Here is a 72089-nt window from a genome sequence, read left to right as displayed (position 1 = left end):
AGTGCGACCGGGTCCTGTGCTCATAGCATGAGTTGGCTGTTTGAAACCTGGGGTCTATGCAGGGTTGCTTGGCTCAGCCTGGGAGGAGGGGACTGGACCTGCCTGGACTGAGTCTACCAGGTTGATCTCAGTCCTCCAAGGAGGCTTTTCCCTGGAGGAGGTGGGAAGGGGGGTAGGCTGGGGGAAAGGGGAGGCAGCGGGAGGGGGGAGAACAAAGGAATCCATGGCTGATATGTAGAACTGAATTGTATTGTAAAATGAAATAAAATTAAATTTAAAAAAAGACAGCAAAAAACAACAACAACAAAAAAAACCCAAAAAACCTCTTGGATTTGAAAGTGAGTAAGCCAAACAGTGCTATGTGTGTAACAGCAGATTGCAGTGAATGATGGGAACGAAGAGCAGTGGCAACAGCTAAAGTTTTACAGTGAAAGAGGATAAATGTTTCTCATATTGTATTCTTATTAAGTATAATCAAACCCGTGGTAAAAACAGAAGAACTGGGATCCTTCTGGAAGTAAAAAGAAACTGAACGAAAAACTTTAGTCATGATTTTAAAAGCTAAAGTTTATGTTGTGATTAAATAAAAAGCAGAGGTTTAAGAACAGAAAAATGGGGAAGGGTAAATAAGAAAGGCTGGATTTGATCAAAGCATATGGTATTCACAAGTGCAAAGTATCTCATTGCATCTCATCCATGTATATCATTGCTATATGCCAATCAAAAACAGAATTAAAGGAATAATAAAATAGAATATAGGCCCTAATTCATAGAATAAATAAGTTAAACTGAAAGAGTGTTTTAAAAGGGAAAGAGTGTTTTAAAAGCGTACATAGCCAACACAGAATTCCCAAGCTACAAATAATTTTCAAATAGATAAGTTTATACTTAAACAAAGGAAGTAAAACTAACACACAACTAATCAACAGCAGGAGAGTTTCTACCTGGCCACACCTAGAGGACAGTCCAAACTCCAGAGGTGAAAAATCCTAACCTTTGCCTATTTACCAGATTACCTGAGGGTGAGATTTCCCTCCCCACCTCTCCCAGTGCAAACACGCAGGTAGAGCCACTAAAATTCAGTGCTGCACGTTTCTCTGGCTCCACGTGACTGACAATGGCAGAGCTGTTACTTTAACTCTGATCTTCTGGAGCCAAGAACAGAATTTCTATCATTTCTTTAAATGAGCATCAAAACAGTTGAAAAGCCATTTGTTTTTCAGCCTTGTAATCTCAGAAATTCTGTGTCTTGTTGGAAAAAAAGAATGAGATAAGACAGATGTAAACCCTTTTGCTGGAAGTGAAGGGAACAGAGCTGGATGACAGTTCTCACAGGAAAGGCCCCCGTGCTCTACCTGGGGTATGAACCCTCTGGGTGTTGGGGTGCGGGCAAGCACATGTCAGTGAAGATTCAGAACACTTGGATTAGCCTAGTTTGGAAACCACTAGCTGGGCTGATATTATAGCCTCTTTTTGGTGGCGGGAAGGACAGAGGAAGGGCTCAATTTGTCCTTTATTTTATAAAGCAGTGGCAAAAGTAGATGATCTCTAAAATCTTTATGTGAGAAGAGTAAGATTTGACAAACTTAAATCAGTCAGTTGACTACTGTTGCTAAGTCTAATGAAACCCTCTCAGCTTACACATTGAAAAAGTCTGAAGAGTCTGCAGTTGTGATGCAATTAAAGCAAACCCTAATAGGAGAGTGTTGGTCCCTTTGTGTGTGTTTATGCATGAGCATGTGTGTGTGTGTTGTGTGTGCATATGTGTACATGTTAATGTGTGTGTAAAATTGTGCATGAGAGAAAAACACAGAAACATACAAGAAAAAGAAACAAGAAGGCCAATGCAGAACATGGGAGTCTTAAACATTATAGGAATAAGGCAGGAAGTGAGTGAGATGGAGGTAGATAGAATGGAACAGATGAGATTGGAAAACATCAAGGCAAGGTGTTACTTCAGTTTTGCATATATATGGCATGTGCTTAGTTTAGGTTGCTCTGAAAAATAAAAGCCTTGGATGGGATGTCCATGAAGATGGTTTATTTTAGGAAGTGCTTCAAGGGAACAGTAGTGGAGACAGTGAAGAGGAAACCACATAGGGTGGGATCAATATCACTGGAGTCTTCTAGGGAACTGTGTAGCACACATCTCACAATTATCTGCCAATGGCACAGAAGAGAGAATCGGTCATTCACTGACTCAGCTCCAGCTGCCCCATGGATGCCCACTGTCCAACACTTTCAGCTGACACATCTATGATTATCAAGAAAACTCTCTTTGGGTCCCAAGCAGTGGTGTCAGGGAACTCTGGGGCAGAGAGTGGGAAGTCCAGATGCAAAGAATCATCAGGTTATTGGTTGCCACTTCAGTGGTGAAAAGTGGGCCCGGAGAATGGGAAGCAGGGCGTCTGGAGTGTCTGTAGCAATGTTTCTGTCAGGTAGAAAGATCCAGTGGCTGCTACCTAGAAAGAAAGAAGAGCTGACAGAACAAACTTCAGCTGGATGTGAGATGTGGTTCTCTTTCTCACAGCACTGCAGGCATATGCAATGTGCAGCCATGCATGCTCCCCGAAGGAATAAAAACAACCCATAGACATAAAACAGTGAGGTTTTTTGTTTTATTCTTAACAGAGTTCTTGACTATGAATTTTATAGAGAATATCATGTTAAAATATCAAAAGGTTGGATGCACCTGCTACAAATTCTGGCCTTATGCAAGTGACAGCTTGGATAGGTAGGCAATCTTCTGTGTTATGAGCCTAAATGACACTGACACTATAGCTGAACTCAGGCTTTCTCACTTCTTAAAGTGACTAATGTCCTCTCACATTTGCTTAGTGGCTGCAGTGACTTGCGCTGCACAATCACTTAATAATTTGGTCTCAAACATTACTGTAATGTTACTCCTTCAACTCCTCATGATCTGAACTGACTCAGCTCTAGCCTGGGGCAAGTCTGAAGGGCTACATTTGTCTAACCTTATTAAAATCTCAGAACACTTTCATGTGACATTTCTCACTTAACTCTCACAGTAACTTTAGAGGAATAGGCAGAGGTCACTAAGTGACCAAGCCATAAACATCACTTAGATCTCTGGGCATGCTCTCCCCTCCGTGAGCATTTTGCTTCTTGTTTCTAACAACCTGAAAACAGGTCTGAGGCCAAAGTGACTCTGCTACAAATGAAGGTAGGCTCTCCATTGTGAGCAGCTTCTGCCACCCGTGGAGCATGTGATACTCAGGGCATGAAGGACTAATGTCCCTTCTGTCTGTTGCAAGATCACATGGCAAAGATGTAAGTTGTCAAACAGAGTCAGGAAAAGAATTTAGTCTTCTAGGCTAGTAAGCAAACAAGGACCAAAGTTATAGCCCTAACTAGGTTATTTGCAAGCCATTTAAGTCAATAAAGACATGTCTTGCTCAAGCTGCATTTCTGCCTTGAAGTAGGAGAGGACTCTGCTCTATGGAGTCATGCTGGGCTCCAGGCTAATAAAGAAGCTACTGTCTCAAACATTACCAGAGGGAAAAGAAAGCTCTAGAAGATCTCTTCCAGCCAATTTGATTTTATGTATGAAGTAGATGCCTTACTTCCAACCTGACTCATTAACCATAACTGCTCATGTGACCCTACATAGCCACAGTGCTGCTAGTACATAAATAAAATTATACAGCACTAAAGACTACCGTAGTTAAACCAGGCATGATGGATGGTTCATACCTGTAGTCCCAGCACTTGAGAGGCTGAGGCAGTAGAACTGCCACAAGTTTGAGGCTAGCCTGAGTTACAAGATAAAATCCTGTCTCAAAACAAGATTACTGCAATCATGCAGAAGGAAAGTTCTCTTAGGTGTCACCTCGGAGCACTGCTAGTCACCATTTGCATTGCCAAAAAGAAGCCTAAACCACCTTTGTCACTCACTCAAATTCATGAATTTGAACTCATTCGTATTCATTAATTGATCTTGGGTCATATGAACGTGCCCAAGCAGTCAGGTCTTACTATGCCATCATGTAAATCCCATGGCAGACCCATCCAATGGAAGATGTGGATTTATATCCTGGGCAGTCAAAACGGGAAAATGTCCACCATATGATTCAACTTACAAAGGCAGATAAGGAAGCATATAAGCAGTCCTGTTCCAAGTACTATTTCTATGTGCAGTATGGAAGCTAGTAGCTTATGGGTAGTCACTCAGCTCTTCATATATGATTACACAGCTAATGCGCACTGAGATCTGATTTGCTTCCAAGCACTCTGAAGATCTTACCACAAGTAAGAAAGACATGACCCTTGTAAGAGAAGATAGACATTAAATAATTGCAGTGCAGTAAGGCATGGAGAGACTAATGCTAAGGGATGTGTTTGCAGAAAAATAGTAACTTTAGTGGAAGTAGAGCACAGCATTCAGGGATGTCCATTGGAGGAAGAAGCTATGGTATGAATTAGCTGCCTAGTAACTGCATTAGGCAAAGCTGAGCAGTGAAGTAACATCATGGTCAGAGAAGCTGAAAGATTTGAGACTGGGTCTGGATGTGGAGATTGGATTAGAGAGGGTTCCTGGTCATAATAATCATGAACTTTTCCCTATAGAATTAGGAGCATTGACACTGGAAATGGATTACATGTGTGTGCAGGTATACCTGTGTACATGTGCATGTGGCAGCCAGGGACCAATGGCAGATGCCATTCTCAGTCACACTCCACTTACGTTTTTCTTTTGAGACAGAGTGTATCATTGAGCTCAGAGCTCACCGATTCAGCTAGCCTGGCTAGCCAGCAAGGCACAGGGGTCCTCTTGCCCCTTAATACTGGTCTTCCTTGCCTGGCTTTTTATATGAATTCTAGGGATCCAAACTCAGTTTTCATGTTTGTGCAACAAGCTAGTTGCTCACTGGACAATATTTCCAGCCCTGGTGGGAATCCTCCCAGATGAGGAGAAACATGAAGAGGCAAAAGTAGATTTTCATATCTATCAAAAGGGGCAAAGATTTCTAAAACAGCCAGGTAAGAGTAACAGAGAACTCAGATGGGTATTGTTCAGGGCCAACAGGCCCAGAAATAGTCACTCTAGCTAGAGCAAGAGTTACATGTTTTAGTTTCAGGGAGGGAGCCTAGGCCTTTGAGTGGGTGGAGTTAGAGCAGTACTCATGGTTGGAGGCCTGTCTCTCTTCCTCTATTCTGCCACTCCTGTTTATTTCTGGAGAGTGAATGCATACTAGGCAAATATTCTATCACAAACGTATCCCTCCCAGCCTGATATTTATGTCTTAAAGGACTAGATACTGCAGAATCTATAAAACAGTAGTGAATTATCTGATGATCCTGGTCAGGTCTTGGAGGAAAGAGCAAAGTTGTTGGGCATGTAGCCAGTCTGAACCAGGGTAACTGGTTCATAAGGTGGGGACTTGAGCTGAACTCCATACACACTCAGCGGAAGGTTAACTGAGTTTTCAACTACATCCCCTACAAAAATATTGCTTCTTAAATAAAGTGTTGTGGGGTTTCTGCAAGAAGATGAAAGAAGGAATCTGGATACAAGGAGCCAAGCATTACTTAGAGGCATTCAGAAGACAAAGGTTCTTGCTACAAATGTTCATGCATTATAGATTTGCAAAGTAAATAATTTTCCTCCCATCTTCTAGTCTTATAAGTTTGCTGGAAAAAAGAATTAAGTATACAGTCCTTAGCAAAGCACATCTATTAACTGTTCTCTCTCTACTGATGTCTAAGCCACTCTTTTACCTCATATCTTGCTCTCTCGTGATGCTACACACTTGGCCTTTCTCATTTATATGCCTTTACTAAATGCAGACCCTTTATCTAGAATTAGAACTATCCATAGGGCCAGAGAAATGCCTCAGTGGGTGAAGTGCTTATTTCATAAGAAGATTGGAGTTAAGATTCCCCAGCACCCACTTAAAAAGCCAGGCATGGGAGCTTGAACCTGTAATTCCAGTGTGCATTTACAGACAGGAGGATCGTTAGGGCTTACTGGCTGGCCAGTCTAGCTGAATCAGTGAGCTGCAGGTTAAATAAGGTACCCCGTCTCAATGAAAATATGATAGGAATGATTGAGGAAAACATTTGACATTGACCTCTGGTGTACCAGCACACACACACACACACACACACACACACACACACACACACACACAGACACACACACACACACACACAGAGAGAGAGAGAGAGAGAGAGAGAGAGAGAGAGAGAGAGAGAGAGAGAGAGTCAGAGAGCCAGAGACAGAGAAAGAGAAAGACAGAGACAGAGACAGAGACAGAGAGAGGGAGAATTAGAGTTATCAGATTTAACAAACAAAAATACAGGATTTCCAATTATATTTTAATTTCAGGTAAACAACAAGTAAATTTGTGTATGTATGTTTCATGTAATACCTGGGGTATGGTTACACAGATATTTTCACTGTTTGCATGAAATTCAAGCTTGTTTATGCCATGTTTATCACCTAGCCACTTGCTACAGTTTGCATGTCTCCTGCACCTGACCACCTGAGACAGTTTGCACATATTCACCAAATATCATATATTGCAAGCATGATCCCAAAGTTCATCTGTTGATTGCAGATAGGGCCTTTGAGAGGCGTTTGGGATTAGGTAAACTCTTCAAGGTGAGACTCCTACAACGGGACGGGTGGCTTTATAAGAAGAGAAAGGAACCCAACTTAACATATTTGCTCTGTCTCATCATTTGATACCTTGATCATGTTAGAATACAGCAGTAAGACCCTCACCAGATGCTGAACAGATACTGGACTTATGCTCTATCCTCATGAATGATGTTTCTGTGAAGTTATCTTTGGAGGTACTATTGAGCATCATTAACCTCTAAGTTTCTCCACAGCCTGATGAACATGGCCTTTGTATTTCCAGCACAAAGGCTGTTCAGTAAATACTGTCAGATCTGAATTAATGTCTATTGGAGTATACAGTCAGCCCCACCTCTGCCTATACCTAAGTTACATATCTGTGGATGCAAACAACTGTGAAACAAAAATATTTGAGAAAATGATGTATCTGAACCTAGTACATACAGACTTTTTGTCTTTATTCCTCAAATAATGACAATATAACATCCATTTACATAGTGTTTGCCTTGAAGTAGGTATTATAAGCAATATAGAGAAGATGTAAAGTATACTGTGGGGGTGTGTCTTAGTATGGTATTTTATATAGGAACTTGAGCATGGGAGTTTTGATATCCAAGGGGAGCATAAAAGTAATTTCCCATGAACACTGAAGGACAACTATATACGTATCCAAATAAGTTCCACAACTATCAGCTGCAAAAACCCGAATTTGTCAGTCCTTTTTTCTCAGGTGTTAAAAGAAAGACTTTCTAAGAACTAAATCTACATGATGTGCTGGCACTATGTGAGTGTACAGGGCTGTTGTAAAGAGCTTTAAGAAATCAGATTGCCCTCCCAACAAAGCACCAAAGTTCAAATGGAGAAGTTTGACCTTTGTGTGCAAAGATAGGCTTGTTATGTGACTTTAGGAGAAAAATACATTACACATTGCTCAATCCTGTGGTGCTGTTGAAACAATGATAAAATGTGAAATAGTGCTTTTGAGAAAATCCACTATTGCTAGCCCTTGAACATTCTAGCAAGGACTGAACCCACTTTCTTGACTTTCATCTTAGTGAGCAAGTATCCAGCCAAGAATCAAGAGTGCCCTTTGTTTGTTCAAAGCTGCTACTTTACAAAAAAGTTCAGACCCAGAGAGCTTAAGTTTCCCAAAGTCATTGAGCTGATGAGTAACTAAAGGTCTAAAGACTAAAGGTCTCCTGCTCCTCAGCCCAGAGCCTTGCAGTTGTTTACAGAAAGCTCTAAGGAAAGACACCAGAGGCCTTGGAAAATCTGTTCAAGTGTTTAGCAGAGAATTCTTATTATCAAAAATAAAGAAATCCTCTTTTTCTTTCATCTTAACTAAGGTTCTCACTCTGTTAAAGTGCTCCTCCAATGAAAAAGACAAAAATAACCCTCATTCTCACCAACTACACCTTACGTAAAGAATCTTACCAAGTTGGAGCCTGGATCTCCTCATTTGCAGATGAAAACTAAAAATAATACTTTCATGCAGTTTATTTTCCTGGATAAGTATAAGCATATCCTTTAAATTATATCTCACCAAATAGTTAAATAAGCAAACAACTCATTTGGTTTTTAGTTCCTCTATTAGGGACATAAGAATAAATTTGACATTTCGATATGTACCTGCCCAGTTTGGGAATAAAGGAAAGTCTGCTTTCCCTGTTCATTTTCACACATTCCCCAGAGGCCTTATAACTACTTTTGTTATAACTTTTTGTTACCTAGCCATGATCATGTCATTCACCTCATATTATGGCAGCTTTATGACTGTCAATAGAATAGTTCAGTAAGATTTCAAGATCTTTGTCCTGGAACCAGGCATAGGTGTTTCTTGAGTTCTGCTCCTCAAAGGATTTCCTTCCCCATAAGTTGGATTTAAATGCATTCTCTTTGCAGCACTTGTACTCTGCCTTGGCCTGTATTTTTATAAGATCTCAAAAACCACAAGCATGCAGACCATAACTCTTACCCAGGTTAAAGTGTATCATATATCAAGGATTTTAGGTCTAGAGTTCTTTCCTGGCCAATTTTCACTTGGTTTCCAATATCCATTTTACTTAATCTCCTTCTCAGCTATTTAGCATGTGTTATCCTTTTTTATAATCTACAAAGTCTTTGATTACCCTATAATAACACCAGCTTATCATCTTTCCTTATAAATTTATTTCACAATTTTAAAGGTATAAATTCCTTTTTTATTTTGTTTTAGAGACAAGGTCTCACTCTGTAATTCAGGCTGGCCTGGAATTCACAATGCAGACCAGGCTGGCCTTGAATTCACAGAGATTCACTTCAATGACTGTATTTTAATTTGAAAAGGGAAGGCAAAAGTATTATTATATTATTTATAATTTGTAAAATTGTGGACTAATATTAAAATTTTGATTATAATCTAATGGGAACCTTTTCTGATGAGCAAAGTGCAACGTGTATACATGAAAATGTAATTATTAAACATATTTTATATGCTAACTAATATTTTCATTAAAAAATAAACTAAACTTCAGACCATAATAAGAAAGAGCAAAGAACATTTTCTATTGATTCAACAGTTTTGTCCACAAAGATATCATGAAAAGCCTTGCGAAACACCTTGCTCATGAGTCATTCACACTATCAAGAAAGGAAAAAAAGCTTACCTTGTTTTTTGGTGAACTCATTCTGTCTCTCAGTGTTTATGACATCTTGAGCCACATTTCAGACCATACTTACTTTATCTACATTTGAGATCAGTTGAACATTTCCATCAAGCACTTTCTTCTCTAGTTTTCACAAATCATCTTTCTTCCATTTTAGAAAGTGAGAACAGTTTTCAAAATCCAAACTAGGTTCATTCAGTTTTATATTTTCTTCACTGAGTGTTTCATAGAAATTCCTTGCTCAATTGACTTTTGTAGTTTGCTTAATTTGATGTGGAATTGTTCCAGTGTCTTTGGACTTGATTGGAACATATCCAGAGCCTTAGTACTCAAATGATCCATTTGCCTAATAATTTAATAACTATCCTGTATTGCATGCCAATGAATATGTTAGGTCTTTTACAAGCATCATTTCCTTTAAGTTATACAAGATTACATTGAGTTGCTTAATGTTCTTATCTCATTTACCCCTGGATAAATAGTGATTTAGAATTGCATGCATTTCATGTTCCATGGTGACTAAAATAAACAGGAAGAATAATTGCACGGAAGAAGTAAGGGAATTAGAGAATTAGAAGCAAGAAGCTATTGGGAGTTATAGAAGCTTTAGCGTGTTTTTTAGTTTCTAATTTGAGTCTCTTTCTATACACTGATGTTTTTAAACTTCCCATTTAATCTAGTTTTAAATGATATCAGCTATTTAAAAATTAAGTCATTGAGCACAGTGACATGCATCTGTCATTTTTATGTCATACCAGCTTCTCAAGAGGCTGAGGCAGGAACCCCAAAGTTCAAGATCAGTCTAGGCAACTGTACTGGCTGGCTTTGTGTCAACTTGACACAAGCTAGGGACATCAGAGGGGAAGGCGCCTCAGTTGAGGAAATGCGTACATGAGAACCAGCTGTAAGGCATTTTCTCAGTTAGTGATCAATGAGGGAGAGCCCAGCCCATGGTGGGTAGTATGATCTCTGGACTAGAGGTTCTGGGTTCTATAAGAAAGCAGGCTGTACAGAATGGGAAAAGATCTTTACCAACCCCACATCTGAGAGAGGGCTGATCTCCAAAATATGTAAAGAACTCAAGAAACTAGACATCAGAATACCAAATAATCCAATTAAAAATGGGATGCAGATCTAAACAGAGAATTCTCAACAGAAGAATCTCAAACAGCTGAAAGACATTTAAGGAAGTGCTCAACATCCTTAGCCATCAGGGAAATGCAAATCAAAACGACTCTGAAATACCATCTTATGTCGGTCAGAATGGCTAAGATCAAAAACACTGATGACATCTTATGCTGGAAAGGATGTGGAGTAAGAGGAACACTTCTCCACTGTTGGTGGGAGTGCAAACTTGTACAGGCACTTTGGAAATCAGTATGGCAGTTTTTCAGAAAATTGGGAATAAATCTACCTCAAGACCTAGCAATACCACTCTTGGTCATATACCCAAAGAATGCACAATCATACCACAAGGACATTTGTTCAGCTATGTTCATAGCAGCATTATTCGTAATAGCCAGAACCTGAAAACAACCTAGATGACCCTCTATGGAAGAATGGATAAAGAAAATATGGTAGGTACATTTACACAATGGAGTATTATGCAGCAGTAAAAACCAGTGATGTCATTTGTAGGCAGATGGATGGAACTAGAAAAATCATCCTGAGTGAGGTAACCCAGACCCAGAAAGACAAACATGGTATGTACTCACTCATAAGTGGATATTAGATGCAACATGAAGGATAACCAGGGTACAATCCGCAAGCCCAGAGACGCTAGGTAAAGAGGAGGACCCTAAGAGGGACATGCAAAGATTGTCCCAGGAAGGGGAAAGGGTTAAAATCTACTGGGTAAACTGGGGGGCGGGGATAGAGGGGAGGAGATGGGGGTGGGAACATGAGGGATCGAGATTACTGAGTTTGGGAAAGGATGGAGTAGGAGAGCAGTGAAAGAGATATCTTGACAGAATGAGCCAGTATGGAGTTAGGAAGAATCCTGGTGCTAGGGAAATCCCCAGGAACCCACAAGGATGTTCCCAGCTAAGACTCCTAGCAATAGTGGAGAGGGTGCCTGAACTAGCCTCTCTACTGTACTCAGATTGGTGACTACCCTAATTGTCATCATAGAACCTACATTCAGTGACTGATGGAAGGAAATGCGGAGCTCCTGGAGTTCAGTTCAAGAGAGGGAGGAGGGTCTATAGGAGCAAAGAGGGTCAAGATCGTGATGGGACAACCCATAGAGACAGCCGACCTGAGCTAGTGGGAGCTCAAGGACTCTGGACGACAGTTGGGGAACCTGCATGGGACAGAACTAGGCACTCTGAATGTGGGTGATAGTTGTGTGGCTAGATCTGTTTGTGGGGCCCCTGGCAATGGGGCCAGGACTTATCCCAGGTACATGAACTGGCTTTTTAGAGCCCATTCCCTATGGTGGGATGCCTTACCCACCTTGATGCAGGGGGGAGGTGCTTAGTCCTGCCCCAACTTGGTATGCTAGCCTGTGTTGACTACCCAAGGTAGGCGTAACCAGCTTTGAGGAGTGAATAGGGGGGTGGGATGGGGGAAAGTGGGGGGATGTGAGAAGGGGAGAGAGGGAGAACAGTGGTTGGTATATAAAATGAAAAACTAATTTTTTAATAAAAATTCTTAAAAATTAATAAAAAGAAAGCAGGCTGATCAGGCCAGGGAAAGCAAGCCAGTAGGCACCTTCCCTCCATGGCCTCTGCAACAGCTTCTGACTCCAGGTTCCTGTTTTGTTTGAGTTCATGTCAGTGATGAACAGCAATATGAAAGTGTAAGCCAAGTAAACCCTTTCCTCCCCAACTTGCTTTATGGTCATGGTAATTTGTCGCAGCAATATAAACCCTAACAAAGACAGCAACTTAGCAGCACTATATGTTTTTTGAAGCATAGAGAGTTGTAGCTTAGGCTTGCCTTGAACTCGCTAGGCAATCTTGTGCTCCTAATCTTCCTGCCTTCAAGTCTCAAGTGCTGAGATTACAAAAACGTACTGCCATGAAAAGCAAGATAGTACCTTGAAAAGAAAATAAAGAGCTGAGATATAACTGAATGATAGAATGCTTGCCTAGCATTCACAAAGCTCTGGGTTCAATCCACAGCACTGCCAATAACCAAATTTATGTCATAATTAGAAAGATGTCATAATTAGAAAGAAGTAGGGGTTTGCCACATGAAGGAAGAGCATTTGCAGAAGAAGCAGCATTCTGTGAGAAGGGTACAGTGGCTCAACACACTTCAACATCAAGGATGTCTCAATGGCTCCAATAGAAAAGAAGCCTGAGGAATATGATGGGTGGCAATGTAGAGGAAAGACAATCATGTTGAACCACGGACATTAGGGGAAAAGTATTTAAAACATATCCTGAACATCAAGGAAATCGTTCTAATATTAGTATAAATACATACTGATCCTGACAGTTAATCACTTCTGGTGGTGGAGGTGTTACTTTCTTCAGTGGCATAGCAACTAGTAAATTGCCCATGCTTCAGTAAATAACTCAACATTCATATTGATGGAAGCAACCCTAGAGATACTCAATAATTCACTAAAAACAACAACAACAAAAACCACATGAAAGTAAGAGGGAACTAGTTGGGAAGAGGAGGTTCAGAAAGAGTGGTGGGTAGAGGAGAGGTGGAGTAAGTGTGATCACAGTATATAGTATACATGCAATAGTCTTAAATAATCAACATAAAATTAGGAATAATTTAAATAGTCAATAATAATTAAATGAAGTAACTTTAAGGTAGAGAAATATTTGTACTTCAGACTGATCATGCTGACAAGGAGCCCAGTGGGATCTGGGGGTTTCTAGACTGAGGAACAGGAGTGAGTAATATGCAGCTATTGAACACTTGAAATGTGGCTGGTTCTTGCTAAGATGTGCCATAAGCACAAAATGCCAACCAAAAGAATATAGAATTTATTACTGACAACTGTTTACATTGATTATTTATATATCAAAACAATGACATTTCAAGCTCAGAAATAAGTCAAATGTACTATGAATTGCACGTATTTCACTTTAGGTTTTTAATGTGAATATTAGGGAACATGATTTTTTTAAATGTGTGCCACATGTTATGATTTCATTAGACAGCCTTGTCAAATTACCTTAAATATCTAAAGAGGATCCTATATTATAGGTTTTTGAAAAAATTTTAACTTGTTTTGTTGGCGCACCCATTTAATCCCAGCACTTGGGAGAAAGAGGCAGGCAGGTCTCTCTAGCCTACTCCATATAGCATGTTCCAGGCCAGCCAGTACTATACATAAGACTCGGCCTTTTTGTTTTTTTAAAGAAAGCAAAATTGACCTTTTGAGGCTGGAGAGATGGCCCATGTTTAGAGTATATACTGCTCTTTCAGAGGACCTGTGTCCAGCCCCAGTTTGGGTGGTTCATTCACAACCCCCTGTAACTCTGGTTCTAGGAGATTTTATGCCTCTACCACTGAAGGAACCTGCACTCATGTGTGCATACCCCTACACATACACATAATTTAAAATAATACATCTTAAAATAATCTTTTTATTTTAAGTTATTTATATCTTTACAAGCAGGCTTTTTTCTTTAATGCACAAGGAAGTCTTGTGTTTTGCCTGGTGGTGATGTTTTGCACAAATAGAGTACAATATCAAATTGGGGATATGTCTAAATGATAGATCATTTCCTCATATGCATAATACCCTGGGTTCTAAATGCAACATCATACAACTAGGTAATCATGTCATCTTCAAAAGCATCTTCAATCCTTTATTTCATATTTTTGTTTCTATTTTCCTTTTATCTTTCCTTGGGGCACAACAACCTCCAGGTAAATAAAAATTGAAGTAGCAATAGTATTCATTCTGTGTGTGTGTGTGTGGGGGGGGGGTACTTCAGTCCCTCTTTCAACTTTTCAGATCGGTAGAAACATTGCCTACATGGACTGTGTTTTAGAAGTAGATAATTTCCTGGTTTCTCAAGTTTACAGATGGAGACAATTTTGTTCCAGAATGGTCCATACCCTAACTCTCACCCATACCTGTTTTGGATAGTTGTACAATTTTGTCTTCCAGAATGATGGTGACTGAACTTGTCTTTAATAACTATGGTTGCATTTATTTGTTATGCCAGAAACAGAACTAAAACAAAGATAAAGAGATGGCAAATGTGAAGTATTTGCAATCAGGGAGAAACAGGCAGTTTTTACAAAAGATTATGAATGCAAGATAAAAGGTTCCTTTTTACGATGTTTGAGATGGAGCTAGAGAGATGAATTAGTGGTTAAGAACACTTTCTGCTCCAGCAGAGGACCAGGGTTCAATCCCCAGCACCCACATAGTGTCTTACAACTATTTGTAATTCCAGTTCCAAAGGATTCAACACACTCTTATGACTTCCACAGGCACCAGGCACTCTTTTGGTACATATACATACATGCAGACAAAATATTCCTACATATAGAATAAGATAATGAATAAATAAATACTGTAAAAACAGGCTTCAGACAGAGAGAAAGAAAAAGAAGTTTGCCCAGAAGAGAATTGGCCTTTCCATGATACCTTACCTTAAAGATGCTGAAACCTTTAGAAATTTTCATTTATCTATTTACTTAATAAAAATAAAAATAAAAAGTAAAATGTCTACCTATAATAATGGAGTATCATGTTTTTATACATGTGTGCATTCCATAATGTTTAAATCCAGTTATATACAGACATCTTCTCAAGCACTAGCTAATTTTATAGTGAAAACTTTAAAGTCCTTTCTTCAAGCTTGATTACTGTCTTTAAATTGAAATGGGATCTTTCTAAATAGCCCAGAGTGGCTTCATAATGCTCCTGCCTCTGCCTTCCTGTGTGCTGAGATTACAGGCATATGCCATCATGCTCCACTCTATCACATCATTTTTGTTTATTGCTATAGATGTGATTATAAAAACTGGACATTAAAGTCTTTGAAAGACAAAAAGAAGAAAATATTAAAGCCTTTTATGAGATCTTAAATTTTAAGTTTTATTTATGTTTCTGGGTGTTTTGTCTACATGGATGTCTGTACCTGCTGCCCAAGGAAGGCAGAGAAGGACATTGGATCCCTTGGGGGCTGGAGTTATAGATGGTTGTGAACCATTATGTACATGCTAGGATTTGAACTCAGATCCTTCGGAAGAACAGTCAGCACTCTTAAATGCTAAGCTATCTCTCAAGCTCCAAATTCTTTTTCTATTTTTAAGGCAGAGTCTTGCTGTGTGGCCCAGACTGGCCTCAAATGTACAACCATCATCCAGCCTCAGCCCCTTGACTGCTGGGATTATAGCTGCACACCATTTGACCTCATGTTTCCAAGCCTCTGCTCTGTTTTCCAGGTAAAATATAATGACTTCTAGATGTTCTGGTCTAGAAACTGTCATGTTTCCAGTATCTTCTGGAGTTGATGATAAAATACTGCAGAAATATTCTCATTTAAGGAGACAAGAGTTCCTTCTTTGTGGCCCTCGTCATGCTCTGAGTGATTTTTATTTCTGTGCGTCATCTACTTGTCTCAGTCTACAAAATTCCTAACACTATGTGCTTTGTCAGCATCTATACTGAAAGGATGCAGCTTTAGGGAGGTGCTACTGTGTAGATCATGACTTGCATGTATTAGCTGCAAACATCTGGAAAATCTAATAAACTCCAAGTCTAGGGATTTTTACCTGCAAAACAGATAATAAAATCAACTTCCTGGGATTGCTAAGTGTTATACAGTGTAGCTATGAAAAGCTATCATTTAGTAAGTATTTATAAATTATAGCTGGTAGAAATTATAGAATCAACTAAATTCTTTAAAAAATAGTTGGGTATTATTATTTGCACACTTGCTCCTTCCACAAGCAACATTTTAAGCAAGATGATTACTCTCATCTTACAATATTTCCCATGCTAGCCTGGAACTCCTGGGTTCAGGGGGTATTCCTGCCTCAGCCTCCCCAGCTGCTGGAGCTAAGAATGAATTTCTAAATCTATAGTTTATTGGTGTAACATGGGATCTAGGGAGTGAATTTGGAGTAGCAAATCACTGGAATAACCTGTGATCTTGCCTATAAGTGCAACATTAAAATCACAGAATTTCAGGATTTAATGAAATTTTGGGGGCCTTTTCTGTCAACACTCAATCAGCCACTTTAGATAAAGGGAAAATGAGACCCAGTGATCTAAAAGGAATTCCCTAAGTTAGGCAATATTAAAAACAAGACTAAAAGCTAGATCAGGCCTCTTAGTTCACAGGTTGATAGCCTTTAATGGTAGACTTCATGATAAAGAGGGGAAGAGGAAGTAGAATGGAAGAGAGGAAGCAGGGAATGAGTGACACAGTACCACTGCTGAAGAACAAATGCTGCATGTATGAAGTCTGTTCTGCACCTCATTCTGACAAGGGCCACCTCAACCTCCTGCACAGGCACTCAAGCTTTGGATGTACCTCAGAATGCCACAATATTTACACGTAGTGGTTTTTTTTTTTTTAATTTTATTTCTTAGCTGACAGAGACGTGTTTCTTCATGACACTTCTCAAACAAAACTTGCTTTTGCTGTTTCTCTGACTTCATTCTTCTCTATCCTCCTCCTTCTCTGTACGCCTTTCACCTCTGTGGCCATCTTTCCTTTTGATTGTCACATGGGATCTTTTTCCCCCTTTCTCTCTACATCTCTTGCTCTCCTCTCATGGCCCCATCTTGTTTAATACTCTATTCCTAGTTTCACCACCCCAAGCCTCATGTATCCCAGGCTGGCCCAGAATTTGCTATACAGACAATAACTGGCTTTACACTCCTAATCCTTCTGCCTTAGCCTCCCAAGTTCTGGAATTACATGTGTGTCCCACCCTGCATGGCTGCTGTTTTTTCATTAAATTTAGTAGCTTCGCCTTAAGCAATTGCTATCTTAATCGGCAGTTGCAACTCCGAAGCTCCCAGTAGTGGCACTGGCCACAGCCAGGTGGAAATTCTATTCCCTCAGGCACTGGCTCTGTCATGGCTGCTAAAGGGAACTTTATCTAGATCTCCATCTCTCTGTAGAACTCAGGATTCAAAGGTTGAGGTGAAATTCTTCTCACTCAGAGAGGCTGAATAGCAAATAGCTAACCTTCCCTCCTAGCTCGTGTCTGCCCCCCAAAACAGGGTGTCCTTCTCCTCAGCCCCCAATTAAGAACTCTAGTTACACACGGTTCCTCCCTACCACTTCCTGTCAGCTAGTTGCTGACTCAGCCTCCTGACCCCAGATTAAGTTTATTTAATCAAACAAATGTAACATGTCTTTGTATCACTAAACAAATATTCCACAGCATAAATGAATGTAATACATTTTATATTAATATTCCACAATATTTCCCCCTTTTTGTCTAAGTAAAAAGAAACGGTTTTAACTTAAACATAGTAAGACTATATATAATAAGAACAATTACCAAGTAAGGATTACATTCACAATGTCCAGTTCATTTGTGTAGCAAATTTAAATTTTATTTTAAAATTTATTATTATAGTACATAATCTATTCTATCTTAGTGAACCCAAAGATTTTTTTAACCTAATTCACTTTCTATCATAACTAAGGAAAACTGCAACTATAGCTATCTTGTCTTCAAAAACCTAGAAGGATATAATATTACCTGAGTAAACAGGAAGTGCATTGCAAGTATCTTCCAAGACTCTAGAAATGACAGAGGCACCTGACTGCCTGGACAGTCACCCAAAGTTCCTTTGCAACACTGGGGCATCCATCTTCAGCCTATAGGCCTAGAGTATCTGGCAGACTTTCCAGTGAAGCAGGAAATGTGAAGAACTGTTCCACCTTGTATTGGCAAAGTTCGTCAGTTACTTTCCTCTGTGTCCTGCAGAATGTCTGGCAAACTCTTCCATGAAGCAGGAACCCTGAAGGACCACCCCACCTTGTTTTGGCAAAGTTCAGTAGTCACTTTCCTGTGGGTCCTGCATGTCCACTTTATATAGCATATGGTCAAGCAGTCAAGACAAAAGCAGTTTCTTGCCCAAATGGCTAACATTGCCACAAGGAAAGCAAACTCCTATGTAGTTTCTTGGATGTCCATCATCCTTATATGAAGTATTTGAAGACCATTTATCTGTCTAAAATATATCTCTGTATAATCTTGAAAACATGCCTAACATATTTACAAATTTGATTGTTAATGATGACTAACTACTAACCTATGTTTTTTGATTATCCTAAATAGTTTATAATAGTTTATAATAGCTTTCAAAAATTAGAACTTTACCTTATATTTTTAAATGAATTGCACAGGTACAATATCTTAAGCAAAAGTAGAAACATATATACAGTATAAAAAAATAACCTTAAATTTGTATCAATATAGAAAAATCCTTTAAACAAGAGTAGAAACATATATCCAGTGTGTTATAACAAAAATGACCTTAAATTTGTATCAATATACAAAAGTCCTTTAAACAAAAGTAGAAACATATGCAATACGTTATAACAGAAATGACTTTAAATTTGTATCAATATACAAAAGTCCACATCAATACAAAATATTTGAGATTAATAGTTGTTTTTTAGTTTAAAGTAGATTCAATAATATACCCTTTTATTTAAAGTAGATTCAATAATTTACTCTTTCATCTTATTATTCCTATATCCCCCCTCTCTGGTTTTGAATTAGATCCCTGAATCTAATCTCCTTTGTATAGTTTACTCCCTTACCAATACCAGTAACAATTAATAAACAACCCCCCCCAAATGATGACAAACATCTGTAACCCACCAAATGACCAAATACCCTTCACTCTACCTCTTGGGAATGTGGGTGTCATGTTCTTAAAATTACTTCCTGCTGTCTGGGGCAATGATATCTATAGGAAATCTTAAGAAAATTGACCGAGGGCTCAGTAAGAACTAACTCTGTTGACACCTTGATCTTAGACTCCTAGCCTAAAGAACTGTGGGAAAATAATTTTCTGTTGTTTAAGCCATCCAGTTTGAGGTATTTTGTTAAGGCAGTTCTTGCAAACTAATGTGCAAAGTATTTAATTTATTTTATGTATGGAACTGGACACTTATCTACACTTATTCTTTTTATTGATTAAAGTTATCCTGCCTCACTTGTGTCCTTCTTTTGTGAACATTATTATTATTCTAGTAGAACATTATTATTATTCTAGTAGTAGTAGTAGTAGTAGCAGCAGCAGCAGCAGCAGCAGCAGTAGTAGTGAAGGAATAGGAGGAAAGGAAGAAGTTGGAAAGAGGAGTCAACAGAGGAATAATCCCTCCCCAGGAGATGAGATGAGCTAATTGTTTAACAAATGGGGAGGAAACATAAAGGCACATTATCACTATTGTGACTGAAATTTTTCTTGGGCTTACAGAAGCTTTGTTTTGCTCACAAAGATTTCAGTGCTGGACTACATGTTTCTCCTGTGTTTAAGTATTTTCATCACTCTATAACTGCTGAATTGAGTTATGTGATGGCTATGCACTTTATGCTGACTTTGCAAATGGAAGGAAAAAACTGAGCATGTATTTGCAAAAAATCCAAATCAAATTTTGTACATAATAAATCCCATCAACTGCAATATGGAAAGATGTTTTTTTCTGTAATCTATAATGATATGCCACATCTAATACTAAAACTTGTCACTTTTGTACACTCAGCTTCACCCTGCCATTGTGAAAGTGGACCATCATCTGACCACTCCCATTTTACTTCAAGCAGTCTTCACTTCAGATTTACCTCAAGAAGACTCATGTTTCAGAATCAAGTCAAGACAGGTCTAGTTTTTCAGATGTTGATGTCTATTTTAACTTATTTATTGCTTTGTTATTTACCTTTTTCCACAAAGACAATGTTGGAAAAAAAAAAAAGGAAAGACTATGTACTCAACTAGGTACTTGTTATTCGGCATGAAAATAATTTACAAATTGGATGCTCTTTTTTTATTGTCTGAGAATTTTCCACATGTATACCATGTGTTTTATCAAAATCCACCTCTACTACTCCCCTATAACTCTTCCCATTACCCTAACCACCATTTCTCCTTCCCAATTTCATGTACTCTTTTTAAAATCCACTGAATGCATTTAGTGCTGCGAGAATGTACTTGGGTGTAGAACTGTCTACTGGGACATGGGAAGCCTACCAGGGGCTGTTTCCATGAAGAAAATGGACTCTCTGCCATCAGCCATCAGCTGCCAGTATATCCTCAACTATGAGTGGATTTTGTGAGCCTCCTCCCACATTCATGCTGCAAATGTGACTGTGTTGATCTTGTTCAGGTCTTTTACATTCAGTTACTGTCCTTATGAGTTCTTAGGTGCAATGACAGCATATCTAGAACACCTTGCTTCATCTCATTCTTCCCAGACTTCTGACTACAACAATCTTCCTACTCCCTCTTTTGTGATAGTCCTTGAGCCTTACAGGAAGGGGTGTGATACAGATTTCCCATTTAGGGATGAGTACTCTACTGTCTCTTACTCTCTGCACTCAGCATTAGAATATTCTTTTTAAACATAAAGTATCTTCATGCAAACACACCTGAGTCTCTGAGGAAAAAAAAACAATCTATAGATATTCATTCCTGTTTAACAGTATTCTAGAAAGTAATACTGGGGACCTGCAGGAGCAAGGTGGATTTACATGATGGTATGGATAATTGTATGTTTTTTAAGGTTTTAAATTAGCATTCACACTTTGTTGCCAAATCATTTCTTCCTAACTGATAACTCTTCAAAGACTGATTATATAATTATGAAGGGTTTTTTTTTTCTCTTCAGATAGGAAAAAATCTTCTGGGATAAGTCTCTTAAGGCCAAAATATTATATTTCTGGCTTTTTATTGGAGACCATTTAAATTAAATCACAGCTGAAAAAACAGTATGTGAAATATCGTCTTGTGATTTCAAATACCCTGAGTTCATTAGAACAGCAAAACACTGGCTGATAATTTATCAGAAATTGAACAAGGTTGTACCTAATAGATGAAGAAAAGCAAATTTAATCTGCAGTTTAATTAAAGAGCAAAAGGTTATGATGATCATATGAATCATATATTTTCATGAGAAAAGGGTGCATAGAAATCTAGGGCTTAATATTTTTGCAATTTTAACTTTTGGAATTTTTATGAGACAGTAAGGACTTGCCATTTCTATGAGGCCTGAAATGCCAGAAAATTCTGTGCTCCACACATTCTATGAGATGGTTTTAGTTTCTTCATACACTGGAAATCATCACAAATCTTTGTTTTTTCACATAAATCTTGATAGGGTTTGGTTTAGCAAGTGTGTGTGGGTCCACAGAAGCTCCCTAGTAAGACCTTACTCAAGGTCAGAGAATCTGAGCTTGCTTTACCCAGCAGGGCTGCACAATGGGATGATTTGGCCAGGGGTGTGGTTACCAGGTGTTTTGAAGGGTCTACACTTGACTGTATGTTGTGCTTTGATCTTGAAAGAGGGAAGTCTTTTGCCTTTCCCCTTGGTAGTGTATAAAAATCCCACTAGAATAAAGCTCTGGACAGCTGGGTATTGATCCAGGGCCCTCCTGAAGCTATCCCGTATCTCTGTCTTTCTCGTCATCTCTGTATATATTTCTATCTAATATTTCCTCATTCCTCTCTCCTCCTCCCAAGAACCCTTTGACAGGTGAGAGCTGGACTCCCACACAAGTGAATTTACCAATAACAAACTTTAGTTATTTTGGGCTTTTTTTTTTGACACACTGAAGACTGAACTGAGGGCCTTGCCCATGCCAAGCAAGTGTCCTACCACTGAGTTACAGCTCGGGCCCAGCTTTCTGATATTAGACAAACATTTTAAAAACAGACACAATGATTGAAAATAAGCAGCTGTGTGCAAACCTAATAAAGTGATCTTATCTCCACAGCTTCATTCTATTCTCTAGAATTTAGGGGCCTGTAATTAGGAGGCTGAAAAAAAAGTTCTGCTTCTTAGAACATTAATTCTATTTGCTCAAACAAAAATAATGCATATTATTTAGGAGTTAAAATTTAAAAAAATCTATACTTTTTCTTATCACAGGCTTAAAAGCCCACCAAATATCCCTAGGGTATATACAGGCCAGCACTGCAAAACAAATTATTTATTTAATTATGGGCTGAGTGCATTCTGATGAGAGACAGACAATTTAATGGTACTGTCAATATTCCTTGTTATCAAGAAAAGCAGAGTTTCGTTGATTTTAATAGAAGTTTTATCAAGATTTAATATCCAAGGATCTCTATTTGTAAATTCTCTACTATCTCTTATGGATATACCATCTGGTTATTTAATGTGGCCACAATCTCCTCCAATGAAGAAGATAGGGGTATATTGATAGATGTTGACAGGTTGATAGCTGTAGAGCTGTATATATGACTCATGACAAATTGCTTTGTTCAGTTCATGAATGTGTGCAGAGATATATGAAAATAAATCAATTCTCTCTGACAAAGAATTGTCAAAGGCTCAAGACAAAAATATTGTGCTTGTTATTTTGCAATCTTCATCTGACTTCTAGAGCTCCATGTAGCTTTCTTCTGTGTAATATACTCAGTTCTTTACGACGCCTTTGTGAGACTGTAGCAATTAATTTTCACTATGTAACAAATGACTCAAAAATTAAGTTGATAAAAACAACTGTGTGTTAGATTAGGATTTTGTGGCGTGGAGATTGGGAGTAGAATCAGCTAAAAATGCTCTTCTGCTAGTCCTGGGTAGAATTATTCATGTATCTAAGGCAAGGATCAGCAAACTTGCTCTGTTCAGGGCCAGCTAGGGAATAGTCTAGGATTTTTGAGCTACACAGTCTCTGTTATAACTACTCAGATTTTCCTAACAGTTATAGATGGTACTAAACAAATGACCTTGTCTGTCTCTCAATAAAATTTTATTTACAAAAACAGGCAGCTGTCCAGAGAGCTACATCAATGCCTGGGTTATGGTCCAAAACAAACTTTCTTACAAAGAACACACACACACACACACACACACACACACACACAAACTAACCACGAAGACCACAGCATTTGGTTATTTAACTTTGTTGGGTCATTTATTCTGCCACACAGCACAAATGGATATTCCTCACATGATATCTTTATCAAAATAATAATTGAAATTTGATTATTGATATATTCTTTCATTTCTGAAAAATCCCAAATTTTAAAACGTTTTGTATTTATTATCAATAAATCCAAGTGAGTCATGGATCAGAGGAAATACATTGATTAAAGAGTGCTATTGAGATAATTGATGAAATTAGATTGCTTTGAGTATGAAGTGTGTAATTTTAGCTTGATTATGTAAGAGTAGGGACTCATCCGAATGAAAGGACATTATAATACCATCTACCTTCAAGTGGTTCAGTAATGAATATATATGTACACATATTTATATCAAGATAAAGTTAATGGAACAAAAATTAAAAATTGGGCAATCTATATGAGCAGCATTTGGACATTCTTTGTATTTTTCCTGAAGTTCTTTTGTACTCAGAAATTATTTAAAAATTTTAAGCTGTAAAAAATATGGTTGGAATTACATTGAAATGTCTTTTTAAAGAGTTATATCGCTTTGCCTCCCATTCTGTCTTTGAAATGATCTTTCTGGAAAATTTTTTCTGCTAAAACAGAATTTAAGAAATGGTACCATGGCCCTTTCTTTTTCCTCGTCATCCCCCTAGAATGAGAACCTGGCCTGACAGATGCAGTTCCCATTCCCAAGTCTCTGTCTTGTAACCAGGCAGTTATACACACACACACACACACACATACACACACACACAAGTATACAGCACCATAAACACCACACATCTGTTCTAAGTATGACATCTGGGGTGAGGAACCCTTGCCAGCTTCCACATGCACAGAGTCATCTGTAGGAATGGACATGGACTTAAGTTTCTTTCCTGCATTAAAACAAAAAACAAAAAGCAAAAAACCGTGATTGTGACACAACCTGTCACTCAAGGTACTGACAGAAAAGGTGGGAAGGTGGGTAGTAAAACATTTTTTACTCTTCTATCAAGACTGTGTGACTGATAGAGCATCAGGATATCACATTATAGAAAAAGAAGAAGTAAGACTTAAAATCCTGGTGCAGAAAGGGTTTTATAATGTGATGTGTTCTTCCCTGGCCCCCTTTTCATAGCCAGATTTAAAAAAAAAAAAAAAAAAGAACGATGTTCCACTTCATTAGTTCTTTCTTAAGTGAGTGAATAGCTTTCTCTGCAGACTGTCTCACATGGTGAATAGTTCCATCACACAATCTGGTGACACAATTGGACATTATAAACCAGGATCCCCACCTGAGCCAGACACAACGCAAATCCAAATGGCAAGGGTGGTTGTGTGTTTTTTGTGTGTTGATTTGTGATGTGGATTGCATGATCCCTCCCTAGAGGGGTCATTCAGCATTATTAAAACCTAGTTAGGGCAACCAAAGTACCAGAACTTTATTTGTGATGAGATGCCTCTAGATTTGTCTATGAATGTGTTCTCCAGGCATGACACAAAGGATTAAAAAATAGCTAGCTCCTTGAGGTCTAATCTACCTCCTTGATTCTGAGCACCAGGCACACTCAGACTCTTCGTTACAGTAGACCATTAGCACCATCTAAAGGCAGCATACCAAATGACTTGCAGGAGTGCATACTGCTCAAAACATTCTTCGCTGTGATTATAGGATTCTTTGGAGGAACAGGACTCTGAAAACTATTCCTTGCCTGAAATACAGCAGAAGGCTGCCGTGCCATGCTCTGTGCCTGAGATGGTTCTACTCCTGGCAAAAGTGAATGTTATCTGTAATGCTTTCCTGTAATGCATGCTTTTTAAAAGAGGTCAAACCATGGACTTTGTATATTAATAGCTGTGTTGGCCTGATTTCTTGTGCAGGTGCCCTATTATTTTTCAGCTTGGGAAATTCACTCTGCCAGTGGGTCTAGCCAGAAACTGACCATTGATAGTGGGCCAGGCACCCAAAAGCTATTACCCCGGGTCTGAGAGTTTCAGGCTCCAGTTTGAACTGCTTTGCTGTGTGCTAGGTTTGTGACCGGAACCTCTCAGAGCTTTTCATATGGAGTACAAGGTCATTTAGTGGAATGTCACTAGGGTCTCCTCCTGTTCTGACATCAGTGTGGTCTGGGAAGGTGATCTACCTCTTACTTCTAGTCCATGTCCTTGCAGAGAATGGCGTGAAACATGCCAGGCCAGTCTCTGTGAAATTCCTAAGCCTGGCCAAGTTTCACCCAAATCCTTTGGAGTCAAAGCCAAGGAAATTTTGACTTAAAATTTCCTTGAGAAGTTTTCAGGGGCCTGAGTGGTTCTGTATGGTCCCTGAAGTTCTAGAATTTGGAGGGCTTCCAAGGACCATTTAGAAATAAGGCTCATCTTATGAAAGACTTCAATGGTAGGAGATTTTTAAACAAATTGATCCTGACCCAAACCCTTCTCCCAGTGTAGACATCTATTGAAATGTACTCTGTTTGAGGGTCAAATCAGGGGAAACAGAAACGGAAGGTGGGTGGAGCAGAGAAGAAAAATGAATATACAGAGAGAGATCTGTGCCCAAAGCTGCCTTCTGCCCCTTACTAGTCCTTAGCCTCTGGACAAATCATGCCATTTCTCTAAAGCCCTGTATTCTGTGTCTGTATATGTGGTTAGCAAGAGAGTTACTGAGAAGATTAAATTCAATATCATTTCTGCTGTATGTAGTACCATACTTGATGCAGAGTGAAAATGCTGTGAGTGAGGTCGTAGGCTTCTTACCTTAAAACTGGAGTCTCCTGCTTGAGATTAAAGGCTCTTATTTATGAGCACAGGGTGTCCAGATTGATTCCAAATCTCAGGCATAGACAACAGGATGGCCAGATTCCTCTGACAGGGAGACCAGGGTCTCACCTCTGTCTTTCCAAATGCCCTCGCTACTCACTGCTTCCTGTCATGGACCCTGCAGGATCCTGACTTCATTTTCAGCACCTGGGGGGTTTTGCTATCAGGGTACTTGCAGTTTTCCTTTGATGCCCTACTGCTAAGTAACTCAATTATGGATGAGCACTCAACCTAAAAGCCTGTATCTCTCTCTTTTTTCTTCCTCAAACACCGTGGCATGTTTCCAGGTCTTCAGTGGACAAAAACAAAGGGATGACTGCTCCACCTACTGCTGGGCTACCCCTAGCCCATGCCCCTCCCTTTCCTTGCTTGGGCCCTTTGAAAAGGAAAAGGGGAGGAAGACTAAGGTGGGAGGAACAAAAAGACAAATGCGACACTTTTTCCATTAAAAAAAAAAAAAACTGAAGGTGCTGAGGATGACGAAGACCCTAGTTCCCATCCTCAGCACTAAAAAATACTCTTTTCTAAGAATGAGTGATACATTCACTGTCAGGAATTCTACCCTATGTAACATAATAAACTTAACTATGTTCTGACATTGGTTTAAGGCAACACTGATACATGTAGGTACACTTTTGTAGTTATGGTGGTTGAACCTCAGGCCTCCTGCATAGCAGGCAAGTAGTTCACCACTAAGTGACATCCCAGGCCACTTTTTGCTTTTTGTTTTCAGACACAGTGTTACTAAGTTGTCCAGGCAGGTCTTGTACTTGATTGTCCTGTCTCAGTCTCCCAAACAGCTAGGATTTCAGGCCTGTGCCACTGGGCCCTGCTTTAAAGTATTATTTTAATTAAATTACTAGATTACAATCATTTTTAAAAATCTTCTTTTGGGGTATAAATTAATTAAGACAGTGCCCAGTTATTGTGCTGGGGATGCAAGCAATGTTCACAGAGCTGGTGAAAAGCTGAAGAGCAGCTGGTGTTGCCTAGCAACTGCCACTTGCAGTCCCCTTGCCTCAGGAAGAAGGAATATCAGGCTGGCATAATGATGTTTCAGGATAGGAACTTGATTACTCCCATTTTTAATCACGCATACAACACATCTTTCATGCAGCTCTTTACCTTATTTATTTAGTTTTGTTCTTTTCTGCAATGCTGGTGTGGGGGTCGGTTAATACAGGCCCTCACGCATCCTGAGTGTGTGCTTTCCCATTGAGCTACAGCCTGGCCCCATGCACAACACTTGGAATAAAAAAGAAATTTGGAGAAATTCAAAAGTAAAAAATAAAATAATAATTTTTTAGTGGTGAAAATAAAACAGGAACAGAGTCTCTTTTTTTAAAGTACTATTAACTTGAGAACAGATATTAATGGAGGCGTGTGTGTGTGTGTGTGTGTGTGTGTGTGTGTGTGCAAGAAGATACCTTTGAAATCTGGTCTAAAGTAATTTTAATAGGAAGTCTAAATGATTCACTTGGGATAACAGTTGTTTAGTGGTAGTGCCAGGTGCAGTAGGTTTCTGACTTTGTGAAGACTCCTAGGCATTGACAATAATCTCTGAAATTTTAAAGAATTATTTTATTGGCAAGGGCTATGGCAAATTATGGCTCACCCATAATTTGCTGGCCTGTGCTTTTTGCTCTTGATCTTTATCTTGTCTACCTTACCTGCTCCTCCTTTTCCCCCAATGATTTCAGTGTATCCATGAAATCTCACAAATGTAGCTAGTGACAGTTCCTATGCTCTAATTGTAAAATACATATCAGACTTCAGAGAGTTGGTATAAAAATATACAATGTTTCATTACTATGTTTCATATTGATTACATATTGAACTGTTAATATTTGAGATGTTGGACTGAATGAACTATGTGTTAACATTAATATTAATTTTGCCTGTTTGTTTTTTGTTGTTTGTTTTTGCACTTGGTTTTTTTGTTTGTTTGTTTGTTTGTTTTTGTTTTTGAGGCAGATCTTTTTTGTGTAGCCCAAGATGGCCAGGAGCTCACTATGTATCCTCAGCTTCAGCCACCTCAGTGCTGAGATTGCAACACTGTATCATCACACCTTCCTTTGTTTTCACTTTATGTATCATATTTTTAAGAATTTCATACAATATACTTTGATAGTGTTTACCTTCCTCCAACTCCTCTCACAACCACCCTCTCTCCCCTCCCCACCCAACTTCAAGTTTCCTTTCTCCTCCTCTTCTTCTTTTTTGTTCCCATTGATTCCAGTTTATGTAGCCCGACTAGTCTTAGAAGTGAGGCCTTCCCTGGCATGTAGTCTACCTATCAGGGATCATGTCATTGAAGAAAACTGACTCTCTCTCTAGGCAGCTATCAAAAGCCAATAGTTCCCCAGCTAGTAATGAAATTTCACGTCCACTTTCTCCCCTCTAGGCTGAGAGTTTGTCTGGCTTAGGTTTGTGCATTTCTCGTGCATGCTGTCATAATCACTGTAAGTTCATTTGTGCAGCTGCCTGGTTGTCTCTGGGAAACACTGTTTCCATGATGCTATCGACCACCCTTGCTCTTACATTTATTCCATCCCTCCTCTTTCAGCACGATCCCTGAGCCCTTTTAATCATGTCAGGTATGACTTCATCTCATGTAGCAGTCCTTAAATCCAATCAGAAAGTAGTTATTTATTCTCATAATATTCCTGCCATTATTGTATCAGATAGATCCCTCAACTCCAAATGAATCAAGGACCTCAACACACAAGACCTGATATCCTGAATCTGACAGAAAAGAAAGTAAGGGAATGCCCTTGAACTTTATAGGCACAAGAAAGAACTTTCTGAACAGAACCCTGGTAGTACAAGTGTTAAGACCTTGTTTTTATTTATAAAAATAAGACAACTAAGAAAATATAAAATTATATATGTAGCTCATTATATATTTCTAATAAGCAGCACTGACTTATATAATATTAAAGTGTATTTTTTCTATTTTAATTTTATACTCTACAGTTTCTATAAATGGAAGACTTGCTGTAAAAGTTACTAGCTTTGGAAAAATGACTAATGTTTGGGAGAAATGGACATTAAGGAAACAGATTCATGGCTAAGAGGTACTAATGCATGGCAATTTGTAATTGGGCTGTTTTTTAGAACATACTTAAGTGATACCAATCAAAAGTTATACTATTTTGAAAAAAAAAAAAACCTGACCAGAAATGAATAGAAAGGTCATATGTATGAATGTGTGGCATTTACTATAATCCTCCCTGCCTTGGAATGGAACACATCCTCTCTGACTTTCTGTAGTCTTAAACTTAAAATTGGTCCTAGGAGTGTGGTTCATGGATAGAACACCTTCCTAGGATGTGCAAGGAATGTGATGTGTATTCCATCCCCAGCACTTTGAAAAAAAAAAAAACAGAATAAAATGAATTTTTCTTTTATGAAGTTCTTCCATTAAATCATTTGCAAAACAAACTTCTGAATAGGCTCACTAACTCCCATCTTTAAGAGAACTCATTAAGGGGTGAGGGCAACTTTGGAGAATAGTTGGATAATGGGAAGAAATTAAGGTCATGAACTTATTTAATAATAAGAACATTTCCCAGAAGAAGAATTGAGAAATTTGCATATTTCATTGTTTGAGTTGTGGTTCGGCATGCAGGTGGGCACATAAAATGATCTCTTTTGGACATTTTCTGTCATTGCATAACTGTAACTTGAAGATAGAGTACACAAGATAAAAATAGTCTATGAAAGAACAATGAGCTCTAATTTTTCCTTTCAGCTCAATAGAGTAAGAGAATAAGAAGTTTAAGAAATAACACAATAAAAAACTTAATATATAATAAATTTTGGCTGGAAAAATTCACTAATAATAACATTCAGCTTGACCAAAGCTGTAATTGAGAAACAATAGCTTATTAAAAATGTGAGTACATGAATAGTAATCATTGCTAATGTTTATTCAGGAGTGTTCACTGGGTGTCAAGTATGGTTTTAGGTCCTACAATGATGTATTGGCATCTTTAATCCTCAAAATAATGTCAGAAAAATTATTCATATTTTCTTAATCTCTGTCTTAAAGATGTGGAAGGCAACACACACCAAGGACTAGGAACTTGCTCTAGGCCATGTGATTAACAGCAGATCAGAGGCAAGCTGGGCCTAGAGTTTACACTCTTCATACTCAATGACGACCACTTTGAGCTGAGAGGTGAATGGACAAAGAAGCAGAGAAATTCATACTATATTGGTTCCCAAGACAGTAACATTCATTTAAATGTTCATTTAATTGTCCATCTTGATTCTTGCAAAAGAATCGACAGCATAGTGATGTGAGCACATGTTAGAAGGTCAAAAGACAGAGGATCTAAAACCTTATAGAAATGAGCATTAGACTATATGCTTTCTGTTTTTGCTCAAACTGGAGTCTATACTGGGGTCATGATTTTTCATAGTTTCTCCCAACAATGGCTGTCTAAAGAGTCATGAAGTGTAGTTGTAGATTCTAATAAGGGAAAGAGAAGGAAATGCCCCCAACAAAAAGGAGGGGAAATCGAATATAACAGGACTAAGGGGGAGGGGAGAACACATACTTAAAGTACATAAAATACTGAAGACAATACCTCTCTAAAAAATTGGTTATTTGAAACCACAAATAGGATTTGTGAGCTCTCATATGAGGATAGAACTTCTCACTTTATTTTGAGAACACATATGCATGCATAGACACCTTATCTACACTTTGGGGTAATGATGAGCATATTATTTCTGGTGATCATTTTGAACAGAATGAACACTTCTGAGATTCAGTTCAGTTCCCAGCAGTCATATCTTGTGGCTCACAACCCCCTGTAACTACAGCTCCAGGGCATCTGATATCTTCTTCTGGTCCCTGTGGGCAATTGTACCCACATTCGCAGACACATATGCATACATATAATTTTAAACTTTTTAAAGAATAGAAAGACTGTGACTTTCTTACCTCAATATCTCAAGCATTTAGAATTCTTGCTGACATAGGTATTGGCACACACTTTTAAATCTTGCATTTAAAGGATACCAGAAGACTGTGTTTTTTTAGACAAGGTCTTGCTATGTAGCCCTGGCTAGCTTTGAACTTGTTATGTGATTCATATTAGCCTCCAACTCAAAATCCTCCCACCTCAACCTTCCAAGTCCTGGGATTATGTGTGGGGCACAACACTCAGCTCAAAATACTGATTTGAATACTATGAGTCACCAAATGAGACTAGATGGGTTAGATTCAATTATAGGTAAAAATAGCTACTGGAGGAGTTTGTGGTGCTGCTACTTATTAGGATAAGCACTCCTGTACAGAGAATGACACATAGTTACAAAGGGATCCCCGTGGACAGGTCTGGAGCCAGGACTATTCACAAAAGTTGTCCTTCACTGGACCAAGAGATCCAGGCCATTGTTAGGTATTGCTTGTAAACTTATTCCTTTTCAAGAGCATACCCTTAGGTAAAGTGTCTCTCAAGATGAGGACGCCCCTGAGAAGTTGACAAATGAGGTGACAAACCCTTCCTTGAAGGTTAACCTAGCTAGTGCATTTCCATGTTTACTATAGTTATTCAATTTAAAATGTTCTGTTTCCCACCTAGAAAGATGAAATTGATATTTGAGGATACAGAATGATCTTAGAAAGAAATTTCAAATCATATGTAGGCAGTTGCTCTCAAATAAACACACTGAGGCTTATATTAATGATAAGTGCTCGACCAATAGCTCAGGGCTGTTACTAACTAGCTCTTACATTTTAAGTTTATCCATATTCCTTATTTACACTCTGCCATGTGGCAGTACCTTTATTAACATGGCATGTTCATCTCCTGCTCACTCTGCATCTGGCTGGCAGCTCCAGCTCTGCCCTTCTTCCTCCCAGCATTCTCCTAGTCTGGCTCTCTTCCCTAACCTTATTCTGTTCAGTTATTGGCCAGTCAGCTTCTTTATTAAACCAACCACAGTGACTATATTCACACTGTATAAAAGAATATTCCATGGCAATCATTTGCCGTGGGATAAAAGAAAATACCTGAGCTCTTGTATACTTACAATAGAGTAGACTAAACATTTTATTCATGTAATGTGACTTAGAGAAAGACAGGGGACTCTAACATAGACATTTTGTCATGTGATGTTATCTTTTTATGAAATGCCTTCTTTCACTAAGTGTGGCTGGGTATCTGCTTGTAGTATGGACACAGACACTATTAAACAAAAAGCTCTTCTTCAGGTGTTTCCATACAGTTGCATGCAAAATTCTTCCAAAGCCCAAGGTGCTCCACTGTTCTAATCCTAAAAGGAGCATGTGTGTCTGTCCACCAAGATGCATTTTACTCTGGAACCAGGAAGGGGACACCGGTAGCAGGATATGCTTCCTTCTCTGACCTAATTCTTCAGCATCTTCATGTCTTCTGGAGCCAACACACTTGGCCTTCTGTAGTAGGAAGCTCACATGCTCAAAGGTCATGTCTCAATGGGGAAGTAACCTGAGGAAGTAACCAAAAGCAAATTCACATTTTAATCCCTCCTAGATCATAGTGAAGAAATATACTTACTCTAACAGTCCCCTGACCCAAATGCACACACAACCTGCTCTATCTAACGATAAATAATGTACTGAGTGGATTAGTAAGCACTTGAGTTTAAGAGAACTTAAATGATCATTCATCAGAACAAAGAAAGGTTGGCTTGTCCTTCATTCTAAACTTTTGGAGAATGTTAAAGAGCTTACTCTACATATAAGACATAAGAAATAGGTCTGGGAAGCCAGGATGTGAGGAAAATCATGTAAGTTCATAAGGCCATTTCTTTTCCATTGTAGCAGCAGCTTATTATTAAGTGCTCATAAATGGTGAGAATTGAATCAATTTACAGGAATCCTTTCCTCCACTATTATTACTTAACATATAGATTTCAAAGATGTAAGCTGCAAAAATTGTAACACATTTTAATTTCCTTTTTCATGCATAGTAAATGGATAAGGGAAGCAAGCATTCCTTGGGCATTCCAGGAATAATGTTTCTAAGTGATCAAATGTTTTCATTTGGTTCTTTGTTCATCCTTAGGGGTAAACACTAAAACAGAGCTAAATATGTTTAATTTTTTTAAAGATTTGGTACAAATTCCTTAGTAACTTAATATCCAATAACATCTTAATTCTCTGGGTTCCCAGGGCTATTTTAAAGTCTTTAGGGGAAAATATAATTCTTTTTTTTCCTGTCTTTCTCAGCTTTGGTATGTTGCCATTAAACTTCACCCAGTCTCCCCATACTCTTCCAGATTCTCCATTCTCCTCAGCATACAAGATCTTAACAAGAGCAGGGTGCTGTTGCCTCTGAAGGGAAGGGAAGCACCTGTGGCTGTGGTGAGCATGAAGTGTGGTCTCCAGGTCCAAATCCAAGTTCCTGGACTTTGACAACATCTTTTTGTCCACGTAATTAAAGAGGATGCTGGCTTCTTATTAAAGGCCCTCAAATGCTCTAAGTTTCTGGTTATTATGTAGAAAGATTTAATGGTAGATCATGAAATGGGACATTAATTGGCCCTTTTCCATAGCGTGTGGATGTTTTAGAAGATATGAATTATTTAACACCTTCCTACTACTGTCATACATACTTAAGAAGCAAATAAAGACTGGACTTTGAGGGTTTGTATTATAGACTCTCCAATGCAAATGACATTTCAAAGCCAAGAAAAGACATTTTAAGGTTGGAAGTATCATTTCTACTTAAAAATTATTTATTTTATTTTTGTTTGTCTGCCTGTGTGTTTGTGTATGCATGGATGCACATAGAAACCAGAAGGGGAATTGAATCCCTCGGACTTTGAGTTACAGACACTTGTAAGCCACCTGATGTGTGTACTGAGATCCAAAGGCTAGTCCTCTGAAAGAGCAGTCATCGCTGAGCCTTCTTTCCAGGCCTCTTTATACTTTTGATTAGCAACATGAAAGAAATCCATAAATCTGGCCAACAAGGAATTCTTTCATTATCTGGTAGAAATTATAACCATTTAGCTGGGTGTGGTGGTGAACCCTGGAGGCTGAGACAGGAGGGTTCAGAATTCCAGGCCAGCCTGGGAAACATAGCAAGACCCTATCTCAAACAAAGGGGGGCGTTGTATAGCCACATAAATATCAGTGTTAAGTTTAGTCCTTAATGTGACAGTTTTTCTCTTCATGTAATGGTCCAAATTACCAATTTAAATTTGCTTTCAGGATGAGGACATCTTCCAATTCAGTGAACTGGCTGGCTCCATCACCACGAAGGTTAAAATCAAGTTCAAGGATTTTTTAAAAATTCTGTTTCAAAGCCATGAATACAAATTTAACACTGCTGGCTCTCGTAAAATTGTGTGGAAGTAGTACCAGAGAGAGTAGAAAACCATCATCTCTGCAGGAAAAATAATTCACGGGTTAGCTGTGTTAACAGTGGGGAGTGCTGTCATTTCTGGTTAGTCAGGACAGTGTGGTATCAAGGTTGCCCTGGAAACTGAATTTTCATGTTGGAGTTCACATTGAGGTTCCTGTAGTGTACATAATGCTACGCCAATGTCACACTTCCTGCAGAGCTGAGGAAGATCACAGTAGTATCATTAGGGTTGGGGCGCAGACCGTCAATGGCACAGAAACTGTTGTTTGTGAACTCTGTCCTGCTGGCTCTGTTGACCTCACTTATGGATACTTATTCTTTTCTGAGAAAAATGAAGAGATTAAAAGGGATGTGTCATCTCTATTTCACACCATAGCACCCAAGGAAGCCATAACACATCAGATTTTGCACTAAAATTTGAGACCAACAGCCAAGTCCACCCCCACAGTATATTAATTAATTTTTTTCTTAAGTTTCTATCACACATTCTGGAAATCAATTTCCTTCTGGTTGTCTTTACTTCTTCATATCCTTGAAAATGTCCAAACAGTAGCTATCTGGATCATATATACACATCACAGAAGGATATTAAAGAAGAGAGGAATAAGAGGAGGAGGAAGAAAAAAATAACAATACTTATACAGCCAAAATTTTGAAGGTACTCTATTTTTATTTCAAATGGGGAGAATTCAAAAATTTGAGCCTCAATGACCAAAAATATATTGGAACAAAATTTTCAGAGGATAAGCCAGGCCACCACTATGGCAACAAGCCTCACATAGACAGGTGGGTATTAGAGAATGATGCTCAAGACGTGGCTGAAGCTGTTGCACACCCACAAATAGATTCCTACTTGCTTGACTAATTCTCAGTTATAAGTATGGCGCAGTCTCCATGCCACTAGTAATTTATGCCTTCTCCAGAGTCAGCAGAGTATCCATCTGTGTGTGTGTGTGTGTGTGTGTGTGTGTGTGTGTGTGTGTGTTTGAAAGCCTACTACTTCCTCATAAAAGTTTTGCTTCATTACCTGCAAAAGCCTTCAGTTTATAAATTCCTTATGCAATATTTATAACTTCAAGGTCATTTAATGAATGATTATAGCTGTCAGGAGTTCCACAGTCTCATCAAAGAACCTGTGTGTTAGTTATTTTAGTATCAGCTAGCTGTAAGTAAACCTCACTAAACATATCCATGGACTTGGTGTCTGGAACTTGAAACCAGTAACCAGAACTTGAAACCGGTAACCTTTCGAGGCAAATCTTAGACCAAAACAACAAAGTGAAACAACAACTGAAGATCTCCTAAGAAAAGTTGGGCAAATAAGAAAAGTTGGGCAAATTTTTCCCTAATATGCACCAAATAGGGACAGCCTGACCCACTCTTGCACAGGGCCCCACATTTTCCCACTAATAAAGAGTTGTCAGAAACCCAAACCACATTCGGAGCCAACAGGGGAAATGCCTGAATCTGAAAAGTAACCAAAAGAAATTCTTTCAGGGAAAGGAGATGGGAATGGAAAACGAGTTCCCAGAGTCACTTTCTGTTGAAAGCACTTTGAGTCTTTAGGACTAGAATATGCACAATCCTGTGGGACTCGCTCCATCTTTCTCTGCCTTAACTCTTTTCTTGCCAGTCCTTCTCTGGCTGGTTGAACTGCTCCTGTGGTTGTCCCAGCCAGAAAGCAAGCCACTCAGCAGCAAGCCTCAGGAGCTGCATTCCTCGCAGTGACAGGAGAGGATGTACCGGTAAGTGGCAGTGAGTCGCATGCCCCCTGAGCAGCGCAGACGCAAAGCCTTCAGCTTGGAGGTCTGAGGTCGACAGCAGTGACAGGATGAACGGAAAGGTTGCTTGAGGACAGTGCTGAAGGACACCAATGGCTCAGAGCGTGATGCCTGGCTGCAGTGCCCCTCACATCTGGCCAGGAGCACCATCTGGAAAAATAAGGGGAGGTGGTTACTCTGTGTAGTTGTCAAAACCTCAGGTTACCACAGCATCCTTTGAAAGACCCCAACACTCCTTGCCGATTCCTGCTGGGTCAGACCAGTGCCTGCAACTCTGGTTACACATCAGAATCTATTGGTAAACCTAAAATACGTGTTTAAGGCATTGTGGCTCAGCAGTAGAGGACTTGTTTAGCATGGACAAGGCTCTAGGTTAAATCCACAGTACCTGGAGATTGGTAGGAAGCCATTCAACACTACCTCATCTGAAACTATTTTGAATCAAACTCCTTTAATAGGGCCCCCAGGCTTTCATGATTTTTAAGATTCTTTAGGTGACTATGAAGTACAGTGAGGGCTTAGAATCAGTCAACAAGATGTACCACTATGGTGTGAATAAAAAGATCCAGAAACAGACCTAGTGATAAACTTCAGGTGGTAGAGTGCTTGCCTAGTGCAACCACATGTCTGGGTTCATTCTCTAGGACCATATAAACTGTGATGGTGACACACCCCTATAATCTCAGCACTTAGTAGAGGCAGAAGGATCCGGAGTTTAAGGTCATCCTCACCTACATAGTGTGTTCAAAACTAGCTTGGGTTACCACCTTGCCTTCAAAACCAAAACAAAATAAACATCTGAGTACAAAATGAGTTGCTCCTGATAAATGGAGGTCTACCCAAATGTATTGCAATTCTACCAACAACAAGCTGAAAGTCACCTCAGATTGAAATCTAGGAGCAAGCAGAGATTGATGGGATGGGGGTCCAGTGGGAAATAGCTAAACAGAAGAAAAATGGTCTCTGTATAAGAAAAAGGAATAAATTAAGTGTTGCTTTGGAAGAAATATTCTAGGTGCAACTTAGAAGATTGTGAAGTAGAGACGGGTACATTTGCAGGCCTGAGAGTATACACCTGGGCTTATACCTTAAAGAGGTACCAGTCATTTATACAATTTATGTCAGCATCTTCAGAGTTATTTAGAGCAAATTCACCCTGACTCTCTCCATTTCCAAAGGTTTGGACTGCTGTGTCAGAGCTTTCGTGTTCTTTATAGTAATACTCTATTACGCCTCTAATTAAGGGGCTGGAGAGATGATTCCGTGGTTAAGACCACTTGCTGGTCTTAAAGAGGACCTGGATCTGTTCCCAGAACCTACATCACACGGTTCACAACAGCTTGTAACTCCAGTTCCAGGGAGGTCCAACACCTCTTAGACACCTGCATCTATGTGGTACACATATAGATAAGCAGGCACACACATACACATAAAATAAAAATAGATAAATCTAAAAATGAAAGAATCTGCTAAAATGTATTAAAATTATCCTCAGAAAAAATACATACCAAACATTTTGCATACAGCTTAAGGAGATGGGCAAAAAGCTCCTTTGATTATTATTTTTTTTAAGACTAGAGGTAAGGAACTCAGGGGGATATTTCCAAAGTAATACCCTTCCCCTAAAAAGGAAGCCTGGAGGTTTCCTATGGGAGCCTATGTGTATTCACACTGGAAAGCGCTTTAGATGTGGGCATATTCCTAAACACACTGAGCATAAGGAAGAGATTCCCAAACATGTCTAGTTTAAGATCATAGTTCAAGAAGGAAAGATGCTGAACACATCCCTTGGCATGCCCAGATCAAAGCCATCAATTACATGTTCAAGGAGATAAAGTGATGAGCAAGAACTCTTCTGGCCGTGGTTAGTTTGAATTATAACAGTGGGCAGGTGGACTCACTTGCTCTGTTTTCCCAAAAAGTTTGAGCCAAACCCAAAGAAAAGATATTTTGAATGTATGTTAAGACAGGAGTTAGCCCCACAAAGATAAAGGGCAGCTCACATCATTCAAAGATCCTGGAATCCTAGGGATGGAAGGCATGAGTGAGGTGGGGCAAGGCAGCTTGATTCCTGGTGACATATAATCTTATAATATTTTGATAATTAGCATTTAATATTAAATACTTACTAGAGATGATCTCTGACATCATTCTATGGGGCAAAATTAAACATCCGAGGATAAAGGGATAATGGCTGGCACATCTTTCCAAAATCGGGCAAAGATAACTCCTGATAGTTAAAGATTACTAACATCATTAGTTAGTCAGCACCTACCATGGTTGTCCCAGATGTCAAATACTTTCAGTCTTTTAAGTGTTCTCATCATCTGCTCTCGCTCCAGTCAAAGTCAAGCTTAACTATTTAAGAGTCCATGAACTGCCCTCAGTTCTTCTGCCTCCTGCCTCTGTGCATGTTTTTACTCTCCCAGGAAAGTCATTTTCACTTGGTTCTGTCTAATGAAATCCTTCCTATATCTTGTCTGTGTGCCTCCTCCTCCAAATGCTGAGACAATTAAGATTTTGATGTTCTCAGTACACACACACCAGAGAGAGAGAGAGAGAAAGATAGGAGAGAGAGCAAATCCACCTTTATAATGAGAACTTAACATGCCCGGAAACATCCGGAAACATTCCTTTCTATTTTAACCTTCTAAATAATGTTTTATGACTTTGAGATGGATATGTCTTTCTTCCAGATGACCTCAGTATATATACCAGGAACAAGACCCATCCACACCTTCTCTCACCAGCAAGATCAAGACATGACTGTTCAGCTCATTTCTAGGAACCCAGGTCAATATTCAAAGGGTCTGTGCCAGGCTGAGGTCAACAACAAAATGACACCCAGGGGAACAAAGTAGCATAGGGGTGGTGAGATTTGCTGTCTGTTACTGTCACACAAGCCATAAATCAAACAGATATGAAGAGGCATTTGCATACAGAACACTTCCTTTTCCTATATCCTGTTGAAGCGTTATGAGGTGAGGGGTAAAAATTTCTTTGTCTTCTTCCCATTTTCTTTTTGTCTCTAGCAACTTTCAGGATGTCTGCACATACTAGGCATCAATAAAAATTGGTTCTTATTTTAAAAATCAAGCCACATCTCTGAAGTGATCAATTATGTTATAAACTCTATATCTTAACTCCCATATTTTTTCCTATGAGCTTCTTGGGCAGCAGCAGAAGATGACTTGGGGATTCTAACTGTTCTTTCCCAATCCTGCAGCTTGGTTCTTGACACAGGAAACCTCTCTGGGAATTTTTACAGCCTTTGTCTCCTCAGCCTACCTCCTTCTTTCCTCATAACCTGCTGTCTCATCTTGCCCACAGTAGCTGCACTTCACCCCACTCTTAGAAGCTGGTTCTACTCCCTTACCTTGGACCACCATCTCCTACTTCTCAACAACTTGGACTTCAAACATCCATGGAGCCGTTCGTGTTGCCAAGCCAGGTTCCTGAAAACCCAAGCCTGGTCAGGAGTCAGAACTCATCCCTACACCTCCTCCACTCACCTATAGTCTGCTCCTGTTTTAGCCTCGCTCTTAGCACCCAACACAGAGGCTTATGTTTACTTTGCTCTTCTGCTCTTCCCCGCCCCTCCCACGTCCAGCAGAGAGAGCCATAGGGAGGTTCACTTTCCAAGTCCTTTAAGGCTGCAGGGATCCCAGCAGTTATTGAAGTCTTAGTAGTGACTGAAATAGGAAAGTGGCTTGACACACCTGTCTAGCTTACAACTTCATCATCAGGATCATAACAGCATTTATTAAATGTCTGTTATATGGCAAGCACTATGCTAGCTGATTTACAAATATGGCTATACATGTCCATGCCCTTGGCCAAACAACTCCTTTTGCAGAGGAGGAAACTGAGGCACCAAACAATGATTTGGCTTTCCTGAAATCACCCATTTGGAAAGCTGTGAATAGAGAACTGGAAACCAGATCTCTGCTGCCTTGAGACCTGGGATGCCTTAGTGTCCTTCAACATTTTCCAGACAGCCTATTGCCTCCAGCTGCAGACCTTCAGCTTGTTTGCTTTACGGGCCTTTACGAAGAATTTTAGGGAAATGTGATTTCTTGGGAAGAGGGAAAATGAACCTGCCACTCTCAGGGCCTTTTGGACCCAACCCCATGAGACATCATCACTAACAAAGTCACCAGGTATAATCTAAACAGTGACCACTCTACCTTTCTTGGCAGGTCAGTCTTTTCTGCCTGAGTCTATCTTAGTTCTTCCCTGAATTGCTAGAAGAGTGACAGGAACCTAAAACTGGCCAAATACAAGTTGAGGGCCATGGTGGACAAAGCATCCCACTAAAGGTGTCCAGAAAAGAAAGCTTTATCTACTATTTCTTATTTTTCTAGGAAAAATTGCAGGATATGAATCATTACTGCAGGCAGTTAGGCCTGGATTCTAGATGATAACTCTTACATTCTTCTTGCATTTCTTCAATGAGAAGCCAGGTAGTAGAAAAATGAACTCTCCAAAGAAGATACTGCCATTCCCAGACAATGTGACATCAAGAAGCCTAATCCTTCTTTTCTTCTGGGTTGTGGATTTCCTTTGTTGTAGCATGGGAATGATAACACCTACATGCAGGTGTCTTGGCAATGATTAGTATATATTTATATCTATATGTATATCTATCTATCTTATCTATATCTATCTGTATCTGTCTATCTCTATATATTCTCCCTCTCTCTCTCTCTCTCTCTATATATATATATATATATATATAGAGAGAGAGAGAGAGAGAGAGAGAGGGAGAGAGGGAGAGAGAGAGAAGTGACTGACACAGGTTAGGTGTTCAAGCCAGTGCCTTCCCTTCCTTGGGCCACATGTAGATTCTGCAGGCCAGACACACTATATCTATCTAAGTCAAGAGCATTAACTGGTAGGCAAAGAGTGGTCATGTGTCCAGAAAATAGTGGCCTTAAAAATATTTGTAGAGATATAAAATCTGCCCCAGTCCCTTCTTTCCAGGCATAGGCTAAATGTTTTTATGCCAAGACTCTGAAGGAAAAAAGCTTCATCAGATGAGACTCATTAGAGGGAATATCGGCCTGAGTTTGTAAAAGTTAAGAACTATAGAATATTTCCAAATGAAAATCATTTTCTTCCTCAATGCATAAAGAAAATTTAATCCAGAAATGGTCTGGTAGCTGAAACTCTGCCAGGCGTATTTTTGTGGCCAAGGAAGGAAGGTTAATAATTACAAGCAGCATTTACATAAAACCATTGCTGTATTTGGGGTCATTTGGGATGTTTGAAAACAGATTGTTCCCATGAAATGACAAACATCTCTTCTATTACCACAATTTTACACTGCTGTTCACTGTGGCATTCTGGAAGAAGCCAAGGGGAACACTCAGCTAAAAGCTGCTTCTAAGAGTCCTGCTCAAATCCTGCGGGTTTGCGTTAACGGCATTTCTTCCTTGACTCTTGCCCTCTTAGGTTACCATGCTAAGACAGTCTTCCATTATTTTGTTCAATCTTTCTAGATTATCTTCAATTTTTCTTTTGTTTTTGGAGATGGAACCAAGGGCCTCACACATGCTAGGCAAGTGCTCTACCGTTGAATTCCACCCCAGCCCACTTTCAATTTTTTATAGATGCTACTATTTTCTATAATCCTTCCTTTCACCACAATGACACTTTCTTAAATTTGAATTATTTCTCTCTCTCTCTCTCTCTCTCTCTCTCTCTCTCTCTCTCTCTCTCTCTCTCTCTTAAAGAAACATGATTATAAAGGACATCTCAACAAAGGAAGAACTCATCCATGAACTAACAAACACAAAATATCAGTGCTGTCTATTCTGAAGCAATTTCTGAGCAATTGTGGCTATAAAAATGTTTCTCATCTCTTTTCCACACAGTTTTTTTTTAAGTTGTCGTTGCTACTTTTTGTGCCTCTGTGGTGCTGAAATGACCTCTAAGTAAGTGTGTCCCCTCAACCCCGATCTGCTCCATCAGCTCCCACTCTCTCTCAGTTTTCAAGAAGAAATCTTAGCAAACTGTATGCTCGCCACCTAATTGTTTCTCTTCAGTTTTGTTCCTCAAGTATAAACAAGATCCAGGATATTTTCTCAAGTGGAAAAAAATCTCCATTTCTTTTGCTACAGTCCGAGATCTTATTAATATAATGGTGAAATTGATTTAACTCAAATTTTGATCCCCTCAAACTGAAATAAGGAATCTTCCTTGGGCTACAACCACATAAGTTATGGAAAATGTAAAAGCAGACATGCTTTGAAATGGAGGGTGGAGAGATTGATTTCTATGACCTTAATTCTAGTGGTTTATATTATTTTGAAAATTCTTAATTATATGGGTAATTTTAAAAATACTTAACATATGAGAATGTTTAAATGGGTTTTGTTGTTGTTGTTTTAGTCTCAGGACTAAAGTGAAAATCCTTTGAGGTTGAGCTAAACAAAGTCTTATTTACTAAGTGTGGACACATTTAGTGCATGTGACTGGAGCAATGATAGTCATGAGAACTTTCATTTGGAATCCATTCCATCCTACACTGTGCCTCCCTTCTGGGTGGTCTATGTGGCAGCCACTCTTGGTGGTCTTTCAGTGTGGTATGACTTTGCACACCTCTTCTCAGTACTGAGACATAGATGACCTGTGTAAGAAGCACTCCACCCACCGCAATAAGAAAAAACTGCTAAGCAAAAGAAAAATGATAAACAATCGAATTGTCGTCCTCAGTTCTGGAGTCATTTTAACATAAATGTGGCACATGGAGGAAGGTTTAGACCACACAACTGGTTCTTGGGTAGTTCAGAAAACTGTTTGAAGAGCCTCCAAGGATGTGTTCCGCTGTTAAATCATATTCAACTTCTTCCCCTTCTTTTTGTTGTTGATGCAGGTAGAAGGAATTATGGTAAATTGGAGGCTCCATTTTTCTTGCTTCTTTTTGCACATGTGTGTGAGATGTGTGATGACTGTGTGCATGTTTCTGCACATGTGTGTATGTGTACGGAGGTGATTATGGTGGTCAGAGATTGATGGACGGTTTGGTCTTCTATTGCTCCCTTACTTTAAAGACAGAATCTCTTACTGAACCTAGAGCTCATTTGCTGGGCTAGCCAGCCTGCCCCATTGGTTCTCCTGTCTTTGCTTTCTCAGCCTTGGGATTAGAGATGTGTACCCCCATGCCAGGCTCTTCTACATGGGTGCTGGGGATCCAAACTGAGGGCCTCACTTTACCCACTGAGCCCCATTCCCAGCCCCTGTTTTTTTTTTCATTGAAAATGAACATTTTTGCTCATAAATTTCCCAGTCAGGGACACAAGACACCCCAACAACAGGATAAGCATGCACATGTTCCATAGACAGACATAGAAATGCAAAGCATACTGGGAAAACCCGTCACAGAGCTACAGTTTGGGCTCTGGCTCCATCACCTGACAAGAAAATATAGCTTCTCTTCTGAAAATGAGGGGAGGGATATCCTCTCAATGACTTTGGAGTGACCTTGACCTTACCTTTGAGCTACACTTGTACAATGGGTGACTGATAGAATCGACATAATGGTGTCTCATGCAGCGTTGAGAGTCCATCAGGAAGGAGCTGTCTGTTTTGGTGTCTGTATCTCCCATTATGGCCAGCAGGGAGAGCATAGAAATGGATGCAGCTAGTACATGACTTCTCATTGTTGTAAGGGGAAACTTCTCCAGAAGAACAGCAGAGGGAGACAGAGGACAACAGATTGGAAATGCTGTCACCACCTAGGATCCAGTTCCTTTCGAGGCCAGGGCAGGATGGGGCTGTCGCTTTCTGGTTGTCATTGTCCTTTGTATGCTGGAGTTCTGTGTTGCTCCTTTCACTTGTAACCAATTGTCACAGTATCTGCCGCACAGCTGGAATGAGAGCAGAAATTATTTATTTCCCCAGAAATATGGATGCAACACAAGAGATATGAAGTCAAACATTTCCATGTCATTTGGGTGAAGAGTATTGGTTTCTGGAGCCTCATTAGTTAATGCTGTCATCCATTTCATACCCCCTGACCTTAGTGTTTATGCTACATATTTATGACCATTTGGAAATGGACATGACGGTTGAGTGGAAGCATATGTTGACTTTAATTGATGTGCCTAAGAGCAAGAATAGTTTGAGCCCATGATATAGATTAAAAATACATGGTTCTGGCCACAGCATAACTAAATTGGGTGGTCTCATCTTTGTCCTTGGCTGGCAGGGCAGGAGGGTTTATTCAGATTCTCTCAAAGCTTTGGTATCAACATCAGCTTACAGGGCTAGGGAGGAGGAAGGTCAGTGCTAATGAACACAGGCCATGGCCCGAGGGAGTACATTTTCCATTCTATACCCACCCACCTAATTTTCCATTGCTGTACTCTGGGCTCATCCTGTTTTTGTTTTAAGTCCTTGCCACCCAGCATCAGTGGCCAACTGCGTCTGAAACCCACATTATGATCACTGGTCTCCAGCGTGGCTAAGGCAATACATGTGTATTTCCCAATGGAGTCACACATTTCTGCACAACCTTTGTAGCTTAAGCCCACAGCGTAATTTGAAAAATGGTCATTGGAGCAGAGACTTACCATTAAAGTGAGATTATGTTGGACTGATTTTCCTAAAATTTGCTTTGTTCTTTTAGCCATACCTCCTGGTAAGGGACTGGAGTTCAGCAATCTACTAAAATTACCTCACTGATGCTTTTCATTATACAAGAAGACACAGAATATCAAAAATATTTTCAAACACTTGAGGAAATTGAGAGAACCTGACTGTACATACCAAACCAAAGGAATGGAGTAATTAAAGCTTCAGAAAAACTTTCAAAGATATTTTAGATCAAAGTTTGATTATTTGTTCAGAGTGCAAGCATGTTCTTCATGAACAGTCTGAATAAACAGGGTAAAGTGTTGATGTGATCAAGATAAGAAGTTCAAGGTGCTATGAGTCAATTCATTTGATGTAATAGAGTGTGGGCTCAGACCCACTTAACTGCAATTAGACAACTTGCAAGTGTGAGGTGGGGCATTCTGAGTGGAAAGGGGTGTGGCAACAGGACCATCTCAGAGCAGAGCATCCCTGGCAATAGAAAAGGCTAAGAGCCTGTGTCTCTAGAAAGTTCAATAAATTGCAGGAAGGACATGGACCAATAATGAGAGGAACCACCTGGAGTAAGTCATGGCACAACCATTAATCAGCTGTGGCATCTTGCACAGCTCACTTAAATTCCTCCAGTCCGTTTCCTCACCTATAAGATAGAAGTATTGAGAGCAACAGCACATACGCGGTTCCCTCCTTCTCTAAAATGCCAGCATTGAATAGCAATGGATTTGGCTACCACCATTTCAATATGCAGAGGACAATCCTAAAGGTGGGAAGAGCCTGCCGATAGTCTTGCACCGCTTTCCTTTTTGTACATGTTCATGGTGACCTCTCTTTACAATGGATCAAACCTATGCTCAAATATTTCAATGGGCCAAGGCTTCAGAAAAACTTTTTTTTTTCTTACTGAAAATAGATTTTTTTCATACAACATATTCTGACTGTAATCTCCCCTCCCCCAACTCCTCCCAGATCTTGGCCACCTTCTCACCCACCCCAAACCACACCCTTTCTTGTTCTCATTAGAACACAAACAAGCATCTAAAAAATAATGATGAAATAAAAACAAACAAAACAGAATAGAACAAAACAAACAAATGAGGGGAAAGAGCCAAAGAAAAGGCACAAGAACGCAGACATACACATTTGCATACACAGAGATCTCATTAAAAACACAAACCTGGAAATCATAATGGAAAAAAAAAGCTCAAAGCATTGTGATATAAAACAAGCTTCAAAAAAATGCCATTGAGTTCATTTTGTGCTGGCCATCTACTACTGGGGCCTGCAATTAAGTGTGGTTTGTATACCCAGTGAGACTCCTTTGGAGAAAATGCATTTTTTATTTGAGGAGGTTATCAATTGGAGATAGCTTCTGCGTTAGAGATGTGGGCTGTGTCTATGTGCCAGTGCTGAGCACCAGGGAACCACCTGTGCTGGGGACAGACAGGAACTTTCATGTGAGTGCTGGGGGTCTATACTTACTGGGGTGCTCACGTTTGAGCAGCACATACTCTACTGACTGAAGTATATATCCTCAGCCCTGAGAACTGGTTTGTTTTATTGAAATGATAAACTGAACCCAAAAGTAGTTAAAAAGGACAGAAGAGGGCTGGAGAGATGGCTCAGCAGTTAGAAACACTGGCTACTCTTCCCGAGGATCCAGGTTCCACTTTGGGTACCCATGGGGTGGGGGGGTTCACAACCTTCTGTAACTCCAGTCTCAGTGAATCTGATACTCTCTTCTGCCTTCCTTGGGCACCAGGCACACAAGTGATGCACAGACACACAATCAGGCAAAACACCCAGACACATAAAATAAAAAAATAGAAAAATTAAAATCGATAGAAAAATAACAAAGGAAATGTGGCTTTACCTCTAGTAGGAAGATTTTTGCTTTCAGTGCATTCATAATCGTCATGACATTTTTTGTTTAGTTTTTCTATTAACACTGAAATAACATTGCAAGCAATGATAATAAACAGAATTCATCAAACCTTCAAAATGCAAGGGTAAGATCTTTACAGTGGAACACTGATATTTGGTTTATTATTATTATTATTGTTATTGGTAGAAGTCTTTTAGATTTATTTATTTTTAGTTTATTTTATGTATATGAATATTTTGCCTACATGCACATACTACATTAAGTGCATGCCCCATGCAGGAGAAGATCAGAAGACATCATCAAATGCTTTAGAACTGAAATTATTTATTATTGAGAGCCATGATGTGGGTGCTGGGATTGGAATCCAGGTCCTCTGCAAGAACAAGTGTTCTTAATAACTGAATTATCTCTCCAGCTCTACAATTTGTTCTTTTTGTTTGTTTGTTTGTTTTGATACAGACTCTCACTGTGTAGCCCTCTTGAGATCTCAAGGTATCCTGAAATTGCAGGCCTGTACCACAATACAGGCTGAGATTCCTGTTGCATTTTGTTTTGCTTTAACTGTGCAAATAAGCCAGCACTGCTGTGCTGAAGAAGAGTTTATGAAAATAAAGCTCAAGAATGAAGAACCACTGAGTCAAGACCTGGTGTACACAGACCAGGATCTTCAGTGTGAGTAGGGACTTTCAAAGAGGAATATGGGGAATTAAGAAAATTTGTACCACCACAAGATTCCTTTTCTGCCAGACTAGGATATCTCGGCTTTAAGGGAGCTTCTCGAATTTTCTTGAAACTAAATTAATTCATTTGTCCTTTTTATTTTAAGCCATATGTAACAAACTCAAATAGTGATCATCAGGATTTAGGACCTCAGCCAGCCAAGCCATGATGAGTAGAACAACAGAACTCAGTAGTCCTGTGTCTTCTTCGTGCTATGTGCTTTGGTGCAGTCTCTGAGACCTGACTTTGGCCAGAGGACAGATTTGGCCCGTGTTCTCCTGACTGCAGTGCAGAGCCTTTGCAGCAGGAGAAGCACGTAGGCCAGCACGGCTGACTTCGGAGCTACCTTCCCAAAGCTCCCAGTGGAAAAGAACAACTGGTGCCCAGATTCCCACCTGTCAGCCTCGTTGAAATAGCAGAGCAGCCTCTGGGTGAGAGATGGTGCTGTGCCACGGAGCAGCTCACTCTTGGGGTGACCTTCTGCCTGGCAGAGAGCAAAGCACTGCCTTTGCACAAGAGACTCCAGCAACAGGCTAAGACAAAGGTCATGTGCCAAGAGCAGCCTTAGTTTTGCCCTACTTCTGAGGCAAAGGAGGGCAGTGTTTCCATATCTATGTTCCTCCTGAGCTGTTTTCAGTACCAAAATAGGCAGGTGTTCTTTTCCTGGTTTCTTTCAACAAACATTTATTTATTTAACATACATATTCATTCACTGAGCACCTACCATGGGCCTCCTTTTACTCTAGAAGATAAAATGGAAGGGTTAGGGGGTCAGGGGTGTGGCTCACACGCCAAGTCCCAGGGTTAAATTCCCAGCACCAAAAGCATGTAAAAAAGATAAAGATCGGAGGAAAAAATAGGTTCACTGCATTTATAAGTAAAGAAATGTTTTCTTTTATGAGTTGTTTTGTAAGTAAAGAGCTGTTGTTTTCCTGTTTACTTTTGGGGTCCCATTGATATATCCCATTTACTAACTAATTGACATCCAGCATGCACAGCATCATCTTTGAGAAGATTTAGTGAAGCAAATAAAATGACTTGGAAATGGACTCAGTGTATCACACAGAAATATTTATTATTTATTGTATTTTTGGTTGGTTTTTTTTTTTTTTTTGAGACCAGGTCTCTATATGTAGCCCTGGCTGTCCTGGAACTCTCTCTGTAGACCAAGCTGGCCTTGAGCTCACAAAGATCCACCTGTATCTGCCTCCAGGGCACTGGGGTTAAAAGTGTGAAACATCATTCCCAGTTATTTGTTGTAATTAAAAAAAATCTTCTGAGTCAAGAATAAGGTAAAGACTGCAATACAGGGAAGCATAGAAATTATAAAAAAGAAAAAGAAGAAGAATTAAAACTGTAAAGGTGGAAGAAAGCTTGCTACTAGATAATACTTCATACAAGGATTGGAAAAACAAATTCTGAGTCTTATTCAAGGTGCAAAGTGCTAAGGAGCCCCTTCCCAGGAACCCAAAGAATTCCAATAGGATCTAGCCAATGAGATGCCCTGGAGAATAATTCAGTCACTTTTTCCCAAGACCCTTCATTTATAAACTGTAAACGGCATGTTTATAAATGGTTTAAGATTATTTCTATCTGGCTGCACAGGAGAAGCAGCCAAAAAGCCAAGCCTGGGCTGACCCTGAAGCAGTGGTACTTGATGGAAAAGATGCAAAGTCCCCGGGAATCTCTAAGGATGTAGCCATAAGGTCAATGGGGAAAGAGTGTGACTCTTGCTCCCTTCATCTCAGCATGTCTGTTCTATAGTAGGAGGCAGTGGCCACCTCCATAGTGCTACCTTAGATGAAAGAAGGTAATATTATTGCAGTTAAGTAATAGTCCTCCATTCTATTATAGGACATTGTGTTCTTCCCACAGTGTGACTAGCCATCTGTGGCAGAGCTCTACAGCAGCAGGTAAGTGTGTAAGGGGAGGAAGTGATGGAAGAAGAGAAAAGGGAAAGCAACAGTAGAGGAGGAATAGAGCTAGGGGAAGAAGCAATACATCATAACCCCTGTAGCTAAGGGTGCTCAAACAAAGAACTGAGAATAGATATAACTTGGTGGGGGACAACAATGAGTCAACTGTCAAATGGACCCCACCTGCGCATGCTTCCGTTCACCTCTCTCTCTCTCTCTCTCTCTCTCTCTCTCTCTCTCTCTCTCTCTCTCTCTCTCTCTCTCTGTCTGTCTTTGATTTGAATAGTTTCACTGCCTATGGAGGAATTGCAGTGGGAGGACTTGACCTTGAGCTTGACTGTAACTAAAACTCTTGACCTTTGAGACATTTGTGAGGAAAGAAAGCTTTCATTGTTATCCAGTCTCCCACTTACCTGAAACATCATGTTTCCTTCCCCAGGCCTTTGCTAACCTACGTTATTAGTGTTCTGTATCTCCGGAATATACATTCACTCGTCCGAAATACTGAGTAACCATTTCATTGCATTCTGAAACCTACAGAACACTTTGCTGTTTTCTGACCTAGTAGAAGGCAGGCTGATCTGAAGATTCTCAAGTTGCATTATGCCTTCCCATGACTGACTATGAGAGCTTTATCAAGTCATTTGTTTTCTCTAGGACTCAGTTTCCTTATATATAAAATAACTGAACTGGTTGTACTAGTTCACAGCTTTGTCCATTTTCAGTCATGTCTGTCTCTTCCCAAGCTTCTCAGACTATATAGCACTGCTCTGGGACTAGATACTCCCCCAAGAAATCTTACAGTAAGACTTCTTTTCTTCTTCAAGGAGTTAATGATCACTCAAGATTCCAAGAACATTCTAATGACGTGCCTGAGCCAACAGGAGGCCAAGCTATTAGGATGTTCTCTTCCATGAGGCCATTTGGGTGGCCTCAAATAAAAATAGCCTCCAATATCCAATTGATTCGGTGCTTGTGATTTACTAAGTGTAGTTCATAAATTATTAATATCCTGGTTTTATTTGTTTTTGTTTTGCTTTTTTTTAGACAGTGTCTTGCTATGTAGCCCCAGACAGTCAGAATGAAATTCACTATGTAGACTAAGCTGACATTGAATTCTTGGGTAAGACTCCTTACCCAGCCCCCAGAATTCTAAGATTATAGGTATGTACCACCACACCAAGCCCATGTCTTGTTAATAACAAGAAGCACTTGATGAGTGTAGTTAACCAGTTTCTATTTTTCTTAAAATTCCCTTAAAATCTGTGCTATTTTGTTCCAGTGTCACCCAACACATCTATGAGAAGAAAACAGTTAAAGACAGTCACCCACTCTAGAATTAAACTTCTTCCATTTGAGGATGGTGATGATATAGGCTGAATTCTACTTGCCAGTTACTTTCTTAGAATGTCCCACATTGGGCTGCAGGCTGGGCTACTAATGGCCATGTGCAGGGCTCTGGCCCAGGAGAGGAAAGAAGAGAAGGTTGAGTCTGCAAAGTCATCTTGAAGACGTGAATTAATAAGGTCTTGGGGGATCAAGAATAGGTCCCTCTGTTTGGTAAGGTACATACAGAACCTCTATCCTAAGGAAGGGACAATCCTGAAGTCCTGGGCTGAGACTTGAGTTTAAAAGAATTGACCATAGAGTATGGCTGTGGGATCCTCTACTAGGCATTTGTAAACTTTTATAGTTTCCATGAAAAGACTAATTCTGAGTTCTTAACAGTTGATGTAGCTAATTGACTTCTAGACTATAAATTCCCCACAAATTGGAAATTATTACCAGAGTATTGGGAAGCACATTTATGTTGAAATCTTTTTCTCTGGGGGTTTGGATTATTTCTGCAAATCTAGACACCAGACTATGAACTGTGACTGATATGGTGATGAGCTGTCAAAAAATGCTCAACGGTAGTCTTTCTATGGTGTCACAAATCACCAGTGGCTCTGAACTCCAAGCTCTGTTCTATTCTTTCATCCACACAGAATAAAAATAAGAAGAGTGGGGTTGGTCTGGGTATGTAGCTCAATTGGTAGTGTATATAAAGCCCTGGGGACAATATAAACTGGGCATGGTGGTGCATGTCTAGGATCCCAGCACTCAGGAGGCAGGAGCAAGAGGATGAGAAGTTAAAATTATCCTCAGCTACATAGTGAGTTCAAGACCATCCTGGGCTACATCCTGCTTTAAAAAGAAACAACAAAAAGCAGCATAGACTCCTCAGCAGTAACAGAAGAACAGGAGAAATGATTCTGGATGCCCCAAATCTGCCACAGCTCTTTCAATTTTTTCAAGAAGGGAAAGTTTCATTTTATTTTACCTACTCCCCCCTAAAGAAGTGAGATCCAAGCCAGAATAAAAGTGAGTAGTGAGATACAAGCTACTACTCACCTTGCTAAGATTCAGAGTTTTGAGAAATCCAACCCAGAGGACACAGTCTTGCTAATGATGCACTCTTCTTGTAGAAAAGATAAGGTGTTCTGGGACCCATGTGCTGATATAATGCAATACTTGCCATTCCCTGACTGCTCTGGCATGGTCTTAGGAGAAAGGCGATGACCAGTCCTAACTCAGTCGCAGCTCCTTTTCACCCTGAAGTCAAATGAGTGTCTTGGCTTTTCTTCAAAGTGTCTAGTAAAGTGTTTCAAAAGCTGCGTTGCAATCTCCTCACACGGAAAGCACATTCTGGAATGGTGGAGAGTGATCTCACCTAACAGCTGGAGGGTCCTCAGTAAGGAATGGCTCCCAAATGATAGAGCCCCTCAGTCTTTTCATTGCTCATGCAATTTGCCTTTCCTGCTCCATGATGGAATTGAATACAAAATTCAAATCAAAACACTCCTGGATGCAGGCCTGCATGGAAAGGGACGAGGCTACCTAGCACAAGCATCTTGTGAAAACCATGGATCCCTGGGCTGCTAACCATCTTGCAGTTGTCGGGCTGTGGGTTTCCTCGTTGTCTTCTGTTTGGGTTCAGCACTGCCAGGTCTCCTGTCAAAATTCATCTCTGCTGCCTTTGGACTCCAAATCTCAAAAGAAACACTTAAGTTTTGAAAAGGAGCTCATTTTCAGAATTACGGCAGAGAAAGGGATCACAGAAAGGTATCAATTCCTAATGTATCCCCTTGAGTTTTAAAGATAAGTTGGAAATTGATTAAAAATTGGGTTTCTTTGATTCATCACGTCAGTGTCAGGACTGTGTGTACCCACATTTTTACGTAAAGTTAAGGTTGACAATGGTTTTTACCTGGGAGTTTGACTATTTTTCAAGGAAGGAAGGAAGGCAATTTCAAACCTATTTCTGGGAGAGTGGGAGAAATGAAACTTTCCCTTTCTGAAACTGAGCTATTTGAAAGAACTGAATGGACAGTGGCCAAGTTTAACATAAAAAATAATCTTTTCCACTTTCTTTTGTTACTTCTTATTTTTATTCCCTATGAATGGAAGGATGAAAGAAGACTCCAGGTTCTGGCCTATTGTAGCTTTACTGTGCTAAAGAAAGATCACTCCTTAGCGTTTTCTGACAGTTGGTCCACTGTTGGTCTTAACTTGTTGCCCTCTCATTTTTAAAGGACACTGCAATCGGTTGGATCATGGCTTAAAAGAAAAAGTTGGGATAAAGCCAGACCTTGGAAGAGAGCAGATTGTCTGAATAAGTCTTAGCTTTTGGGGAAAAAAGAAAATCTTATACCACACTACCAGTCAGTATTCATGTCCAGATTTTGACACGAGGATGAAATGGACCTCAATTGGATGAAATCCTGATTATAAGTACTCAGGATGTCTTGCCAACTGAACTAGCCCATTCTTTGAATCTTCTGAGTCAGCATTCTTTCTAACAGGAAAGTCATTGTTCCAGATTGTCAACTTCTTCTAAGCTGCTAGGTTCTAACAGCTAAAAATGGTCTAGGGAGTGGGACACTTAGTAATATATACCTAAGTACTAGGCTCATAGAAACTGATGAAGGAGATAGGGTGAATAGCCCCAAGCAAAGTGTTGCCAGAGACATGAGAAGGCAGCTTTGCAAATGTGAGGGAACACAATGGCACCTGCACAATGGCACAGTCTTCCTCCAAGACCGAAAATGCCTGTGTGGAGGGGGAAGATTTTCACCAGACAATCTGTACAGCCTCGCCAGCATGTACTCAGTCTAGTCCCAGCTTCTCCTGCATGTTGCCCACACATGGGAGTTGCTAAAGAATTCCGCAGACTTTGCTTTCTCCTGGAATCAGAAAAGTTCCTGCTTGTTGACCTGATGGGTGAGGAGTGGGTACTACCAGCTGGAATGCTGCCACTGGCAGGGGCAGACAGGAAAACAGAAATGCTCTTAATGTCCTCCCAAAGAAAACCTTTGATGGGACAAAAGAGTGCTTGTATTTTTACCCTCTCTCTTCATGCTGCCAGGCTTCTTTAAATAGATCCTCCAGCCTAGGGACTTGTATGGAATAATTCATATTAAAACCCAAGAACTGACAGTGAAGGGTAGATGGGTCTCTGGTTCTCTCTCTCTGTCTCTCTCTGTCTCTCTCTGTCTCTCTCTGTCTCTCTGTCTCTCTGTCTCTCTCTCTCTCTCTCTCTCTCTCTCTCTCTCTCTCTCTCTCTCTCCTTGTCAAGCTAACAGGAAACGGCTCATTTTAATTCAGCTATGTTAGCTTTTTTTTCCTTTTGAGTCTTTTAATGAATTTTTAGTTAATTGGGAAAAGATACATGAAGCTTCCAGGAAATAAAAAAGAATAGGAAACTGCCTTGTGGTTCTCTTTAATACCTCTTGCTCCCATGTACATTAGCAGCATCTTTTTGGTATGTTGCACAATGAAGGTCTTAAATGGGAATCTCTAACTGAAAAGTCCAGTTCCTTACACTTGAAACTCATGAATCAAACTGCTTTTCTGAGGTAAAGAGAAAGGAGAGAGAGAGAGAGAGAGAGAGAGAGAGAGAGAGAGAGAGAGAGAGAGAGAGAAAGAGAGAGGTTGTGAGAGAAAGTGAAAAAAGGGAGCGAGGAAGGAAGGAAGAAAGGAAAGAAGGAAGGAAGGAAGGAAGGAAGGAAGGAAAGAAGGAAGAGCTCCTTTCTCACCTCAAGCCCCACACATTTTCAGTGCATTCAACTCAGGGGGGATTTCTCAGTTCTCCCTTTCAGCAATGGGTTTAATGGGGCATCAAGCCTATGCTGGCCAAATTGAAAGTCCTGTTTCTCCTTCTTTCTGTCTGGGGAGGGGAGACAGGAGAGAAACTTGAGGAACCCGGAAGCAGGGCAGGGCCCAAAAAGATCTAGGGATCTTTGTTCCAAGTCACTTGTCTCTCAGTCTGAAACAGAATAACCACATTTCTCTTAATGTGGGCCGAAGTGCATCCAGGCATTCCCATAGCACTCCCACCCCCAGGCCTTCGCCAGAGATGTCCGGGTCACTGTGATGGTATGCTTGTCTCTGCCAACCCGGGTCACTCCAGCCCCACTCTTGGCGAGCCACGTGGCTGCTCCTCTCTGTGAGTGGGTTCAGGCTCAGGGCTACAAAAAGCCCCCATATCCTATCGGCCCAGCAGAACCTGTGCCAAGAATGACATCCTGGGAATACTATGGAGATGAGGAGACCTCATGGGCTGTTCTCCCCAGATGGAACAGGACCCAGGCTGTCTGGAAAACAGACGGAGCAAAACAGCAGCTCACAATGGAAGATCAGGCATAGGGAAAGGGGGCGGGCTGAGAACAGCGGTGAACAAAAGAAAAGAAGCCACTTGCCACCCTGGAAGATTCCACGGTGTACAGGAGGAGGTGGTGGAGGAAGTACTTGCAGGAAACAAGTGCCCAGACATGGCACTGCCAGTCTAACAGGATTCTTTTCTGTATTAGATTATGGGAAAGAAAGAGGGGAAATATATAGCCAGCCAGCTGTTCAATGGCTTACAACCTCGCTTTTATTGTCCGGGTAAGTTGGTGAGGTGGGGCATCAGAGGAATTCCAAACATACCATCCCAGAGAAATTTTAATATGCCCCACAGTGTCATACACGAAGAGGAAATGACAGCTGATGACAACCAGGGCAGACCACAGCAATTTTGGGGCCCAGAGCTCACCCACCCTCCCATGACCCTTCTTCCCTCTCATTGTTCAGTGTTCACACTTCTTAGTCCTTCCACCTGCCTCTCCATGCCCTCTGTTCCTGCTGGCCGGGCAGGAGAGTGTTATTAACTGACAGTAGGGGAAAAAAGATGAACATGGGCACAAAGGCCAATGGCCAAGAATATGTGGCTTTCATAGGATGAGTCAGGCACCGCAGAGGGTCAGAGGTCATCCAATCACCATACATTTTCTGCTAATAAGCACCAAAATCAAGGACACTGTAGATGCTCTCTTCAGGATTCCCCCCACCCCCAGGAACCTAACATGTGATGAAACACTAGACTAGCTTATTTGAAAGCAGCACTGTGTGTGGCTCAGACAGAGACCTAGGTTTGGGGAACAACTTAGCCCAAGGCCCTCTTAAATTTTGGCCAAGCCCAGTGGTCACTCACTCATTTCCTCAGTCTAGGGAATGGGACAAGTAAGTGATGGGAGTGTGATTGTATCTTCCTCCGTGCGTGTTTCCAATACAGTGATTCATCAAGTAGCCCTGTTTTCAGCTGCTGGGGAGGTGACTCACACCCATCTCCTGATAGAAGTAGCTTACAGTTCCCTTCCTGGGGGTACTCAGGAGAACTGAGGAAGGCTATGGTACTCTTTTTCTAGACTGCTTCTATCCCCACCCTAAGAAAAATCCAGACCGTATTAGCTGTGCAAGTGTGATACACTCAGGATCTGGTGCAAACAGCCAAACGGGAGGAGAAGCCTTGATTAGAAATAGAAGACTTGTTGACAAGTATGTCAAGTAATCGAGAACCCTAGCAGCTATTTGACATGATTCCTAAGAAGCAGAAAGTTCTTGTCCAATTACCCATTGGGAGAACAGCATACAGATCAAAAATAAAAGTGTGAGACAATGTCCCATTCACCTTTGTATCCATCAGGATAAGGACAGTGTCAGGCACACTGCAAATGCTTAATAAATATGTATTAAAAAGATGATGGAATTAATTATTACCCAGGAAGAACAATGGTACTGAAATTGTGAGTTCTCAAGACAGCAACAGTCTCTGGCCACCATTGGTGGTTATAATTCTGAGAAAGTCATTTTTCAAGGGCCCAGGAAAATAAATGAGTTGGAAATTGTTAAATGTATTGAAAAATGATTTATTTTTCCCTTGACAGTATCACTGGGACTCAAATTAAGATTGAGAACTCCACGGGCATATTTCCATCTGTGGGTGTCAGCTGCTTGATACACAGTGATAATAAGAAGGCCTCAGCCAGTTCTCCCATTACCTGAACCAAGTGTATTTTAAAAGAAATGATGCACGGCATTGTATTTGTGTTCAAAACTGCTCATATAATGGTCTGAATAATGGTTTAAGAAAATTGTTTTCAGCCACTTAAATGCTTTGCTAACAGCAGTAGTTTTTTTTAAATTGTCATAAAATATTACAACAATCCAATCCAATCCATATTATTTTTTTACAGCCTTTCTTGATTAGTGAACCAATTGTGAATTCACTTCTTTAAATGTCTGATTTTTATTCAACAATGCTCCTTAGGCTAGTTATTTGTGAAAACTCTCCATAAATTGTGTCCCCTGTTCCACAATGAAAGCTGGCCAACAGAACCCTGAAGTTCACTTTCAGGAGTAAAATTAATGAAAAGAAAGTGAGCAGATACTTGCATGAAGTCTAAATGCCATTTTGAGACAGTCTACAGGTCCTGATGTAGTTAACTGACACCCACAGTCAACAGTACATTTGCAGCATCTCTGTGTTTCCACATGTACCTGGTAGCTAATGTTGTGTTGAAGCAATTTGCCATGTTGTATTTCTTAATTAAAGCACACTAATATTAGAAATGTAGAGAAGCATGCTTTGCAACAACCATATCTGCTAGGAATGACAGTTACAAAGTATAAGGAATTCTCATCTTGCCAAATGATTGCTCTTCCCACCTGAATCTCAGCGGGTGGAGCCTGGAAGGAGAGAGAGAGAGAGAGAGAGAGAGAGAGAGAGAGAGAGAGAGAGAGAGAGAGAGAGAGAGAGAGAAAGAGAGAGAGAGAGAGAAAGGGAGGGAGGGAGGAGGGGGTGCTCTTTCACAGAGGCTTATCTGGGCTTGTCCATTACAATGAGCCTCAGTTACTGTGCTTTCTGAGTCATTAACATTCTGTACACAATCAAACTTCCCGTCCCTCAAGAGAGTTATGCCCGGGCCTCCTACAGCTCAATTGTTCATTTAATGAGAGAACTTGCATTCAGGAATTGGAAAGGACCCTCTGAATATTCCTCAGGTGTCTGTGGGAGTCATTCCTCCAGGTCCTGGTCCCTGTGCTGTCAGGAGCATCCTTTCCTGGTCACTTCTTGGACACATTGGATCGTTGGTCGTGCTGCAGGGACAAACCGACTACTAAAAATAACCCCTTGCAATAAGGCCAAGGCAAACAGCATGCATTTCCTCAGACTTTTTGCCCAATCAAAATCATACAGCAAACCCATCCTCATCTCTCCCGACACTTTCGAATGTATCCATGGAAGCAAAATCCCAACGCGGGATGGGAGAAGAGTGCAAAGGAGCAGTGTGACACTGAAAGCTAGGCATAAATGTTGCCTATTGTTTGAAGTCATTCTGAGCACTCCGGCACAGCCCTGGCAGGAGATCAGCCGCATACATAAGGAGTAATAAAAGTAAACAGTGCACGTTTAACCTCGCAGACTCGCCTGCGTTAATAGTGCCCCCATTGTAAGTGGGATGAAGGCGGTGGGGAAGATACGGGACTCCACAAACTCAAGTCGGCAACTGCTGTTCTCTATCCCCCTTCATGCTGTCACATAGAAGAATCATTTCAAGTTACATCTAACTACGCAGAGTTTGAAAAGAAATCAATCTCAAAGATATTTTCGAGCTTCTCTGGGACGCTTCCTGCTCTGTCACAGACTCCAAACACCCGTTCATTTAAAACAAACAAACAAACAAACAAAAAACCCACAAAGCTAACATGCTACAGATTAATGCAAATTAAAGTGATGCAAATTTAAATGGCATTTAAAGGTTGTCTCTTTGTCTGCAAGAAGGATGAAAGGCTGAGTTTGGAAAGAAGTAACTTCCTAGGCAAGCCGGCAGCGCTTGTTTTCCTGCTTACCTTGGGGGAAACGCAGGGCTCCTTTCTTCTCAGACTTTTCTGAGAGCTAGAAAGAGGTCCTGTTACTTCCAAATGCTTTTGTTCTTCTGTCCCTCTGTCACATGGCTTGCCTTTTATATTTGCAACACACAAAAGTTAGGACTGTTGTTTAAGCGACCCAGGGAGAGAGAGGGAGAGAGAGAGAGGGAGAGAGAGAGGGAGAGGGAGAGAGAGAGGGAGAGTGTCAAATGGAAAAGTGCCATTGCAGGCATATATCAATCAGGCGTGTGGCCGCAACAGCACACTAGCAAATGGGAATACCACGGAAATGTTAGGCGCTCGTTATCGGGGACTCACAGCCTCTGCCCACTCACTGCTCGGCTCCTTTCCATGGAGCATCTTACGATGAGAACAACAGCATAGAACACGGAAGTTTTCTTTTCCCCTCTCCCCATTTTGTTTTTGTATTTGTACAATAGAGGCTAAATGAATATTTTGAGTTTAATTCTTTTGCAAGCATGTGGCTGCCATAAAGATGTGCAGTTGGCAATAGAGACACATGGTTTTGGAACTACAAAGACAGGGCGGCATTCTGCTTAACGATTCAGCAGCTGGCCAGGACGAAGCTGAAATGCTAAGGGAGGGAAAGATGGACATCAGCAATCTTTCTCAGGCTAAGCAGGAAAGCAAGTGCAAAAATGCTACCCTGTTTTAGCATGATGTGCGTGGGTGGTGAGAGTTCTTTTTTTCCAAGTTGTTCATCCATTAAATGATTTTTAGCAGCACAAATGCAATTCAGCTCCCAGTGGCACTTTAATAAGTGCCTTCACTTACATCATTTGGAACAAAACTTTGTAATAGATTTTGAAACAAAGGGCAAAGCGTTTGGTCCGTGACTCCCTGAGACATGTGAGGGTGTGACTAACAGGTAAGGCCAACCCACCACGTCACATTTAGTAGAAAAGTAACAAAGGTAAAGGATGTGTGGGGGTTAAGCACCTGTTGCTGAATAATACCCTGTTATGAGCTTTGGGACCAAACCCGGAAACATTTAATAAATCTTGCCCTTAAAATGCTTAAAGACAAAATTGTCAGCAATTTTGGAAAACTGAGGACAATACAAAGAACCATTTATAATTGTTTTTATGTCAGGTAGATTCAGACATAATAATTTATTTTATTAAATGATTTATAATAATAATAATAATTTATTTTACTAATACTGATGAAAACTTAAACCAAGGAAATAAAACGAACTCTAAGGTATTTTATTAAAATGTAACTATATCATAAACCTTAAGAAAAAATTTCTATTGAGAGGTGCAGCCACCCAACTGCTGATGCCCAAACCATCATATTATGCTACATATGATCATTTATTTTTCATCAATAAGTTGATAACCAAATTGTGATTTTTTTCCTCCACAGAACCACTACTTCAAACAGCCATTGGTGTTTTATGAAAGGCATGTAAATTTGTTCAGCTTTGCTTCAATCTTTTAATAAGAATTACTTTTCTTTTGCTCTACCAGGAAAGCCCTGTTTACCTTGAACCAGTCACAGAATTTACTTCCAAGAGTTAAGGATAAATGACAAGTTCAAAGCCTTGAAGGAAAAGGATTTGGCTAAATGTCTTGAAAGCAGAAGCTCAACAAGCAAATGGGAAATGGACCTTAAACATGGGAATAGTTTTCAAGGGGATATGACTTGTCCCCGAGGAAGAGGCACGGAAATAGTCATGAATGCACTGTCTGGCTTAGTTGGGGTGGAGCAGATTCAAAAGGGGAATAAAGTCTTAAATCACCACCATTTTCAAGTATCAGTTTGACAAACACTCACCTCTTCATTTTCCTAAGAAACAGTTAGTGGCTTTTGCAGGAGGTTCTTACTGCTCCGTCTTGCCATCTTTTGCCTGGGGGTTCTCAGGGTTGCCCTATCTGCTCTGAAGCCACATGAAACAGTGTGCTTCTTCCTGGACTGCTTCTCCAGCCTTCTACAACGTGCCCTTCTGAAAGAGCACCACAAAAAGTGTAAATACTGCAAACACATTGACTGCTTGGCCTCAGAAGACAGGCACTTTCCCAGATGGAGCCCCACGGCTTCCTCCTGCTTTCCTCTGTCAGGGATGGCAAAGACTACCATCTGCTGCTCCTTTCAAAAGGGAGGCTTTGCCTCTGCCCATCAGGCTCCAGGGGACCTGTTTCTAAGCCTGCCAATAGGTATCTGGCAACAGAAACTGTTTTCAGCACATCACCGTGCTTTTTATAAATGTCAGTACGCCAGGCAGTTATTTTTCTAGCCATGATAAACGTTGTTGAGAAAGAAGGGTTTTCTTTAAATTTCCATCTATGTAAAAGAATGGAGGTTCTTTTTCTGCTATTTCATATGTATTTAGAGTGTGAAACATCTATAGAAGAAGATATCTCTCAGCTGCACAGGGGATAATCTTCAAAGGCATCCCTACTCCAGTGCTGGGGATGGAGCAGAGGGACTCACACATGCTAGGAAAGCATTCTGCTGCTGAACTACACCTCAGCTCCAAGGGACCATTTCTGAGTCTTTTGTTTCTGTTCCTCATCTCTACTTGTTTCTAAGAGTTTTAGTGGACAGTGAGAAGAGTTGCCCATCATCTGAACACTGCAAATGGATGACTAAGCCCAAGACAAATGGGAAACAGAAGCTACCTCCTCACTGCAGACCTAAAAGGTCAGGCTATTCCTCTCTCTTCATCAGAGCAGATGAAGGAACCCAGTGTGATCATATCTGGTTCAGTAGACAGGACAAGGAAGAATGAACAGTACATACAGACATTCAGAAATTATTCTCTGTGATCACACTGGAATGGAAAACCCGGAGGCTGCAGCAGCCCAGTGTTAGGGAAAACAGAGCCCATTAATGTGACAGTGGGTGGCCTTGGGGACACAAAGCCCATGGGTATGGGTAGGTGATCTTAGCAATTTGATCTTTTTTTTTTTTAACTGTATCTGTGTTCACCACAATTTATGAACCTGAAAACTGGAGAGCTTTCCTGAAGACTCCATGAACTACAACCCAACTCTGGCCTTTCCATGATCTTGCCAATAAATTCCTTTCTGATTTAATTAGCTAGAATCAGTTTTGGAGGTTGGTAAACAGAAGTCCTGTCCTTAATGTTATTTTTCTAAATGTACAGAAACTACAATCATTAATATACACATAGAAATGTGTATATAGCACATCTTCCTAGTTAATTTTCAGAAACAAAAAATAGATTCAGACTCATTGACAGCTCTGTTATAGTTTCTGCTATGATATTGTAGACACAATTTTTTTTAATATGGATATATAACAAGGTGCATGGTGTGGTGTATATTCCTCTGTGTGTGTGTGTGTGTGTGTGTGTGTGTGTGTGTGTGTGATTTCAATCCACCAACACAATGTATTAGGCACAGTTTCTATTTATCTGTGAGAGTGCTAATCTTTCTTGCCCTCCTAGACATAATTTTCATTCGTTGATTTTTAAAAAAATCTGTTAATAACAAAGCAATCATCTAATGGGTGCTGACTCTCTGCTAATCTATGTGCCAAATGTTCCATAAGTATTCTTTCTTTCTGAATGAAACTCAACTCTATATACACTATTGCTGTCTCCATTTTACTAATGAAGAAAACAAGGATCTAAGAGGTTAGGTGATTTGCCTGTAGTTGGCACAGCAAGCAGATGGCAGGTATAATAATTCCTAGCTTTCCTGTTTTCAAAGGCTGATGCACAGTCACTCACTATGCCATGTTGCTCCCATGCAACAGGTGTTCCCTGAGCAGCCTTGCTATTAGTGGAAGAAAGAAATAAAGGGAAGATGTGGATCCAGTACTTAAGATGTTTATGAAACGATATGGAAAAGAGAAATGCTTTATTATGAAGATACTGCCTGGTATAATGTGATCAGGGCCACGAGAAAAGCAAAAGAGGTGGTACATCCAGCGGCTGTGCATCCTCCATTGGGTCTGAGGTTTTAAGGTACACACTGGGAAGCAGAGGAGCAAGATATGCTTGTGGAGTAATACACAGTCATTTTTGCTTGACCTAAATTTATGCCACAGTGAGCCAGGAAAATGTGATAAACAACATAGAGCCAAGCTAAGAAGCTGAGGCTAGTTGGAGTTCAACAGGAGAACAGAACAGCTGCAGTAAAGCTAGGTACCAGAGTTCTTGCTGTCCACGTACAAGGCCTGGTTATCAATTTCCAATGCTGCGAAACAAACAAACAGAAAAGAAAACAAACCGAAAGGAGAAGGTAGATTGAAAAGCCAATCTGAGACAAAGAGGAGATAATATAAATAAGAGAAGTGAGGCAGAGGAATGACGATTAAGCAACCAACAGGGGTGCAGATAGGTGCGTTCATTCATTCCTGCATTCACTCAACACCGTTGTTTGTGGTGAGGCGAGGAGGTTTGTCTGGTATAGAGGATAAAGTTCATGACTTTATTGGCTCAGCAAGCCCTTTACCAGTATGTTTTCAGTCTTTTACTTTCTTCTTATTTTGAAACAGAGTCTCCCTATACAGTTCAGTCTCCCCTGAATCCTGCCTCAACATTCTGAGTAGCTAGGATTACAGGGCTACACATCTAACCTAAATTCAACTATTATTTTATGAAGAGAACTGATTTCCAAAAAACATGATCCCTGTCCCAAACAATACCTAGTAAGTGGAAATAAACTTTGAAACCTAGAGAATAATTCTCTTAGTGCCTCCTAGATATCTGTGTCCTCACCCCAGGGTTTCATGGTTGGCAAAGATAAAGTACCCATGGTCATGGTGGAACAGTATGTTCAGAAGGAAATATTAAAGGTAAATGACAAACATTCATGGATTAAAATATAAGGATATTTTTGATGCTTATCTTAGGGTTACTATTGCTGTGATGAAACATGACCAAAAGCAGCTTGAGGAGGAAAGGGTTTATTTGGCTTACGCTTCCAAATGAAGGAACCTAGAGGTAAAAGCTTTTGCAGAGGCCGTGGAGGGGGTGCTTCTTACTGGCTTGCTGTACATGGCTTGTTCAGCCTACTTCTGTATAGAACCCAGGACCACCAGCCCAGGGATGGTACCACCCACACTGGGCTGGGCACTGTCCCATTAATCACTAATTAAGAAAATGCTCTACAGGCCTGCCTACAGTCAGATCTTATAGAGGCGTATTCTCAGTTGAGATTCCCTCTTCTCACGTGACTTTATTGTGTGTCAAGTTAACCTAAAACTATCCAGCAGAATGCTTTATCAGGAAGCGTTCAGTTTTATTGAGGTTAGAAGGCTCCTCAAAAACCCAGGATCTTCGCTCTCCCATCATAATATTGGTGACTTCTGTTTTCCCTTGGCAGGTCAATTCGTGGGTACAAGATGACTGCTAGAACTCTAGAAATCAAGTTGAAATGTAGATGTCAAGGGGGAAACACAATAGTTTGTTCTTTGCATGCTTTAAGAAGGAGAACTTTCCAGAAGCATCAGTCTTTCTTTTGCATCCCTTTGACCGGGACTTGACCCAGTCTAGCAACAATTTTTGCAAAGGTAAACACAGTTGTCATCACTGGCCTGATTCCATCACAATCCATGGCTTGGGGGTATGTAGTCAGATTCTTAGCCATGAGATAGAATAAATGACAGCTGGGCAGATAACCAGTAGCATCTGCCACAGTGGGCATGACAATATGTGCACAGGGTGACTTCAGATTGTGGCAAATGCTAATTAAAAAAACGAAGCAGTAATGAGATAGAGACTAACAGGGGTGAGTTAATAGGATGATCTGAGTGGGTCTCTGTGTGGAAGTGACATCTGTATTTCAATGCTAAAAGCAAGCTGGGTTAGCAGAAATGCCAGCGCAGTTGAACAGAATGAAGGGAGCAATTGATTGGACGATGTCAGAGATGAAGGCAGGAGCTATATATAATGGAACTTCAGTAAACACAGGATAGCAAAATCAATTGGTGCTAACTAAAATCCCTTACATAAAATGGCATAGTATTAGCACGGATGCCATGTGTGTCCTCTTATATACTTTAAATAATCTCTACATTATTTGTAATACCCCATAAAATGTAATGTTATATAAATAACTGTTATTATACATTGTTTTGGAAATAAAGGTAAGATAAAAATAGACTACACATATTCAATATGGATGCTAAATTTATTTTTTCAAATGTCTTCGATCCAGGGTTAATTGAATGAATGGGTGTGGAAGCTGTTCATAGGTAGGCCAATATAAAGCAGCACAAGACAAAATAGGCAGTTTAGGGTTTTCTCAGGGCTGTGCTTCCCCACAAGAAGACATGCTGAAGCCTTACCCTGCCACCTCAGAGTGTGACCTTACTTGAAAATAGAGAATTTATAAAGGTAATCAAATTAAAATGAAGTATTGGTACTTTATGGCTAATGTCTTTATTTTATGAAAAAGAAGAAAACATTAGATCAAGAGACAGAAATGCACAGGGGGAGATTACATGAAGACACACAGGGACTGAATGGTCATGTAAGTGGGGTGATGTATCCACAAGCCAAGGATTGCCAGCAACCATCAGAAACGGGAATCGACTAGGGAGGATCTCCCATAGAACTGCCAAAGTCAACATGGCTCTGCTGGCACAGTGACTTCAGATTTCTAGCCTCCAGACTGCAAGACATTCCACTTGTATTGATTGAAACCTACACATTTGGGGGTACTTTGATATAGAAGTCCTAAGAAATGGATATATTTTTGTTTGTTTGTTTGTTTGCAATTGGAGGGGTATTCTTTTGTGGGCTGAAAACAGTGATTTCTATCTCCAGAAGCTCAATATAGCTCCTGGGTGGAGATGAATCATGGGCAGATAGAATGGTAGGGAGGGAGAAGGAGTGACAGGGGCAAGGCCATTGAAATCTCCCAGTAAAAAGAAGGTAGTAGCTCTCATTAAAGCTGAAGTATTGAAGACAGAGTGAAGTGGTCAGATTTCAGATATGTTTTGGGAGTAGAGTGTGGAAAGCTAGTTTCTGATTTGGATCTTTGAGTGATTTTTTTAAAAAAAGAAACCTCAAGGGTGATTCATGCCTCATAGTGTAGTGAAAGAAGTACAGAGTTAGTGAGTATAGAATTGAAATCATTATTCAGTTCAGAAAAGGCTCAGGCTGACAATTTTCAAGGACATGGAAATTAAAATGTGGAGAGGATGGTTTGATATTCAAGACTGATTTTTCAGAAACTACTTCAGAGCTGGAGCTATGCATTCACAGTCTATAAACCTAGAAACGACATTTAAAACAATATGGCTGATGGAGGTCACCTTGATAAGGAAAAGGATCCCATCAAGGGAAGGGTGGGGATCTGGATAGGGTGCTGGAGCACCATTCTGAGACTGAAAGGAAGACATCAAAGAGATATAAGGAGAATGAAGGGGATAAGTCTTCCCCAGAAAAGTGAGTTTTGGGGTGTGTGTGTGTGTGTGTGTGTGTGTGTGTGTGTGTGTGTGTAACTGAGTACAGATGTGGAGTCTAGAAAAGGATGTCAGATGACCTACAGCCAGAGTTACAGGTGTCTGTGAGCCGTTGGAAGTGTATGCTTGGAATTGAATTCAAGTCCTCTGCAAGAGCAGCATGCACTCTTAACTGCTGAGCCACCTCTCCAGGACCGAGTTTGTTTTTTAATCTTAAAATTTTGTTGCCTAAAACTAGCCAGAAGATTCTGTGAATTTAGATCTGTGCTTCCTAACTTTAGAGTTGAATAGAGAGAGTTGACAACGCTGATGTTCAGACTTCATCCAGGATAATTAAAACAGTTTGTAGAGGGTAGGAACTGGGTATATTTTTTCTTTCTTTCTTTCTCTTTCCTTCCTTCTCTTTCTATCTTTCTTTCTTTTTTTCTTTCTTTCTTTCTCTTTCCTTCCTTCTCTTTCTATCTTTCTTTCTTTTTTTCTTTCTTTCTTTCTTTCTTTCTTTCTTTCTTTCTTTCTTTCTTTCTTTCTTTCTTTCTTTCTCTCTCTCTCTCTCTTTATCTTTCTTTGTTTTTAACTATATTTTTAGCTAGCTTATAAATGAGTGAGTTTCTATATAGGTTTTTCATATATCCTTATACTTGGTTAACATTAACACTCCCCCTTACTCCATTTTTCTTTGAGACAGAGTCATGTACATAACATAGGCTGGCCTCTAACTCATGACAAACCTCCATAGCTTTGGGATTACAGGCATATACAACAGTGCCAGCAGTACGGTTTTTTTAAACTCCTCTCATAATACTAATAGCATGACTCATTAATAAGTTAGACTTCATTAAAATTGAAAAGCTCTGCTCAAAGAAAGACTATGTTAAGAGAATTGAGAAGAAAAGCCATACACTAGGAAGAAATATTTGTAAGAGACATCTGAAATATGTATGTATAGCACTTAAATTAAGCAACAAAAATTAGCAATAACTTGGTATTAGAAATTAGCTAACTACCTGAATAGACATTACAGCAAAGCACATACATAGATGGCAGATAATAATAGAACATGATCTACATCATATGTTGTTAGAGAATTCCCAATGATAATGGCAATGAGAGGGCTAGGGAATACAGCTCAGTGGTGGAACAGTTGCCTGGTAAGCCAAAAGTTCCAAGTTATATACCTGTCACCACATAGAAAGGAAGAAAAAGAAAAAGACAAAAAGAAAGACACAGCAATAATAAGATACCACAATACACATTACTAAAGAACCAAAAATATAAGTCATTGACAGCAATGCAACCCCCAAAACTAAAGCAGATGTGGAGCAACATGGGCTCTCATTCATTGGTACAGGTCTTTTGAAGACAGTCTGGTAATTTCAGACAAAACTAAACATAGTTTTACTGAGTGGCCCAACAGTCATACTCCTTGATTGATATTCATCAAATGAATTAAAAACTTAGGACACAAAACCTATTCACAGATGTTCACAACACCTTTATTTGTAATTGTCAAAAAGAATGCAATCAAATATTCTACAGTGGTTAAATGGATAAGCTATAGTATATTCATATGGTATTTGTCAGCACTAAAAGGAAATAAGCAGTTGTTGTAAGGTGTATTTTCCCATGTTGTGATTGTAGCAAATCTAAGTAAGTTGGTACTTTAATTAGAACTAATATGACTCTTCTTTAATAGCACTCCATTCTAAGTTTTCCTTTGTGAAACAAGTTGTAACCTAGTCAAGTGGCTGGCTGAGAGTCACCTTGACAGTTAGCTGACAACCTATTGAGAACTTTGTACCAATGTGAAAATGAGATTGTTGGTAGCAAAACTGACATCTAGAAGCTTGGTTAATACACTTTCTGGGAATACAAATCCCAGTGTCTTTTGAATACTTCTCACTTGTCTGAGTATTGATTGGTATTGGCCACTAGAGCCTCTGTGGGAATGAAGAAGTCCTTTAGTTAGCTGGTGTTATCAATTAGCATACATCATAGTGTTGCCTTGACCTGGACCATGGACAGTTGCTTCCATGCCTTCATGGTGCTTGATTCATCAACTAGTACTCCCTGTGTGTGTGCGCGCTTTTCATGTATGTGCTTTTGCCTGTATATTCATGTTTATCTTTTGGTTGTTCGTTCTCATGTCTTACAACAAACCAATTAATCCAGGAAATATTTTTGTTTCACTTCACTTTTTAATCATAGAATAAAACAGTTTTTAGCCTCCTCTGGGGAAATACAATGTTTGAGGTTAAAACTGTCGCTAGGTATCAGGAACAGGATCCCACATGGTAGTTCACCATGATAGCTATCAAACCTTGAAAGACATGCAAAACCTTGAATGCATCTTACTACATGAAAGGTATCTGGAAAGCTGCACAGTGTGTACTTCTAGTCCCATGCCATTCTAGAAAAGACAAAACTCTGGAGCCAATAAAAAGAACTGTGGCTTCCAGGGGTTGTAGGGAGGGAGGAGTGAAGAGATGGAGTGCCGAGGAGATTCAGATTAGGGAACCTACTCTGTGTGATACTATAGAGATAGATATCCATCATTAAACACCTTAGTGTAATAGTGAGCATATTTGTCTACCCCAGCAGGATGAACAATATCAAGAACAAATCCCAATGTAAACTGTGGACTCTGGGTGATGATATATCACTGTTGCGTCATCATTTGTAACTAATATGTCACAATAGTACTGATTGTGGGTAGCATATGAGAATTCTCTTTATTTGCCACTTAATTTTTCTGTAAATCTAAAACTATTTTTAAAAATCCCTATGAAAAACAATAACACTAACCCAAAAGCATGCACATCTCCCATCTCTCCTAAGGTTACTTGACTATGGAGTCTGTCTTAAGAAAACAAAACAGCAATTCAGATTGTTCCAAAGAGCAGGCATTAGCCATATAAATGTACTCCGTCCATCAATTCCGTAAACAACTTCAGAGCACTCATTTGAGCTAAGAAATTACTAGGTATGCATGAATTTTAATGAATAATCTCTCTTGGCTTCTTCTCTACTGTTTTATGAGCTCCTTCAAAGTCCTGAGAAGACATTTTTTCTTTCAACATACTGCACATCTCATCAGAGACATAAATCAGTATTTTGATAAAAAAAGATACTGAAAGGAAAATGACTCTGGGCTCTAAATTTACGCACCTTTTGACCTTTGTAGAAATTGCTAAAGAACAATGTTGTTGGCATAATAGAAAAAGCAAGATTTTTATCTGGTCTTTCTTTTTCTAAACAGATTCACTGAGAAATATTCCCAAAAGATAATAAATAACTTTATACAGAGAACTAAAATGCGAGGATTCAAAGCAGTCCAAAGAACATGAGGGGAAAAAAGACATATTTTAGAAGGAAACAGGTCCTCCAACACTCTATTACAATTGGTCTATTACAATTCTAAAATTAGTCCTGATTTATTTACATGAGAAATAATGGCACAGCACAGTATTCTGCTCTACTGCTGAGGGGTTCCATGTGAGCATCTAAAACTGCTGTGTCCATTTTATTCCAATGGTGCTATTCCTCAATCTATGAAATTTCTCAATAATATCTGGCATGGATGAGCTAGTCTAGAAAATTCTTTCTTCTCTTAGTCAGCATGTCCTTATAAGGATCCATTCTGATCCTGGAATCTCATTTTTTCAGCACCTTAGTTCTCTTCTTTACTAATACTCAAATGAGTGATTTTTCTAGTTCGTGTTTCAAATATTAGTCTACTCAATGGAAGTTCATAACAATAATTTTTACTTACTCTCAAGAAATCTTCATTTATATGTCCTATTGGCACCTTTCACTGTTGTATCAAGTTGAACTGATTATCTGCTTCTCTTACAGGGCTCCAGATATTGCATCCTTAATTTAGCCACACCAGAATTGCTCCAGATTAAGAATGCCAATGGCACCCTAGAATTTTGGAAAAGATAACTTATTCCAGAATGTTTTACGGATACAAAAAATGGATTTAAGAAGTTGATATGCAGGTTACTTGAGACACGGAGCTGCTACAGCTTTAGATCTCATGTGGTATTGCTCTGTGCTTAACTCATGGGCTCTGATGCCCATAAGGCTGGGGAAGAATCGTATTCTCCATAGAACAAAACAAAGTTATTACACTCAAATTTGAAGTTTTACCTCGTATCATTCTTTTTTTTTTCTTTTTTTGCTTCTTTGTTTTTTGGGACAGGGTCTTGTGTCACCTAGGTTGGCCTCACACTGACTATATAGCCAAGTCTTTGCTCTTCTGATCCTCCTGCCCCCGTTTCCTAAGTGCTGTGTTTACAGGCATATGCTAGCCCACCTAGCCTGTTTGTTTAAAATAACAGAGTCCACTTTCAAGCCTTAATTCTCAAAATATTAAGGACTATTCACTTCTTTTAGCATAAAATGTGACATTCAATTAAAAACATATTTTAATTAACTTTTGTATCTCAAGAACACTACAATACTAAAAACTCAGCAAATTCATAAGGTCAGTATGACCCATCTCACACAGACAAATTATTCTTAGGGTTTATCCTGACAGCTTATAATTAATATACACTTTGAAATGATGATTAGTCATTGACTATTCAAATAAACATTTTATTTCTTGACCTTCCCTCAGCAAAACAATAAAAAGATAACATTCTTCTTATTTGATACTTCTTTACTTTTCCTAAAGAAAATTTTCATATATTGAAGTTTCTCTGCCCCAAACATTATTTTTCTATTAAAAATCTTTTAAACATTGGTCACTTTAGTAAAGAAAAGCACTAGGTATAAAGACATTCTATAGTTCATCGATGTGGTGCAGAAAGGCAGTTTTAATTTACCCATACATTTATCAATTCAATTAGAATCATTAAGAATCTAATAATTATTGAATTAATGGATAGTTATATTTTACTATTTGTTCCTGATTTTTCCTGGTATCTGAGGAATGTCTTTCCAACCTTTTTTTTTTTAACATTTTTTATTCAGTTTTTCAAGAAATAACTTTTGAGTAGTGTCAAGCTCTGTTTTAGACCTTAGATGTGATAGAGTTACAAGTAAGACAAACAAGGCACCTGCTTTCATGACACTCACATCCCGCTAGAGGGACATATCACATGCCCACAAACATTATTTCCTGTGCTTCCACATGACAATAAGTACAAGGAAAGAAAAATAAAAAAGGCCAAGAGTATACAAAGCAAAGCAGAGTGTTATTTCAGGTGAAATGGTCAGTATATGCACTTGGCCAGAAGGAAGCAGTATTTGAATGAAGACATGGGTGACACAAAGGAGGTCTTGGAGACCATTCCAAAGAGAGGGCATTATCTTAGAAGGCCAGGAAGCTTAGAGGATTCAAGATCAAGAGTGCAGACTACCGTAGATAAAGCAAAGTGAACAAAAGCAAGAGAAAAAAGTGTCAAGGGGCAGATAAGCCTATGGTCATTTGGGTAATTAGAGTATATTGTTGTGTGAGTGGAAACCCTCGGGGATAAGCAAACTAGAGGATGACATGATTCATATCGACAATCACCTTAGGCCCGTTGTGTAATTAGGCACTATGCTTTGAAGGCCAATGCAATGAAATGTGGTAGAATTCTGGCTATATTTTGAAAGTGGGATCCTTGTAGAAATTTCTGGTAGATCGAATTAACAGTTTGGAAGAAGAGATAGAGGAGATGGCAGTTAGCTTTTTAATATGAACTAGTAGTATTTCCATTTAATCAAAATAGGAATAATTAGAATATGAGTACAATGAATTTAATGTAGGAGGCAAAGCCAAGAGGTCTGATTTAGACATAATAGAACATCTATTATACAATGAAGACAGATTTTCAGAAGGCTAATAGATTGTATCTGCTGAGACGGTGTTCACAGCATCCATAAGCTCTCCATTGTTCCTCACACCTGGAGGAAGATTTACATCAGATGCCAGATGTGAAAGAGGATTGGAAATTTGGTGATATGGGGCTTTTGTGCTGAATACCATTAGGGGAAACCCAGGGATCTTTCCTGATATGATAAGGGGCCAGGATGTTATAAGATTTTGACTCAGAGAGCAAGGAGTATAACTCAGTGGCAGAATGTCTGCACAGCATACCC

At 39.8% G+C, this 72089-nt stretch overlaps 1 protein-coding gene across 1 annotated transcript; it reads right to left on the bottom strand.

Moving 5' to 3' along the window:
• Nucleotides 1-35136: 35136 nt before the first annotated feature.
• On the bottom strand, nucleotides 35137-58845 carry Ndp (norrin cystine knot growth factor NDP). The gene is made up of 3 exons (XM_059250983.1): nucleotides 58575-58845; nucleotides 43742-44116; nucleotides 35137-36395 (listed from the first exon to the last, which is right to left on the bottom strand). The coding sequence occupies exons 2-3, from the start codon at nucleotides 43907-43909 to the stop codon at nucleotides 36168-36170; spliced, it is 396 nt and encodes a 131-aa protein (XP_059106966.1). The 5' UTR covers nucleotides 43910-44116; nucleotides 58575-58845; the 3' UTR covers nucleotides 35137-36167.
• Nucleotides 58846-72089: the final 13244 nt, after the last annotated feature.

Source organism: Peromyscus eremicus, chromosome X (assembly GCF_949786415.1).
Source record: "Peromyscus eremicus chromosome X, PerEre_H2_v1, whole genome shotgun sequence".
Taxonomy (NCBI): domain Eukaryota; kingdom Metazoa; phylum Chordata; class Mammalia; order Rodentia; family Cricetidae; genus Peromyscus; species Peromyscus eremicus.
The sequence above is the reverse complement of the archived record's forward strand: the minus strand, read 5'-3'. Positions and strand labels throughout refer to the sequence as shown.

Excerpts from the sequence above, each read along its gene's own strand:
- Ndp (XM_059250983.1), bottom strand. The coding sequence starts at position 43,909 with ATGAGAAGTCATGTACTAGCTGCATCCATTTCTATGCTCTCCCTGCTG. Across the intron at positions 36,396-43,741 it reads TGTACAAGTGTAGCTCAAAG|ATGGTGCTCCTGGCCAGATG; the intron begins GTAAGGTCAAGG and ends TTATTTTTCCAG.